This window comes from Megalops cyprinoides, chromosome 14 (assembly GCF_013368585.1).
Source record: "Megalops cyprinoides isolate fMegCyp1 chromosome 14, fMegCyp1.pri, whole genome shotgun sequence".
In the NCBI taxonomy this organism is placed as follows: Eukaryota; Metazoa; Chordata; class Actinopteri; order Elopiformes; family Megalopidae; genus Megalops; species Megalops cyprinoides.
In genome coordinates, this window is record NC_050596.1 from 15,279,508 (window position 1) to 15,351,596 (window position 72,089).

The 72,089-nt window shown below is 38.8% G+C and overlaps 1 protein-coding gene across 1 annotated transcript; it reads left to right on the top strand.

Moving 5' to 3' along the window:
- Positions 1 to 20,210: 20,210 nt before the first annotated feature.
- Positions 20,211 to 52,288, top strand: LOC118788987 (rho GTPase-activating protein 6-like). The gene is made up of 13 exons (XM_036545239.1): positions 20,211 to 20,518; positions 36,716 to 36,875; positions 39,151 to 39,222; positions 40,353 to 40,609; positions 41,278 to 41,473; positions 41,993 to 42,048; positions 42,949 to 43,099; positions 43,573 to 43,721; positions 44,881 to 45,060; positions 46,447 to 46,544; positions 47,083 to 47,345; positions 50,935 to 51,006; positions 51,603 to 52,288. Exons 1-13 carry the CDS (start codon positions 20,456 to 20,458, stop codon positions 52,205 to 52,207), a joined length of 2,322 nt encoding a protein of 773 aa, XP_036401132.1. The 5' UTR covers positions 20,211 to 20,455; the 3' UTR covers positions 52,208 to 52,288.
- Positions 52,289 to 72,089: the final 19,801 nt, after the last annotated feature.

Sequence of the window (72,089 nt, forward strand, 5' to 3'; positions counted from 1 at the left end):
TTGTTCAATCCAAATAAATCAACACAGGAGTACTTTCAGACTAATACAGACTACAGTAAACATCACAAAAATAGCTGTTTATGAACACAGAAGCAGAAAGATATGTGCCTCAAGGGTAATAGTGTCAAAATAGACAGCTGGTAAAATGGTAATCTGTTTTTTTTTTTCTAAATCATAGCTTTGCCACAGCTACTGACCAAGTAATATAATCTGAATCACACTAATCAACAAAAAGATGACACAATAGTTGCCAGTAGTGTTTAAAAATTCAACCTACTCAGAATCTGATATTTTGAAGGTTGAATTTATAAGTGAGGTCTTCTCTGACATTGACACCGCATTAAGTCTCTCTGTCCCATCAGAGATGTTCTGATAGGCATGGTCTTACACAATCAATATTAATGGCTTATAGTCAACTCTGGCTATTGAATAGAGAGGAGATGCTATCTCAGAAACGGATGTACAATTGGTAAATTACATTAGGCAGGAGTGAAGAGTATTTCCATGCATTTGACTTAATCATATTGTAGTTTCTGATGATTTGAGTTTCTGATGACATTGAGTTTTTGGCACACCTTAAATGCGTTAAAATGTACTTCATGGGAGCATTAAATTCAACAGGAATTAATGTCACAAGCACTCAATCTTTAGCACTCAATCTTTTTGACCAAAGATTTTTCCAGGGCTTAATAGCCATGTTCGCTGGAAGTGGGCTATGTGAAGGAAAAGGACCAAAGCAAAAAAATACAAAAGAGTGAAATAATAAACATCATAAAATAAATGACTACATCCTATTCTGTTTCCTGCTATGTAAAGCTACATATGATCACATTACACCAAGAAGGTAATACACTGCAATTACACAAGCCTTACATAAGTGCTCAGTTGTGTACTTATGTAAAGGTTCGGATAGAGTTCAGTCTGAGAGAAGGTTTTGGAGCTGTATTAAGGTTAGGGCTAAGAATCAGGGATTATGTATGAGATTTTGTTATAATACAAGACAGAACATTGTGTGGGTCAGGTCTGTGAGTGGTTAACTTCAATTCTTTAATTCTTAAACATTATTAACTTCCATAGTTAATGCAAAACAATGTTTGTATTCATGGATGTTACTTAGATGTTACACACAGTACTTCTAATTGAGGAGTAACTTGTAATCATGTATATTACTCACTTGATATGGCATTGATAACAACTGGTACACATTGTGCTAACATTTAGACTGGCCAGTTGATGTCAGGGGCCTATCCAGTAGGCCTGTCTCACTCCTCCTTAAGTTATTCCCATGAGCGAACACACCTCTCAGCTGTTTTAACGTTTAGTTGTTCATCCATCTCCAAAGACTGGAGTGCTTTTCTGTTCTCCACCACAGTTAGACATAGACAAATGACCGCAGAGGAAATGCATTTCCGCAAGGAACATGCGTCTCGGGAAAAGACAATTTATTAACCAAACTGATGTGAGATGGGAAAACACCGAGTTCGCAACTTCACAGCCAATATACTGTTAGTGAATTAAATGGACTGCAGCAAAGATGGAACAAGACAAGGATACTATTATACGGAACAAGAGAAGGGAAAGTTCTCCACCATGTGAAGGTCTCAAACACAGGTCATGATCTTCTACAAAACAACACCCTGAATCAGTGAGACAATCGTGTCATTCAAAGAAATATAAAAGGTTAAAAAAAAAACAGACATGACCCAACAGCAGGCTGACTGCAAGGATGCACTGACCTTCATGTGAAGCTACTGTGTAATGAGAGGTCCAGTAGTCAATGAATCGGTAGCAATTTGTCACATGAGAACAGATGACATACAGGTGAAGTGAAGAGAATAGTTGAAGTGCTTCAGCCACACTCCAGTGACAAACTGTTCCAGAAAGAGAGCATAAATGGGTTTGGAATGGAGCCTCTAGGACCATGGAAAATGAAAAAAAGGAAAGAAAGAAAGAAAAGCTGAAGCCATTCTCTGTATGTTGTATGGTGTTTGGTTTGAGCAGTCTCACTAAATCCTGGTCCTTCGGAGCATATTATTTATGCCCGTTTTCAATGAAAATCCTTTTAATTAATTAGGCTTCATTTAACTAGTAATTATAAACTGATCTGGACTTGATGTCTCAGAAATGATAAACAGCATGGGCCCTTTATGAAACTGATGTGTTTTAGGGGGTGTTTTTTGTAACGCAATGATAAACATGCAACAATAAACATACTGTATTTCTTACACAATGAATAATTAATTGTTATATTTCTTTTAATCCGTGCTTCTTACTGTTTTGCTTAATCATTTATGCAGCTTATTGTTTTTGGTAACAATTAATTGAACAATCAATGAGTCTTCACAAAGCATCATAATACTCTATACTGCATAAGTGGCAAGAATAACAAATAATAAAGAGTTGAAAAATACTTACCTGAATCTTAATTATTAGTACAAACTTTCTCCAACAATACTTAATGTTCAAACAGCTTTTAGCAGACAGCTTGCTACCAGTTGCAAAATCCCATTATTCAAATTAACAGCAGAATTATGTGGTAAACATCAGGAGAGTGAAATAGCAGGTTAGACCAAAATTCCAGACCTATGAGTTTGAATGTTAGATTGATCACTGATGCTGTCCCTTAGATCAGGGTTCTCACCTTGCATGGCTTTAATCAGGTAAATGATTTTAAAATGTTTATCCAGCCCAAGATCAAAATGCGATCTTGTGAACTCAGCTGAGAGGCCTAAAAAATTGCATTTTAATTTATATGCAGCCTAGAATCCTGAATACAAAGCTGAAACAGAAAGGAACTAAATGAGAAAAATAATGCCATAGTGACAAGGAGCCCTAGGCTACAAGCCACATTTGAAACACAGCAAAGTAATATCTTGAAATGTCCTCATAAAGAACAAGACAACAGCTGTTGTATTTGGTCTCAAATTCATCTACATACACACAGACATGCGTGTGTGGGCACATACATACATATGTGAAAAGCTTCATTCGGATTCATCTAAAAAGCACAGCATTTTGCCAAACTGAACAACAAAACCTCCACCATTCTGAAACCTCCACCAGCAATCCACCAATCATTTTACACAATAATTACTTACAAATGTCTGTGAGTCCACTGCACTACTACCCTTGATAGACTCGGCACTTTTGTCTACATTAATAAAATCTCTGAGACCAAAGATATAACAAATTCACTATTTTTAACGATTTAAAACATACTGTACTTCATCACATCCCTCTCTTTGATGTTAGCTCTTTTTTGACATAGTCACCATATAGTACTATTACTATTATTATGATTAACCACAACAGTACGATATTAAATTTAACATCAAAGCAAATTTCCGTGCAAAGGAAAAGACTGCAAAGTACAGTAAAATACAATAATGTTCCCTTCAAAACCTGAAACTGAAAGTTTGGGGCTTCATGATGTAAACTTTAAAAAAACAATGACAATCCTTCCCACAATGAAGGTATGTTTTTCATAGCGTCTCAGACTTTCTTAAGTCAGATTCAAGTAGAATTGTGAAATTGTTCATTTTGCACAATTTGAATAAATAATATAATCATGTGGTGTGTGTATGTGTGTGTGTGTGTGGGGGGGGGGGGGGGGGGGGGGGTGCATAATGTTTGGCTCGGAGGCTTTACAGTACTGTTATGTAGTAGTTACAATATGTTCAAGAACAGCGAGGAATCTGCCCCCTTTACTTCAAGCGCCTCTGGCTACACATTCACCTCCTTGGGCACAGAAAGGTGGTCTCCCTCATGGGTCTCTCCAGCAGCTTCATTGTGATAGTTCATTATCTAAAGAGAGAGAATTTCACTCTGAAGATTATGTTGAACCTGGCAGTTTCTGACATCTTGTCCCTCGTTGCACTCCCAGTGTGGATCTTAACTGAGCTCTGTAGGTGGAGACTCATCCCTGCAAGCTATAAGTTCACCTCTTACATGTCTGTTGCAGCACACAGTATATATCCCAGCTTGCTGAGGGTTGCTCTGATAAGTATATACAAGAAAACACATGTAACAGTAGCAAAAGGACAGCTGACTTGGACATGAGTCTCGAGGTGATGTCATCCTCACATTTCCTGCCCTCTTCATTAATATCCTGTGTGTCTCTGCCTCTTCCTCAGATCAGATTTTGGAAGTGTCCAGGATATTTCAATTTTCATCAACAGCTGTGTAAATCCCTTCTTCTATGCCCTTGTTAAAAATAATAATAATAATAATAATAATAATAAAATAAAAAACTGTTGTGTACATGATATGTTTATTTTTTTTTTTTTGCAAGAACATTTGCATTTTGTGATTTGAATGCATTTTGTGTGTGTGTGTGTGTGTGTGTGTGTGTGTGTTTATTAGCTGTCTGCCATCCTTTGGTAAAAATTTATGTCTTGATAAATAAAAATACTGTATCTCAGATTGTTGTATAATTATGGATCATTATGAGAATCATGGCTACATGGCTACCACCACAGGCATGGCCGCTATGACCAAAGCTAGACTACTTTTCATGTAGGTGTGGCATGACCAAACCATATTTATTTGGTCATGTAGCAACAACCCTTTTACATAACAGGTAATATCTGCAAAATCTACAAAAACTCTCAGATTACAAGCATGTAGCTAATAACATGACATGCATCAGTGTGTGAGCAACACAGTCTCTCTGTATATGCAGATTTGTGTGAGGTGGAGTAATCAAGATTCAAGAGGAGAGCAACATTTTAGCATTGAATATGATGTGACCCTTGTTGAACTTTGGCTTCTTCTCTTTGAGCTAACAATACTTGAAGCATAAAATAAAAATATTCAATCATCTCAAAGCTTGTATATTTTTTTTTCCTGAAGCTCAAATATCTTACTTACAACAGACTGCAAATGAAGGTCACAAGGGGACAATTGCCTATGGCATTAAGACCTGAGAATGCTGAATTTCTTACCTGTTAGCCTACATGAGTGTGAAAACACAACATAATCGTAAATGTATTACATAAGAGCTTTCCCTGTCAGAGACAATATTTGACTCTAACTAACTTCATAAATATGTACTTGTGTTTCTCAAATATTAACACCTAAAGCATTTTTGCAAGAGTGGAAAGCTAGTCAACGCAAAATGATTGTCAGAACTCCTTGCATGGTGCTATTTGGTTGTTCCAGCAATTGTGAATGCTCGTTTACTAGTGGAATTTACTTTGCCCTGTAAGCTGACATTAGATGTGTGTTATCATTTGCTGCACTTCACAGGATGGATATGATACCCCCCTTTTGGCTGGATAACATATGGCAGTGCATTTACACCAAAATGAAGTGTACCGCAGGTCAAATGATGCTGATGTCATTCCTGAAACAGTTTTTCAACATGGCAGCACAGTCAGATGTTGTTATGTTTGTAAACTACCTGGTCATCTAAAGATGTTTCTCTCCTGTAATTTTAGCAAGTTATTAATAACAATGAGCTATGGCTGTTTCTGTGGGCTTAACACAAGCATGTAAAAAAGATAAGAATAGTGGAATGATGTTTTTTTTTTTTCTTGCTGACACAATGACTGACAAAATAGCACATGCAGTTTATGAAAACAAAGCCAGGTGATATGGATACTTCATTTGTAAGAATCTGAATCAATTTTCTTATTGTATGACACAACCCAGTGATTGAAAGCGTGTTTCAGTAATGTTAAATGGATGTATTTTGTCTAATAGAGAAAGACAGCTCAGTGATAGAGAAAAGCCCCATCAGTGATGATGGACGACCAGGAGTCTGATGATCAGATGATTACGTTAGTCGAAGATAACACAGTGGTTTTCATCTGTCCAGCTGAATTGGCATCAGATCTCTAGTTAAGAAGTTCTGTGCATATCTTAAACACAAGCTATCATATCCAGATAGATGATTATTTCATGCAAAGAGTATACAAGCTGATGAGAGCAAATCAGTAAGAGATTTGTTTTGCCTTTGGATTGTGGTTTTAGATTCATTGTGCCATGGTAATTACCTGTACCATAGCAGTTTCAAAGCTGTCATTGCTGTCTGAATAACTGAGAGTTAAAATAACCATCTGAAATCAAAATGGCTGACTTAGCCAAATCTAATTTGTGGATATATACAACCTTTTAAACATTTGTACAAAAAGAAAGAGACATTTCATCTCAGGCTGGGTTCAAATCACATGGATTTAGACATTACATAAATACACCAACTGTTCAACTTCTCATGGCTTCATGCTATCTTATTCTCCCACCTACTTTGTAGGTTTTTTTTTTGATGGTTAGGAAGTCAGCATAGTATACCATGTTATTAAATCAGCGTTAGCATTTCCATGCTGTCTGATTTGCATTGGAACTGTGACTTTCTGTGTTGGATTGGGTTGGGTTACTAGGTTGTGATACTGCTTTCTGCCACATCACTTTAAGACTTTAATGATGCTACTACTTACACTACTTCTGTATTCATGCAACATATCTAGGGAGCAGTAAGGCTAGCTTTAACCCGATCCCAATAATTCACAAGCAGTCTGTTTACTGTTTCAAGATTCCCTCAGACCTGCTTCCTGGTAGAAATCAATACTGCTCTTTGTCACCAATCTTTACAGCAAAGAGTTGACCAAAAAAAACATCTAGCACTCCATAAGCAACTGCTGTCAGTACACACCATGTAGTTTTATGCTGGCTGTCTCTTTTGGCATGGATATTATGCAGCACAGAGCATCATTGTGCTGCAATCTGTGCTTGTCATTGTGATTCAATTTGAATAAAAGCAAATGACTAACGCAGAATAGTGAATTAACCACTGAATGTTAAATAGATTCAAAATGGATGTCGGTGTTTAATATGTCATAACATAACTTAAAGTGTTTTAAGTTAATTAATTTATATTTGGACCTCTGGTTACTACAATGTATATGAAAAGAAAGACACAAAAGAAAAAGACTGGTTCTTTAAAAAATGGAGGAGAAAATTGTGTGTGGATAAATTATTATTTTTCTTTCAATCTGCACATGGATTGATAGATGATTGAAATTTTGGATGAAAAAATCCAAATACTCAGCTGTTATTTTATGTAATTGTCCAAAAGCATGGAAATAATGGAATGGAAGCTTGGCATAAATGTTTGGAAGATGTGTATATGAATAATAAATGACTTGTTGAGACAGGGACCCTAGAGAGCATGCCCAGTGCAGACAGCTCGAGTAGCCACATGGTATCAATCACTCCCAGATGGTGTAGGGAGGTAGTGGGGAGCCAAGCAGCCCCACTTCTCTGAGATTTCCAAACAAACAGCTTTGTCTCACTTTCTCCTCATTTGCCAGAGGAGACAAAATTGTAAGATACAAGATCGACACTGCGTGACGGGAGTGTGTTCAATGGCTAAAACCCAGAGGGCAAGTGGATATTTTGTTTTAGCCACTCCAATGATGTGCGCAGTGGCTACAGTCTGAGGCTCGCTCCACCCTGACGTCTTTGGAGGTCCTTGATGAGGTATATGTATATATAACACAGTTCTCCAGGTCTGTACAAGCCTGTTTGTAACCAGGTCAGCACTAGGTTATGCGGGCAGACTTATTCAGTTGCTTCTATATCAGTGCAGCAAATAAATAAATAAATATAGAACACAAACCAGACTTAGCTAGTCCTGAACTAGCAAGCTTTGCCCCAGACGAAACGATGGAAGAGGATGTTGCCAGCCACACGGACATCATTATGAAGTCACTGCTCTCAAATGCATCACCCAATAGCCACGGGGCAGGACGGGCGATGGCACGTCATCGAACATGCGAGGTGATCAATTACATCAGAGCGCCACTCTCTCCAGCCATGCCTCCGTGGAGAGACCGTGGGTGATTCATGCTGTAGCCAGCTTTGGAGGCGGATTCGTAGGCAGGCTCTGGAAAGAAATCCTTTTAAAAAACACTCTGCCAAGAGCTTGTTGGACAGAACAAAAAAGACTGAAGTCTAAAATACACTAATTTGAGAATTATCTCTTCTTTTTTGTCTGTGGCCCTGCAAAAAACATGACTGTAGCACTCAGAACATGTGTGCCATTCCATGTGTACAATGTAGGAAGGTAACAGGCAAGTGACCTGACATGGCATGCTACAGGATTTATATACAAATGCTATATGCACATTATCTATCAATGTATGTTGGCTAAAGTACAAATTGATCATGCAAATGCAATTTTTTTTTTTTCAGAAACACGTGTATACAGACACCCACACTCATTTATTTAAAAAACACAGTACTAAGTGTAACATGTTGATTATATAATGAGTGAGATGGAAGAAAAAATGGAAACAAATGTGCCCACTTTCTCCCTTGTTGTACAGTCGAATAACCTGCCAAGAAGTAGCACACATCCAAAACCAGAGTATGTGGGATTTAAGTCACTTTCCCTCAATACACATATTTTTATCATGTATTTTAACATCCCTTACTTCAAAATCTCAACGCAAAGCAATGTATCCCAGCACTTGTATCTTGACCATTTTCACCTTGTGAGAAAATCATAAATCATCATGGCACCAGCATGACATCCGGCCCATGTATAACACTGATTTACCCACTGTGCCCTAACCTGTGCACCAACTATGTAATGTGCAATGCATGAAGTGTTGCTTGTGATTGGTTTTAATTGATGAAACAGTAATGCTTCTAATGGTGGTATTTTAAAATATGATAACTGATTAATTCACAATTGACTTAGTTGAATTAATTGCAACAATTTGTTGTGGAGAATAAAGCATGTCAGTTGGTTTGGAGAAAGGAGTTGTCAATCAATTAGTACTTTACCAGTCATAATGACAAAAGCAAACATCGTACTCCAAAGAGGCCAGAATGTTCTGTAGTATGTATTTCACATCACAATACTGCACACTCAAATCCAACTCATCAGCCAGCCATGGGGGATGGGTTTGTCTGAGAGCTCTTACAAATTGTGCTGTGCACAGAATTTGGTTTACATTGTTGCCTAGCAACACAGACAGGAGCCTGAAATGCAGCTCCTCCGCTCATGCTGTGCCAATACACAGCTCGAAACAGAGTCCAGGGACACACTTCGGGACTTGCTCTCTGATGTCACCTGGCAAAATGACAGAAAGACTCAGCATAAAAGTCACCTGAGTCACACAGGCCAGTCATCATGGGTGACGCTTGCCTTCTCTGTCCGAGGCATTGTGCAGACTTCAGCTGGCTGCGTCTGACTACAGGAGACTTTCCCCCGGGGGGGAGTGATCGGACAGGCATCTCCTGCAGGACACTCACTTGCCTTAAATAACCCAATTCGAAGTTGGAGGGAAAATCTCCAGTCTAATCAGAAATAATCCTGAATGTTCTTAGTATTTGCCGGTCGGCCAAATCCCCCAAATCTTGCCATCTCGTCTTAGTCTCCCAAGTTAATCTTACAGCAACAATTATCCTCATCACTGGAGAAATTATTATTAAACACAAGCTGAGGTGGGTCCCATTATGCTTCCATTATTGCCATCCAGACACATGAAGCCTCACTGGAGCACCATTAGGAAACAGGATAATGTCCAGAGGTAATGGGTTAACCTACGAATTGTTTTCTGTGGAAGTGATGGAGGGGTTCAGTAGGGCAGGGGGTACATATGCAAACACACAGACACAGACACACACACACACACACACACACACACACACAGCTATCAATTGGGATTAACCTCAGACATTCCTACACAACTCTGTATGCTCAATCCCAACAAGCATTCATCCACTCAGCATCATTAGAGTATCTGTTGGAAAACCAGCTGTGTAGTGTGCATATCAGCGCATATAAAGTCCTGGTTCAATGTTACATTGAACATTAGCCATCTTTGCCCAAGTTTCAAACAAAAAAAAAATCTGTAATTTGTCATTATCCAGTAAAAACTGTGTGAGCCAAACGTTTGAGTTAATTATCCTTAATGTAAGTCATTAATTAAAATTAACATGTTCAGTCACTTCCATATGTCTGCCTTAGGCTGTGTGTGCAAATCAAAATCTCTGACCAACTGGCAAACTCATTCAACCAATAAAAAGAGAGCTTAACAGTAACCATCATGTGTACTGTGGTGACATGAGGGCTTTCGATCCAAAGGCCATTTTGACTTGTGGAGTTTATACTGAGGGATTGCAGTATTGCCCATGAAAGCAAAAACACCATTTTAATTCTGAGGGTGGGAACTGAGGGAGCTCTATTCAAAAACAGAAGCTGAAGTTTGGTGACATTCAATACAGTATTGACTGAAGGATGAAAAGTGACACTTTTTTTGTGCAATACCAGAAGGCGAGGTTGGGCAAGACCCACCAAGACGTCTGTCGAACACATGAACGCGAAGTCCGCTGACACTCAAGCGAGAATCGAGCAAGGACTGAAGATGCCTTATTATGCATTCTGTGATGCTAGGAACATTGCAACATCTTGAAAGATACTGCAAAGAGGAGGGATTTAAAGCTCCTCTGTGCTTCAGCACATCCCCGTGTCTGGAGAGGGAACTACACTTTTTTGATTAGTGAGGAAAAAGAAATAAATCCCCTTGGCTGGGGCCAGCTGATCATTCAGCAGGATTTAAAGATTAGTTCTCAGAATGGTGCTTGCATAACCCACGCTGATCTTCCTCACTTCTAATGTGTATACAGAAAAAGAGATGGGGGTGGGGGTCAAAATGCATTTCCCTGACAGGAAAACAACACTGTATAAACAATACCTCAAACTACTATATGCCTTCTTCCTTTCCAAAGCAAGGAACAATCTTAGTTCCCTTTGTCAGTCCTTTTTTAAGATAAATTGGATAGACACACTGACTAATGGCAATTTAGCCCCTCCCTCTGGTGATCATATAAATCAGGAAGGCATCACTGGGCACTAGATATATCTAAAACAGAAAAAAAAAAACATTCACAGTCATTCAGTTCAGTTCTTTGCAAAATGCCCACTTTTCATAATATTTCATGCACTGCATATATGAAAAGTTCTGCTTCTTTTCTGTGCTGTTCAGGCCCTGAATTGGCTCCATGCTGACCACCACTCCATAGTCTACTCCGCCACAGTAAAATGTGTACATGAGAGTGATGCGCTGTTCATGCACCAATTCAACTTAAACATGCAACCTGCGAAGTTAGCTGATTTTACATAACATGTGTTTGCTGCTGTTTGGCATTGTAGCATTTGTTTTATGGAGAATCCTACAATGGTGTTCCTTCAACAGTGTTGAAAACAAATTACCAGACGTTCATTAGATCTGCATCATACAGTTGGAGATGTAGCAAGGCCAGATATTCTTTCCCTGTGTTTTTTGCTGATGACACAGAAGGGCATTTGCCTTAGTTGCTCCCTTCACATTTGCTTGAGTTCCTGCTTATTCCTCTATAATTATCCATGGTTGCTGTATCAGGGAATATCATAAATGACCTCAATGTACCCCTCCATCCCATAGGGATTACACATAATCTTGCACCACAAGGAAGCAACAGTCAAACATCACATTGTGACCTGAGATTTTATGACATTTTTTTTTTTCAAGAAACCTTGACGAAATGTACAAACAATCATTGGCCCTTTTAAAATGTACATTATTCCCAGGGAGCTTCTAGATTTGAATTTTGTACTCAGCTAGCAGTGTCTATTCATTGTTCCTTTGACATTGTATCAAATCAACCAGTACATTTCAATAAGAATGCTTACTGCTGTTTGTTCATTTGCTATTGTCGTACTGGTCACATTCTGTCAATGACAGGAAAAACAAGAAAAATGAAAGAAAGAAAAATGCAATTGATTGTGTGGCAGCATGGAGCAGTAGACCTACACATCTACAGTATATGTGAACATGCATCTAAGTAGCTTGCACTGTTTTGATGTACAATATTTATGAAATTATATTACTCCAGAAAAAATCTGATGTGTTTGGAGTAAGTAAAATAGAAAAATGTTGTGCTCCCTCCTGTAAAAGAAAAATTTAATTATTAAGAATATTTAATTTAGGAAATGAGTCCACTAACTGCTATCTTGAGATGTGACTTAGCACAGACACACATGTGGTTGTGCTACACTGGGAACCAATGTGCCATGATAAGTGCAGAACTGATACAGCATGGTGATCACACCGATCACAATGATAATCTTTTCACTGTTTCACCCAGTCAGAGGGTTACCATTTACGGATAGCACCATGTAGGAAGATTCACTTCATGTAGCTCAATAAGTCGTGCATTCTTTTACGCAATGTACAGATCACAGCATCTTCATTATGCCTCAGTCTTATGATTGAATAAAGTCACCCCAATCTCTCTGGCCAGGACTGGGTCTTCCTGTGGAAAGCTTGACTGATTTAATGCGGCAAGACTGTGGGACAGGGCTGGGTTGGAGAGGTAGGTTTTTCTTTTCCAATGCAGGGCCTAGATAGAGACTCTAATCTTAGGATGTCCTCATATGTACAGTATTTCAGTCTAAAACCTTTGTAAACTAAACCTTTTGTGATGCAGATCTGCAATATAATTTGTCAGATTTTGAAAAGGATGCTCTTAATAGCACCATACCCATCATCCTGCGGTTTACATCAGGGGAATCATGAGACAAATTTAAAACTCACATCTATTTCTTAGGTGTGAATTGGTAACAGTGCCATTGAGGTGTCAGTCTTGTTTCTCAATGTCTTAATCATCCACAATTGCATATTCAAGGAAAATATCTAAGATCGTTTGTACAAGCCCACAGTCTAGAGATAGTCATGACAGCATCCCTGAAGTTTGACAATGTTTTCCGTGTCATCTGAAACACTACACCACAGCCCAGCTGCCCATATTATGATGGCTACTGCTCTCCTAACACCTCTTTCAGGGTTCTGTCTGACTATTAGTGGTCAAATTCTGGCACCTAGTGGTCATTTCTGTGTATTTCAAATATTTATAAAATAGAGGCAGCTGGCTACAACCATAGGGTGCAATTGAATGAGATTATATCTTTAGGATCTGTGTGAATCTTTTTGTCTCCACAGTCACACAAAAGGCCTGTATACATTAAAACATGGAACAACACTGATAATGACACTTAAATATGAGATGGAAATATCCTAGTTAGCTCTCATAATACAACACATTAATTTGGATTTCCTAAGAAAAAGAATTTGCTTATTAAATTCACAAACATTTTATTATTAGTCCTGGCTAAGAAATGCTGAAATCTAATTAAACGAGTACTTTTCCTTTCCTAATAGCATGACATTTGTTCTACCATATATGCCTGTTGACATCATCTAACAGGTTAACTAACACAGAATCCAACAGCAGTCCCAGCCCTGAAGAAGTCTCAGCCTTCCCTCCTTTTTTTCACGTCTTCCCTTCATCTTCCTCACTTTTTCAACACTTCCCAGCCGTATTGCATTCCAATCAGATCATGCAACGTAAGTACTACTCTTTGCCAATATTTTATTAGCAAACTCAGTGTGTATGTTGTGTTCAAATAATATATTGTTTTCCATATGGGATAGAGGGCCCTTTCAAACATTTGTCAGTTACACTGTACCAAGATCACATCCTGGTATCAAGCGCAATCAAAAGCTGCAAGCCATCTGATGTTTGTGCCCCAGCTGACAGAGGAGTGACATGTGGCAGGATTGGTCTCATCATAGACAGTATGATCAGAATCAGACCGATTATGTGATTGAGAGGTTGAAAATGTCCACTTCAAATGTCAGCTTATGTGTGAATGAGATGAGTATTACAAGAGTGGAGAGACCAGGAGTCACATATGATGTCACAGCCCTTGATTCTGGAGCATATGGGCAATGTGAACTCCCTATACCACAGGCCTCAGAGGGAGGAGAGAAACTCTGGCTATTCTGCAATGAAATAATGACACTCCATGTTCGAGAAACTGTTTCAACTTGCTGTCAGTTTTTTTTTTTTTTTTTTTTTTAATTTTCCTGCTCTTCCTGTTCTTTCATGCTGTCTGTCCTTCAAATGACATAGTTGTTACTGGAGTTACTGTTAATCTGATTACTGTGAAGAAAAAAAAAACTGTCCTTTGTTACTAGGTTACTGCAGAAAACAATGTATTTTTTTCACTGGTGCCATTTTTAGGAATGAAGCCTTCATCTACACTCTACAGGAAGGAGAGAAAGGACTTGGTGTGAGCACACAGAGAGCTGATTGGCTGGGTTCCTGGAATCGAGGCCTAGGAAATTAATGGGCTGTTTCCTGTTTAACTTGACCGTGCACGTCACAGCACATTGGTACTTTAAACCAGCTCCGGTATCATGTCTCAGCCTTTGCCTCTCCATTTAACTGAAAGTATCCAGGGGCACCCTGGGAGAAAAAAAAAAAATAAAATCTGTTTGCTCCTCAGATCTTGTTTGCTCCTACTCAGGTCATGTTTCTGGCCAGAGTTCACTTTTTTAACCTGTCAAAGCAACTCACAGTAAATATCAATTAGCTACATCTGTCCCAAAAACATCCCCCAGAATTATCCCCTAGCCATCCATCTAGAACATTCTGTAGTAGTAAACTGGCTATTGTACTTGTTCTCAGATGTAAAAGTGCTATTGAGTAATTTCAGAGGAATAGTGGCTCAATACTTAAATATGGGGATACTCAGGTTCTCCCCAAAGGGAACATGACCAAAGTACTACAATCACAGAAGACAAACAATCAAGGTCCTCAGAGTGTTGTCCTGCTCTACCACGTATCCAAATAGTACATTTAACAGAATGAGTTACTGTATTTACTTTTTTTTTCCTGGAATTTTAATCGGGTCTATACCAGCTCTGCAACATGAAGCCTGTGGCTAACTTGAGGCTTATTAGCAAAGTCTTTATTTATAAAAAGGCCGTCTCACATGACAAATTTTTAACGAATCTCTACCCCTAACTTTGCACAGCAGCTTGGTTGGAGGGTTTTGTTTTCCTTGCCTTCCTGTGCAGACGCCCATGGATCTGTTTAGCTCACAAGCAGCTGGACTGAATTAGTCGGGTTGACCTGACTGTCTGACCTTTAGTCTAGTGCACTTTTCCCAGGGCATTCAACCTCAGGAACATTCTTAACACAAAGCGGTGGGGAGTACCATCTTATAAATTAACTGAGGAATGAATGCAAATTCTCAAATATCACCAACTCTGCAGATAGAGACCTCAGGTTGTGCTCGAACTGACCGCTATACGAATGTAGAGGATAAACTGCTGAAAGCTATACTGCAGCATTGAGATTTTATGATTCTATGGTAGATTATTGTACAAGCCTGAACAGCTTCTTTTGTAGAGTGGTATTTGGGTGTTTCCTAAATACTCCCATTTACATGTAAATAATGGATAATTAGATTAAAAAAAAAAAAAAAAAACTGGAAAGATGAAGGGTCAGAGGCCCAGAGTAACGTTGCAAACTGGCTGCTGTTCCCTGTCATGCCCCACCACTTTCACTCAGGTGAAGTTGCTAGCTACAGCCGTAGGAACTGTTCTGCATCATTATTACACATCTCCTAATGTCCATGTCTCTAAGGACATGAAGGATGAAATCCATATTTTGTTCACTCCAAAATTGTTGGAGTGAATTCTTTTGCCATTCACTTTCTTGTTGTTTCTCCTCTTCTCTTAGACATGTACAGTTCTAATACAAACCAAGAAAGGTGATTAAGCTGTATACATGTTCCAGTAGTCCTACATGTTCCAGCAGTGCTAATGCGAATAAGATCAGAGTGCTCCACATATATTACTGCAATTAGGTTTACTCAAAGTATTGTCTTAATCATTTTAAAATTGTATTTTCAACATACATACATGTTGCCATGGATATCTAGTACTTCTTCTTCTTGCTCCTCTCTTCTCACATTTAAGAGCTAGAAACAGCTGTTCCCTTGTGAATGTCTCAGAACTCTAAACAGTGCAAGTTGTACCATGTATCAAACTTGGTGTTGAATAAACACTGAAAGCCTTGCTTTGCCTGATTTGCACTGTTGGATAGGTTTGGACAACTTTCACTATTCTCTCAGTTAAAGTGATAACAACAAAACATAGATTTAACACTGTAACATTAAAATGTTCTTATTATATTAACTGTGAGAGGAGGTTAATATTATATTCTAATATGGCTTTGTGTATGCTGGATTATTCTGCAAAATGGCCGCAAGTGGAATGTTCATATTTCCAGTGCGTTGTACAATGAGCTTTGGAGAGAATCTTGTATGGATAGCAGAAGGATATATGAAATGTGTCTCGACAAACACAGTCTATATAATGCCCATCTGAAAGAAAGTGGTTGCCACTGAAGTACCATGATCATTTGATAGAAGTATTTGCAAGGAATGCAGACAATATGCTGAGAGATGTAGGGCAGTACTGGGTGGGGCCCTGGGCAGATCCTCAAGTGTTTTGCTGGAATGTCAGTTGCATTCTGAAGGGCTCTAGAACAGGCATGGGCAACTCCATCTCTCAGGGCAATAGGGCCTGCTGAATTCCAATGTACTTGGTGACTGGAATCACTTTTTAGACATGAAGCTCAGCCACCTGGTGTCCAAGGTGTAAATGTAAAAGAAACAAAGGTTGTGGTTTTCGTCTTTAAGGCCTGGGGTTTTCCATCTCCTTCCTAATGAGTGGAGATAAACCCCACTGGGGAAACATATGAGAGTCATGGACATATGTTTGGCTGTAAAACTGGACATTTACCAGTGTTTTCAAAGCACCTTTCATTTAAAACTTGAAAAGATACAAATTACAGAAAAATACTGTCCTCCTAGCAATAATCATAAATACATTTTTGTCATCCATGTTACCTCATCAGTATATATGTAAGTGGTGAACATACAGAAAACATTATAATCATTCATTCCTGTGGGATTTAAGAAGACCAACTCAATGTGCAAGCATGTGTGTGTTTAAGAAAGAGGGAGAGAGAGGCTTTTGGCTGTAAATGCTGTGTTTGTGTTGAAAATGGACCTCCTTGAGTTCAGCTGACCTTTAAAGCTGCTCGAGTAATGGCTGGCTTCTTGTCTGGAATGCATTACTTCCATTGCCATGTTTGACAAAAGCTGCAGGCTTGTGTATGCGAGAAAATAACTGATTTTAAGATGTGGGATTAATATAAACAATCCAATACATACAAATAGTTTGGGAGAAAGAGGGCTGCATTAAAAAAATAAGATGATAAGGAATGCAATTTATCCACTTAAGGATTGGAAAGAAGATAACTGCCCTGAAACTGATTACCAAATAGGTCCTCCTCTTGATACCGAGTAGATTGTATTCCAGGAGAACTCTCTCGCTGATGGGTACACTCACTGAGAGAGTCCTGGACTGCAGAGAAAATCAGAGTATGGGAAAGCAGAGGAATGTTCACAGAGACCATGTCTAGATTTAGTTTCTGAGCAGACCTAGCCAGGGTCCTAAATGGTAATTCCACCAATGCTGGGCAGACGTTCTTTTTCCAGCATTGGACCCATGCTGGAATTTTCTTTTTTTTTTTTTTGTCTCTCTGTCATGCACTGCACTCTCCCCACCCGCCAATACACACACATCCCCTGTGGGGATAGGACTCACCCAGGGACGGTCTGTTCTTTCCATCCCAAGCACTCGCAATACCGTCTGTATCTGAGAATGTTTTTTGGGGTCAAAGACTCTTGGTAGCTTCCATGTTAGAACAATTGAACAATATGGCCTTGTAGCACTGTACGTACGGCAGACCAGAAATTCATCTTCTCAACTTGTAGCGCGCTAGGAATTGAGCTTAAGGAACACATTTGATAATTATACACAGAGCTCATTGAAAGCGTCATCTTCTAACTTGTAAAAACTAAGTAATGGGAGCCAAACTGTGAGCCCAGGCTGATTTGATGGAAGTTTCTGCATTTTTCACCTTTTGAAAGCAGGGGAAAAAAAAGAGATGTTTTGTGTGCTGAAAAAGAGTCACTTGATAAACATGAGCTGGACTCAGCCGTTGGCTTTCTCCAGCAGAGCCACCTTTGGTTCTTCTGAAAAGGCCACTGTAAGCAGGTCAAAGCCTGAAGAACCTCCCGGGAATGAGCTCATCTGCAGTGGTATGAAAACACGCCACTATGCGACTGACATGCATGAGCACTCAGCAGGGAGTGGCCATACATTGTGTCAATCCAACAGCTCTGCCTGCTGGAAACGATTATCAGCTGGAACGGGCCAGTGCAAGAATTAGAAATAACTTGTTCTTCCCCAAACATCGGGGTTTTGTCTTACATCGCTGTTTGCCAACTCTGCATACCTTATTGTTTTTCATAGCTTCTTGTTGCATTGTTAGGCGGTTGCAGCTTCTGAATGTATTGCTCTAGCTGTACTGTACTTGTTAAATTGCTATCGATTTTGTACTGGGCTATTGATTCACCCTCTATATGGGCGTCTGTCCAATAAGTACATTCTGTAATTAAAAATTTAAACATATAACTGAGCCCATGGCTCTGGTACAGACATCCATGACTACATATTTTTACAAAAATATCGTTATTTAAAACAGTATTTTTATCATTGTGGATTTTAGTACAATAAATACAACACTCACTTATTGCACCCCTTCCAAAATATGTAAGTGTAACTATGTATTTGAGTCAACCTTCTCTCTCTGCCTGAAACACCATGAAAAGAACCTTTCCTCTTGAATTTCAGAAAGTGGATTTTTGTCTTGCTAAGAATACTTAAATTTAATGAGCTCTTGATTCAATTTTCCAGCCTTTTTCATGGAGCAGTGAAGAACGCTCTATGCAGCACAAACAAAATGTTCAGATTGAGCTAAAGAATGTGGTCCTATGGTGAAGAGCGCAATTGAGAAGCATGGTGCAAAAATAAAGTGTCACGTAGGAGGTGTGTTTCTTACTTGACTGCATATGCCAGTTTACCTCCTTTGAACTTTGCCTATCATGATGGCCACAGTGCTTGAAAATGTCATTGAAAATACAAAAATAATGTATGATTCCCCCCCCTTCCACTGTTTACTGCAGGGAAATCATTTATACTGTACATTATCATCTGCATTTTTCCCTTAACTTTGACCCCACCTTATTTCATCACTTAAAATGTATAAGCCCCTCAAATGTTTGAAGACTGAAAGAAGAAGTAGAAAAAAAGTTTTTAAAACAGTGCACAAAGCCAACCTTGAACTAATTCAGATGGCAAAATTTGTTTGGAACAAAATATAAAATAAATGATAAATAATAATAGAAAGAAATAAAATAAACAAATAAAATTAAATGCAACAGAAGTAAGGTAAATAATATGAAGACTGACCATACATTTTAGGATAGCAAATTAAGTCTCTGTGTACCCTAATCTTGTGTCTTGGTCTCTTTTGCTCTTTTGTTCCCTCTAAGGAAATATTCAGTACCTTCCTCCTCTTTGTAGAATGATAGGGTAATGAGGGCGGAGTGCTGGGATGTGGAAATTATAACCTTTACAGCTCAATTAAAATCAAATCAACTTAACATCCATCATTCTCTCCAACACAATGCGTTACTGTAAGTACGGCCAGAAATATTACTGTCATTACAATACGATTGTGATAGGAACATGGTTCTATGGGGATTGCACTCGTATTACATTGTTTTGAACTTTCAGAAACATTCTTATTAAGATACATGTATCACATTAATGAGTCATCCTCTGTTTACTGCAGTATCCCCTGGTAGCCTACTGTAAAAACTTCAGAGAAGATACTGTAAACTGCAACAGTGCAATTATTGTGGGTCAAAGGTAATGTGCCTTTTTAAAGCATCAAGGACACTTACTGCCAACCCCAGATGGGTTAAAACGTCATTAACTGATGTTTAAGCGTTAACTCGTTCGAAATTACACTAGAAAGAAAAAAAGATAGTCATACGTTTGAAACGTGAATTATTAAACGCCTCACATTTACAAACATATTTATCTACTAATACAATTAGAAGAGGTACTGCTCTATAACAGATTAGAATGTTGTACACAGAACTGCTATTGAACTGTTTGACGCCTTTACCAAAGTTGGACAGTTTAAGAGTTTGGTTATATTTTTGTTTTTTTCTACGACGGCTACTATAAGCCATGTACAGCATGGCAATTACTATAATAATGCATTTTCCGCTACTAATCTGTTTATCTTTCTCTCGGCGATAGCGGATCGAGAGCGCCCTTTGTGCTGCCCCGCCTTTGCACGTCTGCTAGTTTCCTCTGGTTCTGGGGAGAGCTGTGGATCTCCAGACAGCACCTCGCCCTCAGTAGCAGTCCCAACCGATCGATGCAAACTGTAACGCCAGACTGTGTAATGGTTTTGTTTATAATTTGTGACGAACAATGGGTGAGCCGCAGCGTTTCTTGCAGCATGAAGTGGATTTGTATTTGCATTTTCGGTAACTCCTTCTCATCGGATATGTGTGTTGATATTATTGCTAGCATTATGGATTAGTGTTTCTTTTTTTTCATTCCGATACATCTGCTGGAGTTTTATTTCCAACGTTTGTTTGATCCTGCCGGGCCGTTCTATGTGGATACTTACAAAAGTCATGGGGGACTCCGTATTCTTCGATAGGCAAATTTCTTACCTTGTAAGTACCTCTTAGTCCTTCTTTGTCAATGCCAAGCCATTTACTTCTCAGCTTCGTTTTCCTTCTGTGTTCTGAATATATCTAATTGTTTCTATAGTTGACAAGAAGTTTTTTTTTTTTTTTCCCTCTTTTTGAACAAAGAAAATGGGTATTGCTATTGATGATGGTGAGGAAGAAGCGGAAAAAAGTACTCGTGGAACTTAGTAAAATCAGTAGTCGGTGAAACTGTAGCCAAATGTATTTGTTAATATATGCTTACGATTAATACGACAGAAATAGGGAAGTGCAAGTGGTGGAACAACGTTGTGCTGTATTTTTGGCGTTACAGCTTGCACTGTTCTCTTACATAACTGTTAACTTAGTGCTTGATAATGGAAGATAAGGCAAACGTTTGCCAAAAAAAGTAGCAGATACGACGGAGTGGTACTTGGTGCACGTATTATAACGTGTAACGCAGGGTTGTGACTGCAACGTGACTAACACAAATCCGTTACCTGGCTGGCCACTGCAGCCAAGTATCTCTCTCTCAAATAGATGTTGCTATTACGGACAATTGTCCATGTGAGTACGAGTATTGAGTATATAGATGCCAAGGTTATCTACAACTATGAGTATGTAGATGCCAAGGTTATCTGCAGCAAGGGCTACAGAAAACTTTGCGTTAGCAATCAATAGCAATATGGCAAAACATTTTACTTTGTGAACCAGGTAGTGTGTGCATTGTTTGTGTGTGTGTGTTGTGTGCAGGTTGAATCCTGACCAGTTGTGTGGGGTATCATGTTCACTCCCATCTACATGGCTGTCCCCCTGCCATGTCCAGTTTGTGTCTAAACTTGTGTCTAACAGGGCTACACAAGCCTACCCCAAACAGCATTATTATCGAGGTCCACTGCATAAATTAACAAAGTATTCACAGCTCTCCATAAACCCAAATCTGGGGTGTACGAAAGAACAGGTGGCCTCACTTTGAAAGCCCCCTCCAAGTGTACATCCAATGACATCATGCTTCATGGAATGTGTCCATCTGGTGCCATGCCAAGGTACTCCTCCATCAATATTCTTGTGCTCCTGGGACAAGCATTCTATAACACAGTACGCAAGCACACATCTGGTCATACTGCAGAAAGATTTATTGGCATGCATACAGTTTTCATACATGTACACTGAAAAAGAGGGAGCCAGTCTTGGATTGTTGAGGCATGGTTAGCTTTTTTGGAACATACTGCTCGTTGAGGTCAGTGTTCGTGTTTTGTGATGAAGTGATGTGGGAGAAGCCTTGGCTGAGGCCATCATGGGGTGCTTGCTGTGAATTTTCTTTTCCTGTTGTTGTTGTGGTCCTTTTAAAAATCTACTCATTGCAAATAGAGTGGTGAGCTTCACACTTTCCTGGCAGGGCATTATACCAGTTCATAAGTGTATCCTATGGAAAGCAGCACAAGGGTTATTTGACTAATAAGGACTGTGGTTAGTAAGTGTATGCATACATCCAAACAGTTCTGGGTAGCCATGCATGCTTACCTGCTGAATGGAATAGGTCTATACCAAAGTGACTGTTTGTCAAGATACCAAGCACATAAACTGGTGTCTAAATGATGATGCAAGTTTTAACTTAAGTCACAGCTTTGGAATAAACACTTCATATAAGTGTGTGTCATTGTTGGTAATGGTACCAAAGCATGTGCTGAAGTGTGTTTCTGCTCTGTGACAGCTGTGAGGTGATGGAATTAGGCTGTTAACCATCAGATAATTAGGTATAATCTGTCAATATATGCATATTGTAGTTTAGTGTGCTTAAAACTTGGCAAGTATATTGGTTACATGACACAGATAGCAGTTAGTTATAACTCCAAGTCAAATTACCCATAAACTAATGACAAAAACCCATAAACACCCTCACATACGCCTGAGTTACAGTGCTTTTAGTCTAATCCATTAGAAAACTTGTTATAAATGGAGATTTATTTGTTGTTTAGAGGTGGCACAATATTAGTATTTCTTTCACAGTTACAGTATCTTCACCTAATTTAAAATATTTCTAAGGCATTCCTGACTTTGCAATATAAGCTATGATTGTGCACTTACAACATACACGCACACACACACACAAACACACACACACACACACACACACTCACTGACACACAAACACACACACACACACACGTATGTATATTGTGGGGGATCATAACAAATGCTGGTGCTTGAGTTCAGCTTCATGACGACCAATCTGTGTAACCTATGACAGCTCATTTTCAATAATATGAGTTTATGAGCTGTCTGCTTCTGAACTGGCCTTTAATGTAGCTTATTACATTCTTCTTTGAAGCTAATCGTATTCTTTTCTATTTTTGGAAATAAATAAAAAAAAAAAAACAGCATTTCCTTAGAAAAACACAGTTATATGGATAGAACATGTAAACTGAATATGAACAGACTGGGAGTGGTACAGAGCAACACTAAAACAAAGGAGATAAGGGATATTCTATATATGTACACATATATTCATACATGCAGATACATACAAATTATGCACACATACAAATACACAAATGCAAGTATTGACAAATGTCTTGTGTATACATTTAGTTAGTTATTAGTAACATTTCTTACATCTTCCAAGCTTATAGACTACAACAGAATTGTTTGAGACTTTCAATTTTTCTACAGTTTTTAGTAGACCTTTATGACATAATTGTGGACCACAGCTCTAATCATATTCCATAATGTCGGTAAGTACATTTTTTCATGTACCTTGTCACTTTTTTAAATGTGGCTGATAGAGGCATTTTTCTCATAAGTAGCTGCTCTTTGATTGCAGGTTTGCTTAAAATTGTAAAACACCGAGACATAAAGAATTTTGTTCGTGGCGATTCCATAATCGCGTCATCACTTACGAGCAGCTTTAAGCGATGAGTCTTAAGTACCACATGTACAAAAAAGAAAGAAAATCCACTTTTTTTAATGGTTGCAAAGCTTGGGATAAAGTGCCGGATTCATGTGATCTCATTCTGAATTCCAGCTAGTTAAGTACTTGTCTGTTGCGCTGAAGTGCAGGCAGAGGTTCCCTCAGGACAGCGAGTCAAGACTTCCTGGTCATTAGGATGCAGAGTATGCATTCATTTATGTTGTCAGACCTGTAGCAAAATTCTGGCAGTAATGACCTTCGCAGTGTACAGATACTGTCAATTCAGTACTTCCCAGAATTACCAGTCACTTAAGTAACGAGTTCTTACAGTTGCTATTTGTGCTCATATAGCTGTTAGAGGGGAGCAAAGGATTCAGTGTTTTCAGCTCTTGTTCTAACCTAAGCATGTTCATCAGAGCAAGTGTGTATGGCTCTGCTCCTTGTCCGGGCCAGGCAGCCATGTGACAGACAGAAGAAGCACTCTTCTCATCTCATCTGTCTTTTCTTCTAAGAGTAGACCACCCACATCTGCGTGACTGGCTTTCAGAGTACTGGTGTGTCAGTGTGGGTGTGTGGCAAGTTCTGGGAAAGCCCACTGACTGATTCAGCAGTTCATAAGAAGGTCATCAGCTGACTGGGAACTTGTATGCCAGTGGTGGCTCACCTTGCATATATGATGTATGTGTCCTGCTGTGTGGGCACACTAAGGCTTTGAAGTTACCCTAATCTCTGTCTCTGATGTCTCTGTTTCAGTTTTATCAGAGATTCATTGAGAATCCCTGCCATTGTTGAAGGCAGATACAGAGGCTTTAAATGTTTAAAAGTTCCTAAGCCTTCCGTTGTCTTACTAGTTTATGAAGGCCTTAGGTATGTGTATGGATGACTATATTTATTTCTTTCATTTTGTCTTTTTTTCTTTATTTCTTTCCCTCATTCTTTTTCACTGTTGGCAGTCTTTTCCATTATTTCTCATTAAAATGTAGTATCGCGTCAGTGATAACTTGGAAGTGAAATGCTGAGTTGTAGCATGTATTCAAGCCCTGAATCAGTAATGTCTTTTTTTGTGAAGGTATAAACTGCATTCCCCTTCAGTGAGACAGCTGAGTTTGTGTGTCTCCTTGCCACATTCTGTACAGCACATCAAGGAATACTGGTAGACTGACTATCTTGCCAGATGACACCACCTGGGGATGCATCTGCAGAATGTCACTTCAGCCTCTCATACTCCCTCAGATATGAGACACAGTTGCATGGAGGCCAGCCTGCTGTGTGAGGCCTGTGTCACAGAGGGATGAGATGTAACTGTAAAAGTGGAGTTCAAAAGGGAAGATTCAATCCAATTACATTATTTTACAAATGATGGCACAAAAGCTGGGCATTTATTTTAGTTGTGAAGATAAGACTTCATTGGGCAGACATCTGCTTACTGTGGATGAAATGAACAGATCCAACGTAGTCACTGGGGACCTTTTAACATGTAACACAAGAGAAGTGGATTTATTAATTTATTTTAATTATTGGGTTTATTTGTGTTACATATTGGCTAGGGGACTATAACTGTGAATACAAGGCTATAGATTCAGATCTCAGATGGGCCACTGCCTTTGTATTTTGGTACAAGGATGGATGCAAAATATGTGAACTATACTGTCAGCCATCCCAGAAAGGGAATCTACTAAGCTAGTACATCCATAATGCATTTCTCTCTTAGAAATTAAAACGTACGGTGTCATAATAACTGCTGATATCAACAGTCACTTCACTTCCCATACACTTTCTTACAGTAGGTGATTGGAACCAGCTTACTGTACACTGTAGTGCTCTGTAAATAATTTGTGGCGCTTGTCTTGCTTTGCTATTGGCAGAATTAGAATTGTGTGAAAAATAACAGGCTGTCAACACCCCTTAGATGCCTGACCCCCAAATGTATGTGCAATCTGTAATATATTGAGTAATATTTTCATAACATATAGACTCTCAGCCACACAGATGGCAGACCAGGGCCCTCAATCCTATATTTTAGATTTACTGTTACTACAGATGGATGCATTTTTAAGGAAATTAACACAGAGTTCTATAAGAGTTAGTCTCTTTAGGCTTACCTAAGGACTCTTGATATTTCAAAAGGAAAAAAAAAGAAAAACAAAGTGTTCCTCTCTTCCCCATTTGTTTGAGAAAGTTTTCTTTGTAAAGTCTGAAATTGGCCATTTTCGGTACGACAGGAAGAGCATCGTTTGATTTGGAGGCACTCTGTCTGCAGAGACAAAAAAAAAAAAAAAAGGGCTGTAACGACTCGACACTTCATTTTTACTTTTGCCAAGTTCAATACAAGTTAAAAGCCTGGATTGTGTTTAGTGACAGAGTGCAGATAATTCAAGTGATGGCCAGCGCTTCCTCTGCCTGACCTCTCTGGTGAGTCAGCTGGCTGTAGAGAAGAGTGATGTCCGGAGCGTTTGAAAGGATGGCTGAAGGAACCCAACCAAACCCTAAGTGATAAACATAGATGTGTTTATTTGTCTCAATGCTCATTTAACAGTGGAGTACGTACTTATTGGAGTATACCAAAGCCTCAAAAGCGTTTGCTGTCATGTCACGTTTGTCCTGTTTTATATCAGTATGACGTAGTTACACTGTAGCTGATTCATGTGAAAATGTATGTTGGCAAGGATTACAGTAGGCCTCATGGTTGGCTTCAAGATGAATGCAAGCAAATACAGGGTATTGATGTTTTACTGGTATGTAGCTAGTGTGTAGGGCTGTCCCGAATACCATTTTTTGGGCTCTGGAGCTTCGGTAGTAATCAACAGCAAATATTCAAAGCTTTGGCCATGGGGGGAGTTGCTGGGCATGACTTGGAAAGACTCAGCCAGACATTTCTCCGTTCTTGGCTGAGAAGGACGGCATAGCACTGCATGGCATAGCACTGCAACACGTGTTGTTTAATTAAAGGCATTCATTTTTTAGGATTCTGTTATTGTACAGTATTGCTATTTGTTGACAAAAAACATTTTACAAAAGGTTTGGTGTGTTTTACGCATGTTTGTAATCCCAAGGGGTTTGGTTGAACGAGGTCCTATCTATGCACTTTTTGTGACATAATAAGAGCTTGTGACAAATTTTCTTATCATGGATAAATTATAGACCTACATAAATGCTCATAATAATAGGCTCCGAATCCTGACAAAATGCTGTGAAACAGAAGCGCAGAAACAGCATACTAGCTCCAGAAAATTTAAGATTTGAGATTTATATTTATAAGATTTATATTTATTTATTATTTCTTTATTGTCATTTCTCAGTACTCGCAAACACTGAAACGAAATTTGTCCTCTGCATTTAACCCATCCTATACACTCATCGACATCACTGCTTACGGAGCCACGGTATTTAAAAATGGTCTCATGCTCCACTGGAAGCAGAGAGAAGCATGGCATCGCTGTCGCTAGCATCCTCCTAGGGTGACAAACGTAGCTAGGGGTCAGTCGAAACCATTTCATCCATATATTTATAGTACATTCTTACTTTTACCAACAGTGCCAGCATTTAAGCTCCATGTTCGAGCTAAGTGTGCCAAATGTGTTTTATCCTGTTAAGAAATAGCAAGATGAAGTGCCCAAACAAAACATACAGAAGAAAATGGCGAGCTAGGGCCCTAGGGAGGGTCACTTTTGCAGTTATATGTATACTCTCCATCTGTTTATCCCAAATGAGTTTTCACTCAGTTGGTTTGTTAAGGTGCAGTGTAGGATGGAAAAAAGTACAGCAGCACAACAAAATGCTGCCCTCTGGTGCCAATGGCATATTTTTACCTAAAACACTCAAACCAGGTACAGAACACCACCAAATTCTTGCTCATTTAGAGTACCCCACAAAGTTGTACAGATCCACAGCTTGCACTCATGTACACTTTACTTCATGTTCATTGTGAAGTAGCTGTTCACATATACCTCATTCATTCCATCCTTATTCCATATATGCGTCCTGCGCTACTGTTCTCGTTTGTTGTATTACTACTGTTGTTGGGTATTTGTTGTTGTCACTTTGATGTTGCACAAAAGCACTATGAGAGACACTGGAACCAGAGCCAAATTCTTTCCATGTGTAAAAGCATACTTGGCCCATAAAATCTGATTCTGAATCCCCACAAAGTTTGTCCGCAATCAGTTCTGCATAATCATTGCTTCGTATGCTGGTACAAGTAATGGCTGGCAGAGTTCAATCGCTGGCTTACCACAAGAACTCCTTACTTCTCAAAAGAGGTGGTAAACTTTTCTATCTTTGGTAATCTAATTTGTATGTAAGTGATATGGAATGGATCCATTACAATATTTATATATTACATTAATTATAATAACCTGTGGTACTGTAGTGAATGTTGTCACAGCTGGAATTCAACCTAACTAGAAAAATCATGCTTCGGAAAGTGAAATAACTCCTGTCTGTCTGTCTGTACTGTGTCTAAGCCTGTGCGTAATGTCTATATTATGTATATAAATAGCTGTAGGTGTGTACGTGCTATCCACAAAAAATAAAAGAATGTGTATGAGCAAAAATGCTAAAACAAATCAAATTTAAATTCAGCGCAGTAAAACCTGTCAAGTCCCATCTCACAACACATTCGCAGATCTGAACAGGCCAAGATTAGGTCAAATGAAGAGAAAAGGAATGGGATGAGCGCAGTTAATTAGCCCCTGCAGCTGTTAGGAAGTCAATAAATAGTTATCTAACCAGTATCTGCCAGCGCCGCCGAAGCTGAGCACTATAAAGAGCGTCATTATTAATGCCCGTTGCCTGCAGCGGGGTTGATCATGGGCTTTTTGGGCTTTCTCATGGGAGTCACACTGAAATGTTTCTGTGATAATGCTGTTTGCTTAACAGGCAGTTCGGACACACACACAGATTTCGTCCCGGGGACAGGGTCAAACTGTATGTGCTTTTTTCTTAGGACTTTGCTGTAGACCGCTTTATGGAATCAGCAAATCACAGCATTGCATCCATAGTGGCTCCAAAAACACTTACAGCAAAATCTATATGTGACTGCAGTAATTAATTTAGGACATGCCTTTACCACAACCCAGGAGGTATCTGGGATGACGTTGGGCGTTTCCAGCCCTGACAGTTTACGACTAAATAGATTCACAGAACACATATAGTGCTTATGCTGGGTATATGTGGCATAATCCTTTGGTTAGGATGCACCTATATTATCCTATGCAGTTGTCTTATTTTCTTATGTTTCTTTTTTGGAATATGTTTGTGAAGAAGTCGGCTGAATTACTTCCTTATAAAAAGGCTCCTTTAGTAAACACTGGAATGGATATGTCAAAAAATGCATAATTTATTATAAACAAATAGGGCAGGACAAAACAGGCAAAAGCTATGAAACTTTTAGAACAAGGACTACAAAATAAATAAACCAAGGGGTAACACACATAATACTGCCTAGGTATGTCCCAGCCTTTTTCCCTCCTCTTCACAACCCATCTCTCATTTGTATTACCTGGTGGGCATAACCAATCAATTAAGCATTTAAACAATTATCCAATGCCTGTACAGCATTCTCATGAATAGAAACCGCTGTAAGTGAACCTGATGACATAAAACACCCTTAGTTATTTCAAGGTCTGTAATCCTTCCAAAGTCTGGAAACCCAGGGCTCTTAATACACACAAATACACATTCATATACAACATGGGAAGGAAAATATGTGTTCATACTTGTGAAGATTCCTCTATCTTCAGAGTCTTGCAGTGTAAAACAAAAACAAAACTGAAGAATTGACTCTACACAGCTGAATATAATGTCTTTCAACTCAGTTATACCATAGAGAACACTTTACATAATTTATGATGTTTCTGACAAAAAAGTAATGTACAACACAAATGATCCTATTCAAAAAAGCCCTGTAGCAGAAAGTTTTCTAGCAAGATTTATATTGTTGTGGAAGATTAATCCAGTAGAAATGGCTTTAAGGCAACATCATCTGTAAGATGTTTTGTTTTCAATATTTTTTATACATTTTTTTTCCTACAAGATCTCTTTTTTATACTTGTTTAAATATTACAGAGGATTGTAAAAGGCAGATTGGAAAAACACTTAAAGCTGCACCTACTCATGAATGTACCATAAACACAAAGGGCAAGATCAAACTGTAGATCTAACTAATGCCTTAGACACCGTGAGAGTGAAATACTAGTGACCTGTCAACTGGATTGATACGATTTCATCTGTGTCATGTTGAGTCAGAATGAATGAGTATGCAGCTAATGATTGTGTGTGTGTGTGTGTCTGTGTGTGTCTGTGTGTGTCTGTGTGGTTAGAGTTAGCAGTGGGAGGATGTTTACTGTTGATAACAGATGATTGCATCATGATTGCATCATAGCAGCACAACATGAGTTTGTGACTTTTAAAGTTTGTTGCTGTTACAGAATGCAGTGAGACTACTCCTCCGTTTTAGGCGAAGGATGGCTGCTGACCCTAGACTCCAGTCTAACACTGAGAAAATATCTCTGTCTAATGGGCTCACTCCTGAAGAATGCCATGATCCGTTTAAACTGGGAGGAAATCTCACATGGCACGCACAAATACACATATTTTCAGTTTCTGTATTTCTAATGGGTAGAATACAGCTATGGGTATTACGCAGCTACATTAAAATCTACTTGAATGCAATTCCAGTTCATTTCATTTCCAGTTGTCTAAAGACAGAATTAAGAGTATTTTGGGACAGCATTACATAGTTATTCCCGTGGTATGTGTAGTAAATGGATTTTAAAGATTCTGTGGGAAATAAATGCCCAGAAGGGTAGTTACAGGATTGCTGACTGAAGGCCATACTAGAGCCTTTGGGAAAAACTAGTCTAGGTTTATTTGCCAGTTGCCAAGTAACCTGATGTAATCAACCATGTAAAAAAAAGACGAGGGCTGGTATTTTGGAAGAGATTTAATATATATTCTGCTTATCGTTGGGCATATCAACACTGAGAGCACAAAGATATCTTACAGAAATGTGCTCAGAGAAGGACATAAAGGCACCTCATACAGAAGAGAAACTGAGAGGGAGACAGCACAGATATAGTATTGTACATAGAGTGCACATCCCGATCTGTTCTACATTAACTAATTGGCTATAATTAGCAATTTCAGATAATAAATTATTCTGAAACCAGAGACACCTTTCAAATGCTAATGCTCTTCAGATATGAGAAATTTGCAATTGTTCCATGCAAGGAGTTTAGTGTAGTACACATTAAAAGCAACCAATGGCAGATTGTTTTGAGGAGAAAGTGAAATCTGATGAAAGACTGTGCATGTGTATTGTTGGAATTTATACCACTACTGGGTGCCTAGAGGAAGAAAAACAAAAATGTCAGCTGAAGAAGAGGTTCTCCACCAGAACATCTAGAACAGAGTGGATGCCATACAGTTATACCCTGAAGATAAATAACTCTACTTGAGTTACAATCAAAACGATGGCTGGCAGTGAGATACAGCTTCTGCCAGCTTCTTTGGGTTTGGAATGTGTTCAAAACTCTTGGCATTACATAGGACTTGGCATTTTATTCCTGCAGTGCTTGGAGCATCAACATAAATGAAACATTATTTTTAAAGCAGAATAAATGTTTCTGCATATGCTTCAGCTTAATAAAGACATATATTGACAGATCATTGATATTGACCATGATGCCCACAATGAAAAGTGTATTTGTCAAGTTAGTTGGACATCTCGCTGACACATTCTGCCTTTGTATTTAAGGAGCTTATGTTAACCAAGGTGATTGTTTTTGGTACAGTACTTTTTTTCTTTGCATGTGTAATAACACTTTTCATACATTAATTAACAGGTATATACTGTACCTTGCCTGAGTATTAGTTTCTACAGCTCCAGAAAGCACACGGCAGTGTGTATGTGGATTATTGATTAACAGTTAAAGAGATCTCTCTCATTCTTGACCTACAAAATCTTTGCTGAGTTGAGCAGCGATTGCACAGGGAGAGTTTGTGTGGGCTGGCTAGCAAAATGTATAGAATTACTTATCACTCACCTACAGTATACATTTCATAGGACAGGGCAATGTATGTAATGGATGTAACTGACGTATTGTGCTCTAGAGCAAGGCTGCCAGTTAGGCAGTTTCCAGTTCATAAGCTTGTATGTAGTATCAGTATTGACTGGATTAAGACTGTAGTTCACTGTCAGTAAATTTATGGGAGTAGCTCAGTCAGTTATCTCATTCACATTTTGGAAAAATACATTTGTCTGATCTCTTCAAAGATATACTGATGGATATGAGTCCTTTCATAAAATAAATAAGTTGATCAAGCAATTGTTTAAATTTTACTATATATATGCACACCAAATAGCAAACATTTGTACACTACTACTGCATTGTGATAATATAGTAAGGTTAATGATAAATATGATCTCTGTTCTCAGTCACCTCACACCCAAGCAGGGGAGTATGAAATTCACAGCACGTTCATGATGGGTTCCAGAGGTGGTTGTCATGGCAGCCAGCACACTGTAACAACGTGTCTGTTTTATGTAATCTTCTCTGGTACTAATGTGATGATTGCAAGAGAGAGGATTTTGCAATAGTGGTCTTCTGAAATACTCATGCTATTTATTAAAATGTCTGAAGCCCAGAAAAGCAGTTACTTGTTCTCCTTTGCACATTTTATTTTTACTGTTTTATTTCTTGACCAATAAAACTGTAAAATAGTCTTGATCAGATACAATAATAAACAACAATAATAGTAACCCTCATCAGCTATGAGTTTTAAATGGACATGCAATGCTTCTTTTACTCAAATAATCTAAATCTATGAGAATAAAAATTTTAGTAAATTGTAAATCTCAAATTAAAACATCTATTATTTATTGAGTGTGGCCAGCCTCATAAATTATAAAAAAATATATTTAAAAATTAATAAAAATAAACAGGTTAGAATATAACACAAAAATGAATGTAAGTAAATATGTATATATACACAAAATTGTATGTATACATCTCCATCTTTGTCTCAGTAATACAAATATACTCTCTTGTATGTATATATACATATACATACATATACAGGTAGAGATATACATATGTGAATGCATGTATGTCTGTCTGTGTGTGTGTGCATGTTAAATGTTTAGACAGAAATTATAAACCAGAAATGTCAAAATGGACAATGAAGCAGCCCTGGGCACACAGAATTGTGAAATAAAGTCACATTTGGCCAGTTTTGTAGTCATTTAATTTGACCGATCTGAGAAAAGGAAATATTTTCAAAACATGAGTTTAAGACTTGAAAGAAGATTACAAGTGTAAGTCCTGAATTATATATATGTATATCTACCTGATTTAACATGTGGCTTATTATAGCAACAGCACCCTGTTGTTGCTTAGGAACCTTACTGCACCCCCCCCCCATATAGCTAGGACATACATTATTAATTCTAATTTTGAATCATAATTGTAATGTAATTGGACAAAAAGCTCCATGCCCCCTCCGTTTTTATGGTAATTACGTTTTAGTTAGTGTTGAGAAACAGAGAGCAAACCAGTACATGTAAATAGAGCTTGCTGTAGCCCATCAGGGGCGCTTTTTGTTGTTGTTCTGTGAAGAGGGAAGAGGGAGATTGTCCAAGTGAATCCATCACCATGACAGCTGGGAAAACCTCAGCAAACACAATACACATTTCAATAACTCACAAGGCTGTCGGTTTGTAATTAATGATGATACACACACGCGCACACACACAGACACGGACACACATCATTTTGCATGTCAGTTCCAGCAGATAACACAATATCATGTTGGACTATAAGAAGAATCATAATATTGGTTTTATCCTGACTGAAACTGGGACAGGGATATAGCACTGCATGGTAAGTGTCTCAATCGTGTATTTTGGCTGTCTGCTTTCACTTGATCAGAATCTGATTGTGATAATGATTGCAATATTTATCTATTTGCATAGTTAGTTTGGGGCAAAAAAGAAAACCATCTTAAGCTGCTAGAGTATTTATGTTTGCAAGCAAGCTAGATGAATATTTCACTTTCTTATTTACATTTAACTGAAGTGTGCCTTTCAGTGAAAATAATAAATTATAGTGATATCAGTACCAAATATAGTCATTCATGCAGTTCTGGGTAAAATGATACAATGATCAATCCTTGATCCGTGTGTCTTTAGGATGGTAATGCAACTGTATGTTCCTTCAGAGAGTGTTATTGTTTTCTCCATCCATTCATAAATTGCACTTATTAGGAAAGGATTACTTTTCAAGCCATCACAAGAATAAGACCTCAGGAGCTTTTTACCAAATATTTCTGTTCTTGTTTCTGTTAAACATTTTTCCAATGAGAAGACTTCAGTATACTAATCTATCTAGCATTCCATGTAGTTTTTAACACTGGGCCATTCAGTTCTCATCACTTTCTTTTTTGTTTTTCTTAACATCACTGTACTTTGGTGTAGGGCTAGAGGTACCAGGCTCTGTGAAGCACAAGACCGAGGAACAGAATATAGGAGTCAGTGTGTGGGATTCCTTAGATGGATCTTGGAACACGGACGGTTTTGGCAAGTGCGTGCACTGTGGGAGTTTTCTGCTTCCCAGCTGTTCCACCCAGAGTGTTTGGACGGGGGGATCGACAACAGCTTTTATTGATGGGCTGCACAGGTCATGTGTTGTGACTTTATTAGGAAACCAGGGAGGTGACAGAATCAAAACACATGTACAATAAAGGTATTTGAGGGGGGGAAAAAAACTACCTCATGAAAGAGGTTGACTGATGGGGTCTTTTTTGCTGTACTGCCAGAGTTTCTCATTGTGAGATGAAACTGGTCTTTTTGCAATAATTGCACTTTTTGCAATTATTCTTATTATTATTCTCTATTCTTATTCTCAACTTTATTGTATTTTATTTATTTTCCATGGGCTGAGTCTGCATGTGGGAGGTATGAGTCCCTGGCTGGACTGTCAGCTCTTTTAGCTGTCTAAATCAGTGTTAATTTCGTTGACGAAAACTGTGACGAAAAATGTTTGTCAACGAACCTTTTTCCATGACAAAAACGTGACGATAACAAAATAAAAATGCACCTTTGGAAATAAAAACTGTGACGAAATATAGTACAATTGTCGTCGACGAATAATAACGAAACGATAATGTCAGACAGATGAATGGACAAGCAATTTAGCTACCATTTTTTTAAAATCAAAATACGTGCAGGCACTCACTTTACAAAATATGCATTACCATGTACTGCATGCTTATGATTGGTTGATATACAGGTCTAGGTTGTGCTGCCCCACCAATGGAACACTCAGAAGAATAAAACAGCCAATTTAGCTAGTGTAAATTGTAAATTCATAACCATTATTATAACCCTTGATTGTTTTCATGTACCATGTAAATATTATGCTAGTTAGGTTTTATTACTGTGTCCGCTTCCACCCACGTTAATCCTAGTGTGAATGTGGTAACCATAAATGAGAAACATCGCTCTGATAATATCCTGCCTGAGTTTTGCTCGACTCAGTTCTGGGTTGAGATCACTGCTAATGCTATGTTCCAGATGCACAGTGACAATGCCCATATCATTAATTCTCGTGTCCCTTATTTGTCCAGCACTATAGTATGTCCTTGATGGTCATTTGCACTACTATTCCAAACATGTAAGTGACTTAATTATGCTATATATGCACTGACTGTTTCTTACATTGTGGGTAGGTTATATGCCCTGAGTATACTGTACTTCATTGTAGTTGTTTTTTTATTTTGTCATGTGCACTGCAGTGATAAACAACCGAGTGCAAAAGAATATTTTTAAATGAATGTCTGATTTATTTGACAAACAATCAAAGAATAAGTCATATTCCTTCCACAGTGTAAAAGACACATATTACATCTTTATAGAGCATACAGTGCATGACACAACCTTTCTGGATGTTACTGTATTATTAAATGCATCAAGTTTAGGCTACAGCTAGGAGTCCCTGGCCCTGAGAAGAAAACCTAAAGAATGTATCTGGCTTAAGGACATCTGTGTGCTTGATGAAAGGTCACTGTAATGATTTAATAAAAAAATGCAAATTAACGTTGTGACAAAAATGAATTTGCCTAAAATTAGACTAAATCTTCTATAGTTTTTGTCAACTAAAACTAGACTAAAACTAATAATAATTTAAAAGACTAAAATGTGACAAAACTAATATGCATTTTAGTCAAAAGACTAAGACGTGGACTAAATCAAAATCAGCTGCCAAAATTAACACTGGTATAAATCAGAGTAGCTGGCAAATCTCTCTGTTTTGCAGAGATTCCCTACGGGAGAACTGTAGACTAAAGGAATAAAAAGGAAAATTCACTTTCTCTTTCTTGATAGTCAAAAGATCCTGTTGACTTCAACCACATCACAACTCACTATTGAAATAGCACAACAATGGCTGTACTAGCTCTGAAGCAATGTTTCCGTTCTTTATGCATGTGGAAGATGTTGTTTAAGCTCCTCCCTGTCTACCAAGTGCACTCTTGCTCTCTGAGCAGGAAACACCACACCCCAAAATAACAAACTAGCTCTGTGACCAATGTGTTCTGATCAGAAAACATGACTAAAGAAAAAAGTTAACTGAATATATATTACAGTTGTTTAATTAAACAGTGACTTGCACAGATTACAGTTTTGACATATTAAGTAAGTACCTTGCCCAAGAATACAACAACAGTGCACCGCTGGGGATGGACACCTTTTCTCGTTTCAAAAGAAATCACTGACTGCTAATGGCAACTTTGGTAGGTTGCTTGTGGGACATTAGAAAGGTTTAATCAAGAAAGCCTGCAAACGAACACCTTCTTTTCCACATGCACTCCTTATCAGAGATATTTACTGTTGCATTCATCCAAGATAGTTGGACTATGGACATCTTAGTTTTTCAATTTTGTGATACCCTTTTTCATTACACTGGAATAAAGAAATGCAATATACACTTACTGATCGGTGCTACGCAGATAGCTTTCCTAGCTAAATAGCCAGCACATTGCAGTTCTCCACACTGAAGTACTGTGAAGCAGATACTGTAACAGGGTGCATTCATGCAGGGTGCAAACATGGATGGCTGGCTGAAACATTGACTGTCCATGTTGTTTTGCCCTTATGCCTTTCACTCATGAGAAGCAGGTCATCAGGTTTAAGCCCCAACACATTTTTTCCAACATGGTGCTGAGGTCCTGTGGGTATAAGTGGGTGGCCGTGGTGTGGAATCCCAGTGATGTGCCTGTGTTTCTGTTGCATATAGGGTGACTTCACCTGGAACAGCATGTCTGGACGAAGCGTGCAGCTAAAGCCAGTGCCCATCCAGAGCCTGTCAGAGCTGGAGCGGGTGCGGCTGCAGGAAGTGGCCTTTTATCGCCTGCACCAGGACTACGACCTGGGCTGCCAGATCACTATCCCCAAAGGTACTGTGCACATAGGCCTGCAGTAAAACAGTCAGTTAACCATCCAAGCAGCTGATCATCCCTTCTCTTTGCAGTACACATATTTTCATTGGGACTTAAAGCTGTGCAACACTTCCCCATCTGAAGATTATCTACCATGCCAACTTTGCTCTCTCTCTCTCTCTCTCTCTCTCTCTTTTTATTGTCTTTATATTTTTAATTTGTTGTGCATCTTGGGTTGAGTGCATTCTGATTTCAGTCAGTCTTGTCTCAGTCTCATACGTAGTAAATAGCAGCTGGTGGGGATGTGGATGTTGGAGGACTGCCGTGGGAGTGGGTGGGTCGCTGAGTTCATGCGCTGGAGAGAGAGCTTCGGCAGGACTCTTGCGGATATTGTTTCATTCCTGCTGGTGAGAGCACTGATGCAACAGCGGTATGAGGGGGAGAGGCGCCCAGCACTGATCCCAGTCCTGGAATCTTTTTTTTTTCTTCTTCACTGACATTTTAACCTAGGTCAGTTCATTCCTGAGAGCCATCAGTATGCTACACGCTGTACTTTTTTCATTGACACTCGAGCTGATGTTGACGTGCACCACTGCGTGTTTTGTTTCTGAATTCACCCTTCAGTGGGTTTAAGGATATTGGCAGGGGATAGGAAAATCTAAGCATTGATTTGAAAAAAAAAAGACAAAAGACATTACAACCATAGCTAGGATCTACTGTACACTAGGGGTATGCTGTCCTCTCCATAGTCAATTTGGGTAGGTGTGTCATCAAGGTTGGGTATAGTCATAGTCAGATTGAAAAACTGGACATGTATGGATATACATTAATTTCTAGCTGTAATTGTCAAGGAGTTTTTCTTTCTTGTCATGTCATGTCACTTGCTCATGAATATACTGTAAATCGATCTATTATGTGATGGCTTGCCTAGCCGTAAATTGTTGATAAGAGAACATTCACCTGACTTTGTTTCAGGTAGACTGTCAAGTTGAGACGCCATCTTATAGGATAGATACATTTGCTAGCTAGCTAGATAGCTAGATTGCCCACTGCTGCTACTGGCTTGGTTAAGTGGACAATGCCACTATTCAACATGTAAGCCATCAACACAAAGCAACCAACATGGTACTCTTCTTCTGATGAAATAGAATCATTTTTTTTTATTTAATTTTTTTATTATTATTTTTATTTTACTAGATTTTTATTCCATTTTCAGAATTCATTTCGGCTCAGTTTTTGCACTGTGAAAGGCCATGATTTGGAATCCTACAGAATTTATGATCTATAAGTGCAGGATTACCTTTGGTAGAGAGCTTTTGACACCTCATGATACAGCATCTGTTTCATGTCGTCTGTTCTCTCATGCTGAGGCTCCATGGATCACATTCCTTTGTGCATTCCTGGTTTTGTAGAAAAGACCAGAGCATATTGATGACATTTATTTCAATATGGTCCACTCCAGATTGTTTAGGCTGGCTGTGCATTAGGGTATCAAACAATGCTTAGTTGTCTAAGAGCCTTGTGCAAATTCCTACCCAGTGGAGTAGCTTCCTTATCAAGGCCAATCAGCACCACAGGATACATGCTGAGTGTTGATGTAAAGAAACCACATTTCCTATGAGTAAAGCCAGTGTTCATACATTTTTCAGCTAAGATGCTAATTGTACTTGTTGACTGGTGGACTGAAGTCAATGGTTGGCTGTATTGTATTGACTGTATTTTTCTAATTTTTAATTCTCTACATCTCAGTTTGTGTTTCTCTATGTCATAGAAATATTTCGTGCACTAAAAAACTGATTTCATTAGCTGATTAGGTTGCATTTGGAGTGCCAAGTGTAGAACTGAGTGGAACCAAAAAATATTCTTTCTTTGTAATTTGAGTAATTGGAATTGAGAAGTCAGGATATTTCATGGAGTATCTTATAAGGCATCTAAAAAGAATTGAGATCATTTTAATTTGGATAGTACTCCTCTATGAATTGATTCCAGAATGATTTGCAGGTGTAGTTGATCTCCACAGTCGCACTTTACTTGTGTCACTTGTTGCAACCAGTACATCTCTTTTGAAATTTTGAATGAGATCTTTTAGGATTTGTACATATGTAGATACATGTCATTTTTCATTATGAACATGATCTGTAAGAATTAAATAAATGTAGACATATTCATGAGTATGAGTTTTTTTTTTATTAATTATGTATCTGCCTGCAGTATATTCATTAGTGTTTACACTACGATATGTCGTGTACATACAGTGCAACACACATGAGTCTCTGCTTTTCTGTCTTTCCAGATGGACAGAATCTCAAGAAATCCCTGAGGAGGAAGTTGGACTCATTAGCTAAAGAAAAGAGCAAAGACAAAGGTACTACAGCAGAGAAAAGATTTATCATAATGTTGTCATACAGTTTTCTGTGTGTAGTATTATGCAGGGATAGGTGCATGTTGTGAATAGAATTGTAAGTTTACGGTACCAAAGGGGGATATTTGAAATGGACAGCAAATTCACCCAGACATTTCCCATTTTATGGGCTGAAATAACTCAATATGGCCTGCTTTGTCCTGGAAACAAATTGAAGGGTCACAAGTTGAATTGTCTAATTGTAGAAATACAAAATCATGGCAAGGTGAAGATTTGTAATGCTTGGATCTATCATGAACGCTCAGTCTCTGACTTGTTTGAATGAATCAAAAACATTGCACTCCACAAAAAATACCAATTTGTTGTAATCACAGATGAAGCCTCATTCTCCTGTCACAAGTAATAGAGGGATACACTAAAGCAGCCCCCTGCCTACGAACCCAGCCTGTCATTTTTTTTTAATTATTCTTTGCTAAACACATCCAAACTTGACTGAATGGACATACAAATGAGTAGTGACCAGCCACTGATAATAGCTACTGTTTCTTTAGAGCCAGTGAAAGTAGACATGGCTTTTACAGGTTGCGGGACAAAGGGTCTGGGGCATTGCAGCCGAGGCTTTTTTCTCCCACAGCTGGACTCTGTTTTCTCACATGTCGGCTGGCCGGGCTGTTGACAGAAGAAAATGGAGTCTTTGATCCGTTTCACTGAAGCTATGTACTGCGCAGTAGACCAGGCATTCTGAACCCCATTTCAGACATAACAATGGACAAAAATATATACTGTAGCATAAATCTTCTGAAAGGACCCTTGGTATGTGAGTTTCAGTTTCCTACATGGGATATATAAAAAAGAAAGGCAAAATATGGAAAAGGGCAACATATTAGCACATACAGTTAGATTCTTCAGGCTCTACTTTGTTATGCTTGGACCTGTCATGGTGCCCATTTATTTAAATAGTTTAAATGCATAAAGAAATAAGAGTAATGCTACGATTGCTGGGCTCACAGGGATTCTAGTGAAGAGATTTTGTACATTACATTACATTCATTTAGCAGACGCTTTTATCCAGAGCGACTTCCAGCAGAATAAATTGTGGTCACCTTTTCTGCTTCTCTCCCTCTGCCCCATAGAATTTGTGCCCCAGGCCTTTGGGTTGCCCCTGTCCCAGGTGATTACCAACGACCGCACACACAAGCAGCGACAGGAACCGCAGAGGGGAGAGCACAGGGACCCCAGCGACCTGGTGTCCTCCATCCTGCAGTTTGCCATCAAGAGGCCCAGCAAGGAACTCTCCAGCAGTAACTCGTCTCTCAGCTCCACCCCGGAGACACCCAATGAGAACACCTCACCCAACACTCCTGAGATGGCCCCCCGGGCACGGAGACGGGTAAGAGATCACCAATACTTTGAAATTCCTCCTAACTTTCATCATGTTGTATAATAATCTCTGTCACAGTTGTTTGATGTAAACAGAAAGCCACAAATTCTTTCATTAAGGCCTTGGCATTTCTTCGTAATTAAAAGATATGGTGAATTTCTTTAAGGATATCATGTAACTTTCAGAAAATGCTTCTGATTTTAGCTGATTTGTAAAACATGTGAAGTAGACACCAGTAGAAGCTTAAGGATCTAGGGCAACCAATACAAGAATTGTAATGACTATGGTGTGTGTTGATTATTTTGTAATCATAGACACCATGGGTTTCAAAGTTGATTCTTGTGTGGGCCAGATGTCACTGAAGCAGAGACTAGTAATTCATTAAGAATTATGGGCTGTGTATTTTTATATGGTGTATCAGTACTATTCAGAGCACACAAAGGTAGATTGCTCCTACTGGGGCTATACAGGTGTCTATCTCAGTTGTGTCTAAAACCCTTTCCTGCCAAACATTCACATTAGAAAGAACCCTAGGTAGGTCTGCCTGCACCATATGCTACAGGAGCGCAAAAAGCCTTACTTCACACAGAGATAGTGCAGAAGATTCCATCTTTAGGATCAACATCAGGCAGAGGGGAGGTGACATAATGCTCATAGTGTTCCTTTGTGGTCTGCAGGGCGCGATGTCCGTGGATTCCATCACTGACCTGGACGACAACCAATCTCGCCTCCTGGAAGCTCTTCAACTGTCACTGCCAGCGGAAAGGCCCAGCAAGAAGGAGAAGCGCCAGGACAAAAAGCTGAGCCTCAACCCCATCTACAGACAGGTGCCCCGACTCGTGGACAGCTGCTGCCAGCACCTGGAGAAACATGGTACTGACAGCAGAGAAGTGTAACTCTTTGACTCCTCCATCAATGAAATGTGTTCTCCTGTCATAGTTAACCACACAGTATAGATGGGCTGATAAACACACCGGACAACATTCTATGACAACAGTCTCTTACCCACTAGAATGCACATGTTATATGAGAGTGCCTTGCATCTGTAACCACTCAAACATCAACAATCTATTGTAGACTGGGTATAAGGTATTTATTTGATATTTGTATGTTTAAAGTTCAGTGAAACCAGAATACATATTGCTTTAGAGCTTAAAGCTTTAGCCCAGTACAGTAGTCATGGAATATATTTAAATCTAAATGTAGTTTTTTGTAGTTATGCATTTACATTTATTCATTTAGTCGTTTATGCATAATTTAGCTGTTGCAGTCATGGAAGCAAGACACATTGGGCAAATAAAATATCATGATTCATCCTGCATTCTACAATGACGTGTATTAACATGGGAGATGAAAGGCTGAGTCAGTACCTTCTTCCTCTCTTTTATATAGGCATGCAGACTGTTGGGATTTTTCGCGTAGGGAGTTCCAAGAAAAGGGTGAGGCAGGTAAGAGTCTGTTAAACTGAAGAGATTCAAGATGGTGGTCATTGATGGCCATTGATCATTTTGCTATGGCTGACTAAATATTCCATACCCCTGCTGGCAAGTGCTGTGAAAGCACTTTAAAGACAATTTGCTTTGATGCAGCCAATTAAATCAGTCATCGCTCAGATGAGTATGCTCCCCTGAAACACAATGCCAGCATTAATTAAGTGTTATTCGTTTAATAATGAGCTCTCAGGCAACATTGCATCTCAGAGTGGCTCTCTTTGTAACTATGGGCAAGGTACTCTAAAAAAATGGAAAAAAGTGCTCATTAATTAAGTTCCATAATTTTCTTATCTAATGAAAGACACTGAGCTTTTTTTCCCATCCTACCCACTGTATCTCAGTCATTTTGATAACTCTCAAATGCTGCGTGTATCTTTGTGCTCTTCAAAGTGAGCATTTTGTTAAAGAAAGAGTACACTTATTGAAGAGAGAGGGAAAAAATATAGACATGTGTCACAATTCATTATATGTATATCAAACAATTTGTACATCAAATTGGGACCAATATATTCTACCAGGGGACATACATACCTAACCCAATGCTCATAGTGAGTTCACTCGAAGTTTGAAAGAAGAGCCCTCTGAAGTTAGCAGATTCATTGTTGGTGATAGGTTTGGTATTACTGTACCTTGTGTGAATTCTTTTTATTTTGTTATCTTCAGGAAAATTAACAAAGGCAAAGTGAGTCATGCTGGAGTCAGAAGATGTAATTGTGGCCAAACGTTAACTTGATACTTTTTTATTTTGATCTCTTAAAACACAACAATTGAAACTCTGTAAGAGGTAGCCACAGTGTTGTCTGTTTCATGTAAAAAGTGCAAGGCATTATGGGATCCGGTTTTCTGGTCTCATAGCTGCGGGAGGAGTTTGACCGTGGCATGGATGTCCTGCTGGATGAGGAGCACAGTGTCCATGATGTGGCGGCCTTGCTGAAGGAGTTCCTGAGAGATATGCCTGACCCCCTATTGACCAAAGAGCTGTATACAGCCTTCATCAACACTATGTGTGAGCAGAGGCCTTTAACTACTGAACACCATACAACTAAGAGGTCCATAAATAGACACCCCAACCCCACACAAACAAAAGTTTTGGACATAAGAACTGGCTACATCCAAGAAGCAGAAATGATTTTGACTAAAACTTTGATTCCATCCTTACACAACACAGACAAGACTACTGTGAACTAAACCATTGACAGGTTTTCTATTATAGCACTAGTCCACTAATAGTACCATTTGTAGTCTGAGGATGCGTGATGTGTTTTCACCAGTTGAATCACAGGCTTTAATATGAGGCAGCCCAGACTCTAATACCCCATACAGTCTGTCTATTTGGTGAATTTGATTTGAGCTGGTACTAGTCTGAGTCACTAATTCAGGTCCTGGGTAGTTTTCCATGATCCATTTTGTTTAGCATGTTTTTTTTTTTTCTGTGGTAAAGGGTTATTAACAGTAATTGTATCCTGTTTTCCTTTGAAGTGTTAGACCGGGAGGAGCAGCAAAGTGCCTTGCAGCTCTTGATCTACCTGCTACCTCCCTGCAACAGCGATACCCTCCACCGCCTCTTGGAGTTCCTGTCCAGGGTGGCCGCCCATGCCAGCGATGGACAGGACAAAGATGGGCAGGAGGTGAAGAGCAGGGCCTTGTCTTTTGCTATGTTGTGGAATTGTGCTGTTTTCTTTATGTCACAACCCTTACCAAGCCCATTTTCATTCAGATTTTTAATATTCAGTAGTGCTTGCAATTTCCTCAGCTTTGTGATGCATATCTTGGCAAAAAAGCATGCAAAAGTCATAATTATGGGTTAGAAAATCAGATAATCAGTCCATCTGTAAATTATTCAGAAGTCCCAAATACATCAACCTCCAGCAGCTGATTGCAAATCAAAGATAACACAATTTACACTTAATTTATGCTTCAGACATTGAAATAAGGGTGGTTCTTGGTGGGACCAATGATGCCTTATCTTATTCCCCTCCTACTACAAAATCCAACATGTTCCATAAAGCTCACAGCCAGTGTTGCCTTACAGCCATCAGTCGCATGACTTCACATAAGTCACCCAGCTTCCTCTCTAATGCAAACTCAGACGATGAGTGGGTGAATACAGCCGAGTTAACATGCACAGGGGCTGCTGGATCACAGTGTTGATGCCACCATATCATTCACTCTGTGATCTACCCCACTGTGAACACCATGTCAGCTCTCAGGCTTACTTTATTAATTTCAAGGCTGGTAAAAAAACATTTTCATCATGGGGGACACAGCTATACAGGATGGGTGAATGAGTGAAATCATTCTGTTCTGTTTACATTTGTGTAATGACGCTGAACTGGTAGGAGTGATTGTTTGCATTAAAAGCACAATTTATATCATTCACACCCATCACTTATCAGAATGCAATGGCACAGTGAGTATTCCGTCTGTTCCTGCTTCAATGTGATGTGAGCAGATTCTTACAGAAAAGAAAAAATGTTAATATTGAAATGTGCAGATAGTACTACATTCTTCATACTTCATTGTTTGGAATTGAGGTTTGTAATTGAGATTTTTTGATTAAAGTGGAAGCTCTACAACATAGGAGATATCATTGTTTTTGTCCTTCTAGGTAACTTGACCTTTATTAAACCTTTAATGTCTAAAGATGTCATGGTATTTTACTCCATGGTGCGGGGCTAGTTTGGGTGTTGCGGCATTGATTGCAGCTTTAGAGCAGTATTCCAAATCTCTGTATCCCCATTGAGGGCTGATCCACTGTGGCTAATGCATGCTCACTGTCATGCTTAGATCACTGGGAATAAGATGACATCACTGAACATAGCCACCATCTTTGGACCGAACCTCCTGCACAAGCAGAAGAGCTCCGATAAGGAGTTCTCGGTGCAGAGCTCAGCACGAGCGGAGGAGAGCGCGGCCGTCATCGCCGTGGTGCAAAGGATGATCTCCACCTACGAAGCCCTCTTCACGGTGGGTGATCAGTAGCATGCGGCCTCACCACAAGGGGAAGCAGCACATCTCCTAAAACCTGTGTCATGTTAATGTTATTATGTTATTATGAAGGGTAGCTGAAATGCTTATCCAGAACCAGGGCTTTACAGTTTACATTTTCCAAAAATTGGTTTTGAAACCTTGGCAGAGGAATTGTGTAGTAAATCTTTACTGAAGGGTGCACTTGCAGCCCCTGGAAAAGCAAAAAAAAAACGTTATCTGTTACTGTAAATTGTCCTATTATTTTGAGTCATTTTAGGTATATTGTTCATTATGTCTGCAATATTTGCATATTACACATTTTGCATTTTTGAGGATGTCTGTGGCCCTTTGCCCTGACAGAGATTAAGACGTGTAGAAGAAAAACTGATACATTGACAAATTGACACAAGTGGTTTTTACGTTACTTGGAAACCACTTTACTGAGGCAAACCAGACCAGCTGACTCCTGTTTCCTCTTGACCTCCTGCTGTGGTCTGTCAAATCATGTTTTTGTTTTATGCTAACAAAGAAGCGCTGCTTATCTGTCAGTGTAACAGCTAAATTTACATGACAGGATCTTTACATTGCTACCAGCTTGCTATGTCAGTTGACTGTCAGCCTGTTAGCTAGTTCTGTTGTTCATGTAAGAAGGACCACAAGTTAAGGAGGAGCTTCCACGCTGTAAACTGGATATTTGTAATGTGAGACCTTTGGTTTTACAGTAGAATCATATGGTATGTTACTTTTTTATTGTTCTGCAGTGAAACTGCACTCTCTTCATATTGTGTGTAAACCAAACTTCCTTCTACCTGTGAAGGAATTAGGAAGGCAATGGCTGGTACATGTTCTCTGTAAGGTGGGGGTGTAGAACTCGCAAATGTAATTCTTTATAATCTTTAATAAACCACACCAGACATCAGACAAAATGTCAAATAAAACACGGGAGCATGTAAAGTACCACCGTATTTCTCGTATTCAATTTTTTTAATGCCATTATGAAACAGAACTGCAAACTGTGAATGATAAAGAGTCTCCAAGCTTACAAGACAGTCTCTTACAGAATGTAAACATTACTGCAATTTACTGAGTCATTTACACCAAACCAACAGAAGAAAATGCCAAGCTACAATCAGACCTGAAAAAAGGTTATTTTAACACATATCACAAAAAACCTGTAATCTAACTCAACTTCATTTTTTAATCAAGCTGGTTTATTTTCATGGGTGCAGTTTGGTGGACAGTTATTTGCGTGTGAATAAAAAGGAACGTCTATATGTGGCGCTGTGTTTGAGTTAATAGTCTGGTTCTCTGAGGGGCACTTAGTGTTATAAAGGGGAGTCTCTATATGTGGGTCTGTGTTTGAGGTGTGTGTGGCCTATGCAGGTACTTCCTGAGCTGCAGAACGAGGTGCTGATGAGTCTCCTGGAGACGGATCCAGATGTGGTGGACTACCTGCTTAGGAGGAAGGCCTCACAGTGGTCGTGAGTGTGGTTCTGCTCAGCCTACCTGCAGTGCACTCGGTGCTTTCCTTCAAGCGCAGATTAAAGCAACTGCTCTTTCTTTCATTCTCACACAAAATATTTCCTCAAGTTTACTGACAACTCAGTGTGGTTTTGAAACACTAACTGAATTTTATAGTGTAATTTAAGGACATTGTGTGTAAATTGGATGGAAGCCTGAGAAACTCCTCAGTCACAGACACAGTCTTCTCAGGAGAAACACTCAGTGTCAAATGATCACAGTGAATCATGAGTATTTTGGAACCACTAGATTGCCCCCTGGTGGTATTACAGACATTTAAGCTGCCTGAGGTGCTGATTCATAATTACTGGAATAATGTGTTTTCTATTAATTTCACAGACTATTAAATACTGTGAACTGTGAATGGAATGTATCTGCTAGTGCTGGGAATACAGAAGCTAGTCTGCTTAGAGCTGGTTTGTTGCAGTAGGGAGGAATAACTCCAGAAACTCAAATGTGAACATTCAAACTTGTCTCTCTGTCTGGTTCCCTCCCCAGTAGCCCCGATCTGCTCAGTTCAGACGCTCCTTTCTCCCTAAGCCAGAGGAGGTGCTCTAGCGACTCAAATAAGGCTTCCAGTGGCGAGGTCTCTCCATATGACAACAACTCTCCAGTGCTGTCAGACCATTTGCCTCCCCAGCACCAGGGTGACAGCAGTCCGGGGACGGACAGGCTGTTTCACACCCCAGAGCATTACACGTTGCCAGGACACATGGGGAGCAGGGCCAAGGAGCCATGCTCTGCACCATGGAGTGTCAAGGGTGAGCTCCACTGCCTGCTTCTCCCTGCCACAGAGCAGGGCTGCTAATACAGTCACAGCACATCTCATTTTATCATTGTTTCCAAAAACAGCCATGTACAACCATGTTTTTGGCAGCCATAAGAATTACCACCAGCGCAAGTTAATAACATTTGATGACGAGTTTAATGTATTGAGATCAGCACCTGTGTGTTCAGAAACTGAACATTCAAAATGCTTTAATATTCCTAACAAATTTACCGACTTGGATGGTCAGTTGCTGAACACATCTTGCTTTGACACATATCGTCATTTGTTTAGCACTCCTTCATAAGTAGCTATTTTATGACTGCATGTATTTTGTCATGCCTTTGTCCTTTCTACAACCTTTCCTGGATCACCAGTTACCCATTGGCTCCCCCAAAGTGAAACAGCTACAGTCCTACAACACACTTCCATGCAAGCCAGCAGCTATTTTTACTTTAAGTCCCCAGTGCACCACAGTGAAGTGGATGCCAACTGGAGGTTAGGCGCTGCTTCACTCCAGTTATTAATGCATTTAGACGAGGTTGAGTTTTAGTTGGATGGTCAGTTGCATTGATGTTGTTGCATAAAGATTCATGATAAAAGTATTTACAATTGTATTAGGAATTACTATCAACAATCTTCCAATTCATGCTAAATCCCCCCCAAATGCAAAGTTTATATCACAAATAATTCACCTTTTCTTCAATAAGGTATTTATTATTTCAGAAATCTGCAGAAAGACAGTTACTTTTCCTTAATGCAAAATAGGCGTTAGTTTTGTAGCTAACTATGACTCTAACTATGACAACTATACTGTCACATTACCCTTCAAGACTCAACTCCAAGACTGCTGATGGAAACATAGTGATGCAGTCAGTAGTACAATTGGATCATAGGAAAGCTAGAAATGATAGCAACTGCATATTGCTAACTAATGAGAGCTTGTATAGGCTGATACTACCTGATGTGTCCTGCCAAGCTTCAAAATAAAAAGTAAACATTAGCTGAGGTTTGACCTAATTCCAAGTATGTGTACATTTGTGACTGCTTAGAGTTGAGTGGATACGCAGGCAAATTTCATTGTTTGTTTAGATGATATCCATGGAGTCTTACTTTGCAATACCACCCCATTGGCTTTGGTTGGCTGGTCATAGTGTTTGCACAGTTAAGGATGGTGTGATTCATTAAATTATTTATTTTAAAACTATATCCCCAGAGGCTCAGAAGTAGCTCAGTCTTTTGGATAAGGTGCTCACCTTAAAAACATGCTGAGCTTTATGGCTCAGGTTTGATCTCATCTGTGCCATGAAGCCAACAAAAACTAGGAGCCCACATGCGGAACAAATTGGCTTTTTTATATTGGAAATAGCGATGGTTATGTTGGCAGGGATTGCTTGTCTCACAGCTTGTCTCTTATGCACCTTGTGACTGGTAGTAATAAGTAGTAATTAGCAGTAATAAGTGTTTAGCTTATGTGGTGCACTGGGCACGTGATTGTATCAGAGGATTGCATTCACTTCACCCCAGCAGTCTTAAATCACTCCAGTGGTTGGTGAAGTGGGATGAGCTTAATATATCTAGTTGGTGATTTCACATGGAGTTCTGCATGAAGGAGAAAAAAAAGCTTAAAAATCTACACACCAGGTCAAAAACTATAGTTAGCGACTCCGAAGAGGGCAATATGTTGGTGATATTAAAAGAGTCCATTTAATATTGATTGGCAGTTGGTTTTGAAAAAAAAAAAACCATTTAGAGGATTAAGTGAGGGGATGTTAAGCAGGGCATTTTGCCTGCAATCTCAATTCTGAGTCATATTCATAAAAAATGTTTTTGCATTTTTGCATATTCAAAAGGCTTAAAATCAAACTAATGGCAACTCATGTTTTCAGCAATAATTAACTTGCAATTCTGATGTAATACCATATATTTTCATCCCTGAAATTTCAGTATTGTGGTAGAAAAAGAGAAAATTGCTAAACCTGGACGAGACCCCAGCCCCCTTTTTACTGTTCTTCCATCCCAGTTCACAAAGCATGATATGGGTTTGCTGTGTGCTGGGGAACAGCTCATTCCTTTGAGCTTTTTGGTTTGTTTTCCTCTGTCAAAGCAAAATATTGTATGGTCTCTTGATAGCATTTTGAATTTAAAAATAAATCTTGAAAAATAAAGCATTTGTGTGCCAGCCCATAAATAGATCCAGACTGCTTTATTTTTAAAATAGATATTGAAAAATCTCAGGAGGTTATAATAGGTTAAAAGGTGCTTATAAACTACAGTATTAAATTATACTGGATGAAGTTCATTAACCACTTGTTAACCATTCATTTTTGTTCTTCAGGTTTTTTTATTGTTGTGTGTGATAGCACAGTGACTGCACTAGCTCATATTTAAGAACACCCTGGTGTACTCAGGGCTTTTTGTTAGCACTACCTCTACATACAGTATCGTTCGGCCAGTTTTCACTTGGATCCCTATGATGATAATGTGACCAAAAGAAAAGCCTAGTGGAAATAGATGGGTTTGGTGTGACATTGCGAAGTGAGGAATCAGGATATTTTCCTTTGGCATGTGCCTCACATAAATAAACATTCAGCAAAGAAATGTCTTTACATGTTATGGCTGTTTGTCTTCACAAAATGTGGGGGGGGGGGGGTTAGAGTACTGAGGAATCATGTATTGGCTGCTATTTTTATATAGTTCCAAAGCTATATTTCAATTAAAGCCAGGTCCTCAATCATGTAAAAATGCATAATTAGCTAGATCTGTAAAATTATGTAAAGGAGCAGTAGCATAATCACATTTTCTCCTGCTATTTCCATGTTCCCATAGTTTTCAATCTAGATCCAACAAGGACAATAGGCGACATTTGGCAAGAGACACAATTGGCAAGGTTGTGTTTGTCATCATGTGTTAACAGTTGGTCTGTAAGACCGGAGTTAGGAGTAGTACACCTCTGACCCTACTGGAATACATCCAAATTCAGGTGCACCTGTGGAAATTTCATGAAAACACAAATAGCTATTTAGAATAGCTCTGGGCAGATACCGCCCTGTTCAGGTACACTTGAATGTGGCCAGTGAATAAAGTGCGTAAGTCTCTTGCAGTACCCATAGGGATCCTCCTTAAATTCTTGTTACATTCTCCTTAAAACATGAAGTGATAATCTATTCTGGCAGGAAGCTGGGAGCACTTTGTACCGTAGCCCAAAAGCAGCTGCACTGAAACTCCTGTGGGGGATAGAATCTGTTCTGGCCAATTTGGGATGTGGTTTCAAAGTTTAGTTCCTGTTTTATTCAAGGAAAGTAAATAACATTTTCTTGCTAACAAGTTGTGGAAGTCTTCCAAAATCCACTCATTTCCTTCCAAATTTTCTTGGATCATTATCTTTCTTCACTTGTTTATCAGCTACTTACATAGCATTTTGTGATTATCATGTACACATGAGTGTATATAAGTTAATCATCACATCATATAATTCTGAACGTGTGGTTTGTGTATGAGTATGTTGGCCTTTTTATTCTCGGAAAGGCTGTTGTGAATAATTGATTTTGATCTACATGTTCTGTTACCATTCAACATCACAGATGAACACACAAATATCTGGGGGGCCAGGCATGCAACCTTGAGGTCAGGACAGAAGGATAAACCAGACAAAGGTATGTATATTTATGTGCAAATTCCCTTAAGAAATTACCTTCATTGTCTGTAAAATGCAGCATTAAATTAATATTTGTGATGTTATTATCTATTACCTAATGTATAAGATATAGTTATGGGTATAAGAAATAAAAAAAATTCAGCTTAAATATAAATCAAATTTATCATGAATTGATCTGTGCTCTAGACCAGTGTTTCTCAACCCTCTCCTGGAGGACCCCCTGCCCTGGATGTTTTAGATTTCTCCCTGCTCCAACACAGCTGATTCAAATGATCAACTCGTTATGAACTCCTGAAGCTGCTTAATAACAAAATGATCATTTGAATCAGCTGTGTTGGAGCAGGGAGAGATCTAAAACATGCAGGGCAGGGGGTCCTCCAGGAGAGGTTGAGAAATACTGCTCTAGACTATTGCATAATGTCATTGCTGATGAAGATTTTTCATCAGGCAACTCACTCTCTGAATAACTCAGCTGTAGAAAAGTAGTGAGCACTCTTATTATTTGACTTCCCATGAAAGAGGAAATATATATTTATAGGCAGTAAAATCTCCTCTGGCAGGTTTGAAATGTAACAAGCTGCTCTGCCTCCCTAGGCTCTCGAAGGTGTGTTTCCAAGTGCATTTCCTGGAACCCGTCAGAGGTGCCTTGTGGCCATCCAGGCAACAGGAAGACACCTGTGCAATGGACACAGACTTCTTCAGGTGTGGCAGAGTGCAGGCCACACTCCCTGGACACTTGTGCAACCAGCATTCTCCAGGGAGGGGGAGGGAGCAAACAGCTACAGCTTAGCCCAGATACACTGTCCTTCCCGCCAGAGGGCCTATCAAAGACAATGAGCTCTAAGGAACTCCCAAGGAGTGGTGGCTTCCTCATCAATCTGCCCCATGTAACTGACCCGACCTCTAAGATTGATAGCGCACCTCTTTCTCCATGCCATAGTAGCTCCAGAAGGACTCTGACCACCAACCTTCCAACGGCCACACACCAGGCTGTGTCCCCCGCCCCACAGACTCAGCAGTCCTCCTTGAGGAACGGGAGCCCAGGCCCTATGAATGAGTCTCTCCAGACCGCTGCCAGCTCCACAGGGAGTAAGGGCCTGGCAAACCCTGAGTGGCAGGACTGGCAGAGGGAGAGGTGGCAAATCTGGCAGCTCTTATCTTTAGACAACACAGACACACTCCCAGAAACACTGGTGTGAAACGAATCCACGCCAATCACAGCGCTCCTTCAATGCCACCCGCCACCCGCTACCCACCCCAGGCAGTGGTGTGGGCCAGTTTTCTCCCTACAACTTTGCAAATGCAAACCTTTTCATTTCTTTTTTGCTGATTTCAATTTTTGTACCGTTTTCAGGGTTTTTTCATAATTGTTTTACAGTGTTTGACCTCAGAAATGTCATGTTGTGATCGATTCAGTGGTCATTTTGACATACCTCACAAGCAACTGAAAATTTGCAGGAAAGTGCAGCGTAGGTTGTAACAACATTTAACCACACATGAAGAAGGAAATTTACTGCTATGTGCAGTAAGTACACTGTAGTAAGATCAATGCTATATAGTTGCCTGCAGATACACAGCATAGCATAACTAGTGTAATTTCATCGACACATGGGGTTGGTGTAATGTTGTCATACGTTTTGATGATGAGTAGAGATTGAGTTGAAGTTGGGTCAGGGTAAAAGTAACAGTTATCACATAATCAAACAACAAACTGCAAATTGTTATTATGGACTTACATTGTCCTTGATAGTTCCAGAATTGTTATTGTAGAATATAAGATGCAAATTGCCTGGGTTATGTAAATATTACAAAGAGTTTGTATATATTTAATCAGTTCTAATGTCCCATAAGTCACACCTTCCTTCAAGCCTTTAGTGACTAACATCTGGTATAGAGTGCCAAAATATACTTAATTACATGGTTTACATACATTTTCATAGTGTAATTAAAATGGAATTAACATGTCAATCAAAGTAAGATATGCCTTCACAGTTACCAAGTGCCAATATTTCACAGTTTGTTACCAAATTTCCAAGTGCTGTCTGTATATAGGTTGATACTGACATACATAAAGTATATTTTATTGGAGTGTAGGAATAAAAACTGAGCTAAATGCCAAATTATTCTTGTTTATTTAGTGTTTGAGAACCAAAATACTTTTACTGCTGGTAAACTTTTTTTGTTTTTTCATTTCCTTTTCCTCTTTGGTTCCTTGTTTTATTTGTATAGACAAGCTGTTGCTATTTTAAACTACATGATTACAGAAAAACAGACTGAATCTGAATCAAAGGTCAATATCATTTGCTGTCTATTTCAGTGGGCGCTGGGTTCTGTTTGAATACATGGCTAATATGTTGTTTGTGCTTCTAAAAGAAATGTCAAGTCGGAAGGTATACATTATTTGGAATGCATACGTCTGCAGGAAAAAGGAAATGAAAGTTTGAAGAATTACACTCAGTGATCTTGACTGATGCTGAAAAACATGATTGATCAATACATAGACAAGAAGCAGAAGTGATCTTCTTGGATAAAAGCATGCACCCTGCTGGTTTTTTATGTCTTCAGAAAATATTGAAAGCTCATTTGGGAAAGCTGTTTTTTCTTCTTGGGTTTTCAACTTTCTTTTGTGTTTCCAGTACATAAAGAATGTAACATTGAATCATAATATATTTTTTGTGTCATTCCCAGATTTGCTTGAAAATAATGACATACATATTGTATCTGTTCTGTCAAAATGTTCATTTTCATTTTTTAAAGAAGCAATTTTTTGCTACGTTTGACATCTATCAACAGTAGTGAAAACCCAGCATATGTCATTTCTGGATTTGACATGAAACAGAAAAGTGCTTGAGTCTATAGTTGTGCAACATTTCCATGGATGACTATTGGCTCAAGAGCATGAATCCACCATCATCCCAGTTGCAATGTATCTGTGTCCAGTGAAGGGGCACAGTTGAAGTCAGTACCAAACCAGAGAAATGGCCTTTTCTTACTCTGCCCCTTGTATGTTATAGCTGTGGTAAAGTGCAAAAGAAGTATTGTCTTACACAGTATAAACTGATACCACTTTTAGATAATCTTTTTGTGCTTCTTGATTAGAGGAATATTTTAGGTCATCGTAACTTTTTTTTTTTCAATGTGCGTTTGTATGTTCTACATTCTACAGTTAACAGACACGTGCCTTTGGGATATGTGCTGTCTGAAATATGTCATGTTGGTATACATCTGACATTAAAACAGTTGTTATATTTTTGTTGTTGTTGTTGTTGTTGTTGTTGTTGTTGTTGCTATTGTTCTAATTCTAATTCTAGTTCTAACCCAACTGTTCCCCAAAACCCAGCCATGGGAAATAAAAATGATTGACTTTCAAACCCATTAAACCCATGTTAGCAATCTCAATAAAATTCTAAATAGCCTCATAACCAGTTGCTAATTACGCAGTCACGACTTCTGAAACAACAGATTTACAGGCTAATTAGAAACAAGGTCAAAATATCCGCTGGACCAGCCAAGGGCTATTTAAACAAAGGGTTGTGATGAGAACCTTGACATGTGATGGACGAAATGCTATAGTTGGTTGAATTCTGTGTGGTCTCCATCCATAGGTCCATTAGCCAGGAAGGGGCCAGGCCTGTGAGAACAATAGTGAGCTGAAATAACTAGTTAATTACTATAATAAAGTCATCTTCTGAGTAAATGAATATTAAATTAATAGTTATACAGTAAAGTTTGCTCAATTCACACGCTGTAGACTATAGACAACCTATTAAAGCAAGCTTGTAAAAACTGAAACTATCTGGCATATTTCTGTCTCCCTCCCTAAAAAATGATATCAACTTGCCCTTGATCATTATTTGTATATACAACTAACCCTGATGTCTTTGAACTGTGCATTTTCAAAGTTCCCCTAAAAGGAAGTTGATAACAATTGAATCAGTTTGTGCTCTAATGAATTGAAAAAGGAAGTTGCTGTTTTTAGCAGTTCCTTGGCCTTTTTAAAGGCTTCATTCTGGAGCCTTTCATGGCTGCAGATCAGTTTGGTCTGCCCTGGCTCCAGGAAGATCACTGGACCCTCTCAGACTTAGACAGTACTTCTCTTTGATGCTTGGGTTGACATCCTCATAGAGAGACGTTATTTACACATTGCTCAAACATTATCTATGACGCAATAGGTGTGCACAATGACAGGGGCCAGACTGTGCAAAGTATTTCTGCATTATATAATTAGTCAATATTAATTTAAAATAGAAAAACTAAAACACCTTGGTTGCATACGTTTACACATTCTTTATAATGTGAGTTGTAATTGTACTGAGGTCTAACCATTCACCATCTAAATTATGCCCAAAGCTAATTGACATCACCTGTGACCAAATGAAGTGATTCTGATTAGTTAAGGATAAAATGAGCTGCTCCTGTAGGTTTTCTCAGCAGGTGTCCTTGTTTCTTAGTGCATGCCAGTGTAAGGAAACAACTACAGGTAAGAAGGAGCTACCAAAACATCTCTAGGATTGAATTGTTGAAAGGTACAGATCAGAACAGAGTTATAAAAAATGTCAAATGTCAATCATCATAGTCATAATCAGGCAAAATCAAAATATGAGGAGGAATTTCACATGTCAGCATAACAATGACCCAAAGCACACAGCCTAATCCATGGTGAATTGTTAAAAAGGCAGATGTCCTGGAATGTCCCAGTAAGAGCCACGACCTGAAGAAAGCTGTTTGTAAGCTGACCTCTCACAATGTAAGGGAACTTAAAGGATAAGGATAAGGATGTTTTATTGTCATTCCAGGACATGTTGTACATGACAGGGAACGAAATGAGGTACTCAGGTCCCAGTTCGGAATATTTACATTTACATTTACATTTAGGTCATTTGGCAGATGCTTTTTTCCAAAGCGACTTACAAGTGAGGAACAGCAAGCTACAGTAGTGTAGGAGACCTTGGAGTAAGCTTTAAGTGCGACCTTAACAACTAAACTCAGCTGAATAAGTCAAGAAAAGTAGTAATAGTATAGTAATAGTAAAGTAGGAATAGTAATAATATGGTAATAATAAAACCAGGAAAAGCAATAAAAAAGAGGAAGCACACAATAACACACCATTAAATTAGATTAAAAGGGTAAATAAATATACAAATATGAGTACAAGTGAGCAGAGCAGTAGTCATAGCAGCAGAATTGTTCAATGAGAGCAGCAATGCTTTAACTGCTTTAACTCTACTGCAAAGAAAAATGGGAGAAAATGGCAAATCTAGATGTGAAAAGATAGTAGAGATTTATTCAAACAGACTCACTGCAGTTATCAAAGGAAAATGTGCTTCCACCAAGTATTAATTTAAGGGTGTGCAGTCTTATGCAACCACAGCATTCAAAGTTTTTCGTTTTTAGTATTTTTTTCTGAAAATCTGAGGCGTGATTTTCACTTAGATATTTTTGTTTACAATGTGTAAACACAGCTAAAAAGTCTGTCTTCCCTTGTCTGAATTTCTGCCTTTAAGACACCAAAACAAGAAATTTTGAAAGGGTGTGTAGACTAGATCCTCTGTACATCTAATCTCTACCACAGATACCTCACAGTCTGCAACAGAGCGCTGACCTAACTTAGATAAAATGCACTAACCACCCACACTTCATTCTCCTGTGTCTGACCATAGCCATACTGGAACATCTGGTTTCCTTGTGTAATAATGCAGCATTGGTTTGTACTGTACTTTTATACTAGAAGGGTGTTTTCACAGCAGAGTAATCCAGAAAACCTTTGCAGGTCTTATGACTCACTGCCAGTGTGGTGGGCTTTGAGGTTTTACTTCAACGGATCAGTAGCACACAGTGTGTTTATGGGCACTCTAGTCAGGCCGGAGAGATGGACAGAGAAAAAAAGGTGGCCTCTTTCCGTTGTGACATTGTAACTGCTATCTAGCATTTACTTTCAGACATTTACTTCTTCAGATTACATTTACTACTTGTGATTACAGGACATACACTATATGGACAAAAGTATTTGGCCACACGTGTTTTTCAGGGTTTGGGCTAGGCCCCTTATCTCCAGTGAAGGGCAATCTTAATGCTTCAGCATGCCAAGACATTTTGGACAATGCTATGCTTCCAACTTTGTTGCAACAGTTTGGGGAAGGCCCTTTTCTATTCCAACATGACTGTGCCCCAGTGCACAAAGCAAGGACTATAAAGACATGATTTGATGAGCTCAGTGTGGAAGAACTTGACTGGCCTGCACAGAGCCCTGACCTCAACCCCATCGAGTACCTTTGGGATGAACTGGAACGGAGATTGCGAGCCATGCTCTACAGAATGAATGGGCACAAATTCCCACAAAAACACTCCAAAATCTTGTGGAAAGCCTTCCAAGAAGAGTGGAAGCTGTTATAGCTGCAAAGGGAGGACTAACTCCATATTAAAGTATATGTATTTGAATACAATGTCATTACAGTCCCCGTTGGTGTAATGGTCAGGCGTCCGAATACTTTTGTCCATGTAGTGTATGTATATAACATCATGAGCCTACCGCAATTGTTATTTTGCAGAATTGCCACTAGAGGGAAGCATAGCTGAAGGAAGTCTGAAAAAGTCTTCTCATTCAAGAGCTCTGAAAAAGTAATGATCAAAGCTGTCAACTTTTCCCCCATTCAGCATAATCCCATCGGTTTTTATCACTGCTTTCAAAACATTTAGCCGAGCCTGATACTTTTATCATTGCTATCTCAAAGTTTCATTCTTTTGATTTAAATTTTACCGATTTGGCATCCGAAATTTCAGAAGCAGCCTGTGATCATAATCTTCTCTATGTCTGCAGTCATTTGAAAATGTCTTCCTGTGCCTGTGTTCTGACTGATCTTTGGATTTGCTCTCCATTACAGCACTGATAGCAAAGTTTTGGTTTATCCTGGTTTAGCTGTCTCAAGTTTAAACATCTTTTTCATCATAAAAGCAAAGTATAAGAGTTCTGAAGAGACAGAGTGATCAGCAGAAACCTCAGATAGCAGGCAATTAAGCCCTATAATTAGTATCCTATTTCATATGTTCAGTATCAGCAGTGACTTGTACTGTAGCATTGTGTCCACATAGCAAGAACATTACAGACAAAATACTTTCCAGCATTCTGTAATTGATTGCACTACTGATTTTCTAGATTCGCATGAAGCAACTGATGCAGTTATTGAGAAGGAGTAATGGCTGGCCCTGGGATCAAGCTTGTGAATGTGTGGTAAGCCATTGAAAAGCTCTGGGTTTCTGCTGTCTGTAGAGGTCCTTCAGTGGGTGAATGAGTTCCATCTTCATGATGACAGATGGCAAACAAGCATTTACTGAGTTCCTACAATATAATTTCTAAAAAAGATTCCATAGTACAAATGGTAAAAGTAACCAAACAAGGGATCAGGTATGTATTAAGATGGTGGAATAAAAAAATACTAATAAATAATAAAAATAAAACAGGACAAACTGGTTTCAGTTTTTTCACGTTAAATTCACCCTGTGCTATCCTACAGCAAGCTACAGAAATGCACAAATTATGTGCACATTCTAAAGCTGACACAATTTTGACATTTTGACAAACCTTTCCCTCTGCATCAGATTGCAGATTGCTGGTTGCTGTGTGCAAATTCTGGCCCAGATTCAATACATCTATGGAGTGCTGGGTCAATACTCAGTTTGACAACATTTTCCTTCATTTTAGCTACTATACTACCAGACTTGTGATGTAGTGAAAGCATAAAATGATAAAATGCATTGCGGGTAGAGTGAGTAGAGGCCTCTGTTCTGTGTATGCAGAACATGCTAATTTTATAACTCTCAATGTCACTTGCCAGATGGGCACTACACAGAAAGCTGCCCCTAACATGTAAACTAGAAAGACATTTCAAATGAGTTTTCATTTAAGCATTTCATCATTTGCAGCTGAACTGAACATTGCATTGAACCAAACTGCTGACAGTAAAATGAAAATATTATGTTGAAATATAATGTGGTTGACAGCATTTTAAAGATGAGCAGACTCTTATCTCCCCAGCTCACGTATTGGGCCTGCTTCCTGTCCTTGGGCAATAAAATTCACTATTGTTTGGGAAGCTGCTATGTGTCCCTGCACTGCATGAACTGTGGACAGAAACATCTAATCACCTCAAAAAGAAAAAATATCAATACTGGGTGCTGTGTTATCGATAACCTATAATATTTTCATTTGTGGTGAGAAACAATGTATAACATAAACATAAAATGTCTGGGATATCTGAACCTTTTACATGTAATATTTTATAACAGATCTGGCACAAATACCACTGATGATTTCCCCAAAATGGAACTCATATGTGGTTGGGTCTATTGTTCCCCAAGCTACGTATGAATCACATACAACAGAAACAAACTTTCTTAAACAGCTGTACTGTCTTTCTACCATGAGCTCATCTGAATAGCGTCTGTGGGTAGAAAGAGCACTGCAGTAATTTAGGTCAGAGAGAAGGGCATAGCAATGTTTTTCTGCCCTTTTGTACAACAAACCCGAGCTTTTCTTTTGGTCTGCATGTTATAAATATATGTTTATTCCCCTCAGGCAGTTCATATATATATAACGGGGACATGACTGTTCTTCGTGTTGTGTCTAGCCATCCACAACAATGCACTATGGATTTATAAAATAGCCTATATCTAAAATCATGTTTGACTGTGATTCTAAGCATTAGGCTGATTTCATCATGCTCTGCATCATGCTAAGGCATAATAAGGAAAAGCAAGCAGAGAGTGCAGTTGTCAATGACTGTCAATAGATGAGAGGAATGGGCAGCATAATGCTATCTGGCTAAAGATGCAGGCTTGGTATTACTGATGGGAAAAATGCTCATGGCATCCTGCTGAGGTAAACATTCATTCAGATAGAGGGAACATTTGGGAAAAAAAAAAAAAAAAAAACCTTTCTGGAGGAACACAAGCTCATTGGGTTGTGAGACTGAACTTCTCCAGAAGATCCTTGACATCTGTGATCCAGATGAGTCTTCTAATAATTTGCAGCAATGTGTCTTTACTAACATGTCCACAAGCTGCAGCAACCTCAGATGGCTTTTACCAATAAAACCTGTGGGGAAAGCATGGAATTTTTTCATATGAAGTAATAGGATCGATATAAATCATTATTCAGCTGTATTGTGGGCCATAAGGGATAATGCACCTAACCATAGTCTAGTATAAAAAAAAATCCAACATAGACATCCATTTGCCAGATGTTTATAATAGCATAAATGTTTATTGATGAGAGCATGGAAGATGTTGCTGGCATATTTGACATGTTTGACAATATACATTGATTTTTTTTTTTTTTTTTTGTTGTTCATGCTTGCATGCATGCATGCATATTTGCCAAAATAGCAGTTACTTGGACTATAAGGCAAGACAATTCAGTAGATCTTATCCTACCATATAACATTCAGTTTGTGTCAAAGTATGTTGAAATGAAAGGAGTTATAATTATATGAAAGTTCTATTTAAATAATAAGCAGTTCTTTTAAGAACTTCATGTTATGTTTCAAAGCATTCCACATGAAAAAGTCTGCACCAACCCCACAAGCATGAATTTCCTTTTAATTTTACTTTTTTTCTGAGAAAAGATGAAACATCAGTTCCCTCAGGAATTAAGTTGCATGACTTGCAACAAGATCTAAATCACTGAGTTAAATGACTTACGTTACAACATGGGAATGAATTCAGGACAGAGAAACAAGTACAGGCAAGCTATTTTGGAATATTATGAAATGTGACAACTTCATAGTTCATAACACCTTGCACTACTCCCAGACTAGATAAGCATGAAGAAAGCAACTCAGAATTAATCAGTGGTTATTGATACAGTCAAATATTGTATGTGATGTCAGATACAGTGGTACATAGACATTAATAATTAGTATGCTGCTTGTCAGGTGATGCAAAATATTATAAGGTCCCAGTGAAATATATGGTTTGTATCAACAAGCAATAATGAGCAGAATGCTGAGTAATTTTTGAAAGTATACTCATTACTGACAAAGCCGAAAGGGATTTTTTTAAAATTCAATATAATTACATAGTCACATAATAAAAAACAATGATTGAGGTATCTCTCTCCTGTTCATTCAACCTACATGTGGGCTAGTTCCTGTCATGTTGTTTAGTAAAACTATACTTTTTTTATTAATTGGAATAATACATTAATGGAGAATGTTGAGTCACATGGCATAATTCTGCCATGTTATGTAACCTGGCAGGAGAAACTGGGAAATGGGAATGCTTCAGCTGGAAAAATAATGCTTAATTTCAATATAAAAATTGTTGTCAGGCTTTGGCTAATGGTTTGAGAGTAATTGTGGGGGTTTAGTCATTATTCATTAATCAGTCATTAATGGCACTATTAGGTCTGGTCTTGTTTATGTATGTATTCATTTCTTCACCAAATCATTACCAGCTCTTGTGTTGTGACGGAACACTGCATGGTTCAGCTGAATAGAGAGACATTAAACATAACGTCAAGAGGATGTCGGCATTCCATTAGCGCTACTTAGCATTACTAGATAAATTAGCGTGTGACAGGACTTTCCCTGCTCACACCTTTTGGCATGACAGATTCTGACAATACTGAGTGGTGAATCTCATGTAATGACATCATTCTGTAAAATCATACAGGTCATGTGACTAACATTGCATGGGAGCCCTACACTAACCCTCTTATAGTAATGGAGTAACTCTACAAAAAGACAAAAGACTACAGACTAAATCTCAGTTTTGAACTGAACCATGTCACATAAAAGTCCACAGCTCAAAAAAAAAAAAAAAAGACGATTCTTTAGTGCAAACGTAATGCTGCCTGCTAGCCCTTCCTCAGCCCTACACTGCTTGCTGCACACAGAAACATCTGGAATGCTAGTCAGCTGCTTACAATATGCATGTGTGGGCAGGGGAGAATGAAACCATGATAAAGTGGAGGATTTATTTGTGAGGTCGATTAACTATTTCAACATGGAATCTCTTATCTTAATCTTAATCATGATGCTTAACGTATTCACATTTTTCACAGTGTTGTACTAGTACAGTGGTGCACTGTATCGATGTGAATATCAGCATGTCTAGAAAGTCACAGTTGAGCAGGCAGTTAGCTGTTCTGACAGTTGGTTGCTCCTCCACCCCACCCATTGGCAATGACCCATTAGCATTCATGAAACCACTACTTCATCACAAATTCAATGCCTAATCAAAATTTTGAAATATAGCCTCAGTAAACCACAGGTTATACTCATCCCCCCCTTTTAGCAAAAATGATACGTTCCCAAGTCAACATAGTGGAGGTCCAGCATTCCTCTGTACTTCCTGTGCTGTCCTGAGCTCCAATGGAAACACCTGGCAGAGTGTCAGTTTAAGTGAGGCTGGTGTGTGTGCGCTGTACTTTCCCTAAAGTGACATCAGGCTGGACCTCTCCCACCAACAGCATGGAATTCATCATGGTGGGTGTCTGACAGACATGTTATGCTTAAGCAACACTGACAGCACTTCTTTATTTATTGGCTTTAGGAGGGGTGAACATTTACACATGAAACAATGGGGAAGTGGATGAGAAGACAGCTGTTGAGTGCTACTTATGCCTAATATGTAACATGGCATGTGATGACATTTTGTTTTTTATTGCTTGTTTGCATTTGCATTTTCTTCTTGAACATTAGTGCAGTTTCATATTTGACCTCTTTGATCCACTCTGTCTGTGAATAGTACATTGTCTAATCATGCCTGACTCTCCTGTAAAGCTTTGTAATTCACACTGCCCTGTCTAGTGGTTTCAGGTCAATGATGACACTCAAGTGCAAGCTATAGATAAAAGTCCTTCTCAGTATCTCCCATAAGCCCACTTGTGTCATGAGAGGAACCAATCATTGTTTTGTAAAATCTCTTTGAAGCTTTGTTTTTCCATTTCATCTCCTGTACTACTGGTATTTATGAAAACAAGAGGGTTGAGGGGAGCGCCACAGTGCACACACCCACATGGAAGTCATCTGAGACTGCCGTCCACTGTTTCTTAGATGCTGGATCCAAGCTCTCAAAACACATTTTAGACCTTTTTCAAATCCTTTGTGCTTTAATATTAAGTGTTCTTGCTTCTGTTTGGTTATATACATTGTTGCTTTCTTTTTGTAGATTGATATAATGTAAGTCTATGCATTTATGTAAATACGTGTTATGTGGGTTACTTTCTGTAATGTATATAGTGACTATTTTGGTGTATAATCCGAGTAAAATTATGTTTTTTAATGGATTTTTAATTTTACTCAGCATATTATAGAAACAGGTAATGCAGCACAGCCATATCAGTTAAGCTCAGAACCTAATTTCATATAGCATGTATTGTATTAGCCTGACATACAGCACTTAATGAGCACTCTACATACATGCACACACACGTGCACACACGTACAGACACGTGCACACGCGCACACACACACACACACACACACACACACACACACACACACACACACACACACACACACACACACACACATACAGACACACAAACATTCTAATCTTGTCATCTCTTTATTTTCTGGTCAACTCTGTGAATACAACCATCACTCATCTGAGCAGTTCTCATGTTAGCAGTTCTAACACATATGAAACCCATTAAGCAAAGTGACTCATAATTCATGGAGTTTGTTCCGAGGATGAGGCAATGCTATATCCCAGGGATTTCTCATCTAACCACAGATTTGTTTTGAGCATATTTTATGGGTGGGTGCTATAGCATCAAGCTGTCACCAAATATGCAAATGATTGCAGTGCCAACTGGCTGGGATGACAGTGCTAGGCGGTGGTTGAACTTCAGGACTGGACACAAGGGTCCATATTCAATCACAATGCACTCTTTCCTTAACAATGAGTAGCACATTTAAGCACCTCCTCAATTTTTATCATTTTGTCAATGCTGAACTTCTGGTGTTTCATAGGCATTGCCAAAAAGTTACATCAGTCAAATGAAGGACAGAGTACTCTGCAGTTCACCTGAATTTTACTCAAGGTCTCAGGTCTGTTTGGGCACTGCTGTCATACCCCTGGTCACAGTACTTAACCTCAATTACTTTTCTAAGTATTCATCTACAAATGGACAATACGTCAAACGCTGGGCAAATATGCTGGCATGGTAAGATGCCACAGTGAGTGAAAAGACGTGATGAATTAGTAAATATGGCTGAAGCACAGGTCAAGCGTACCTGACCTCAGAGGAGGGAGATGAGAGGAGAGTGTAAAGTGAGAGGGGATTCAGATGCCGCTGTTTCAGGATGAGAGAACTTCGCCACAAACACGATCCCCATGTGCTGACTGCGGTTTGTTGAGCTGCTGAAACTCCATGTTCCACCGGGAGGAAACACCCCGCTGTTAGCTGACACATCACATCTGTAACAGATGACTTCCTCTAGGAGCATCCTTCTCTTTCAAAAGTAAGCATGATTGAGAAGCTTTTCAACTACTTCTCTGAAAGTTTGAGGGTTACCACATTGTGACACAGTAAACTTAGTTTGTAATTATTTAAATAAGGGAAGATTACAGGACAATGTAAACATAGTGGAAAAGACTACAAACATAGCGGAGAAGAAAAAAATAAGTTCATTCTGAGAAAGAGAGAGAGAATTTCTATTTCTATTGTGAGCTGGCTACAAAAAATGTTATATGTGGTTGCACAAGTATATAAATCTCTTCAAAAGCACGCTGTCTAGTATTGTTCTTTCCCCCTGTAAATGTAAATATAAATGTAAATGAAGTCTGTCTGCATTAGCTTTACCATGACAGTTATAAACTAAGTGCAAGATCAAGATTTTTGATCAAAGATAAGCAAACCCCAGACCTCTGTGTTGCACTTGTTGCATGGTATATATAGTTCACCTGAATGATGGATTACGTCTGTAAGACTACATTGATACACTGCATATACTGATTTTGTACAATTAAACCATGATATCCATTAAGCATATCAATAGGTATTCCTCCTTGTATCAAATATACCTTTCTCTAAAGGTGTGCTGACAGTAATTTTCCAAATGGTGCAGAAATATTTGACTGTACCAGCTTACTTTCACCCCCAAACAGATCCCTTTTGTCCTTTTAGAAATAACTTTATGTAGGAAAAAAAAAAAAAACATCTCTCTGTACATTAATGTTTCAGCATTTCTTTTTCCTTGTGTGCCTCAGAGACTATATTCCATACAAAACACTCCATGTCCAGACCAGAATAGAGATTCTTTATGAATTAGTTATAATCATCAAAGGACTGCAAAGGTTTTTATATTTGTGGATTGCAGTGGGATTCACAAATTGTTTTTTCCCATTCCTTAGGCTTTACTCATGCCCCCCCATTGCAGTTCTCTGACTGAAATATTCAGAATGCTCCCTGACACGGACTTTGCAATAAAACATCACAGTCTGTACTAGCATACAATATCCACTTGTATGCTATTTCAAGTAAAGTTTAAAAGAAGGTATACCCTAACATCCTTAATTTATATTTGCTACTTACAACTGTAACATTTTGTTTCCACTATTTTCAGTTTTTGCTAGCTGTGTCATTGGTCATCAGCTCAGTAGTTAACCTATTTAGCTGGCTACATCACAATATACCTTCCTAGCTAGCTGATCTGTTTTTGCACACGTTTCAACTGACTGACATTAAAAATTGTATGTTCTGTGAGAGTGACTTGGTGTTTTTTGTTTACTGAGAGCTTCTTGTGTAGAATATAGCAATTTATTATATACAATATTATCCTATTATTGTATTCTGCATCTGCCTTTGGCCTTGAATCTGTCACACACTATTATTGCCTGCCCCTTTCTTCTGATAATACTTTATGTGGGACACCAAAGAGGGTATTATTTCAGTGTCTGGATTACTCTTTGTCACTGAAATAGAAGAAAAAATGCAGTTTCTGCCATCATAGCCTTAACTAAGAGGCTGGTATCCACGTACAGAGATCTATACTTAAGATATGTTTTGGGTTCCTGCATGTAAGAAAATTTTTGTAACCAGTAGCATTGGTGCATGTTGAAAATGAAGACATATAGATGGTAAAAAACCTGGCTTGATGAGATGGATGTCACTTCTGTCAGTGAATAATACAAAATATAACTAGCACATGTTTGTCAAAATATGTGCTGATTCAGGTATTTAATTCATGTGGCACTAATAACAAAAGAAGGGTTTGTTGACTTTATAGTTTTGTGTGTTGCTTTACACACCTTTTAAACACACAGGCATACATGATGGAACATGCTTTTTAATCAGAATGCTCTTCACAGTGTAGAACCCACAGACAGTGAATCATTGCTAAGCCAAGAAAAGTGTTCCCTCAAGATATGTTCTTATGATGACATTCCCTCATGTCATGGCCTCATTTCCATGGCAACTACAGCACATTATAGTCTTTACTGAAAGCTTTGACATTTATTTATACTTTGAACGAATGACCATTTGAGGCCTTCAATAACTCAATGACTCATTGCCAAAATGAAGAGAATGTCAGGAGGTCAGTGTGATTTCAGAAGTGTATTTTATCTGGTCATATCTAAATGCTCAAATGAAGGTCAGTTCTTACCATGGAAGGGTTTTGCCACTTCTTTATTCTAAATATTGTGTAACTAACAGAGCTTGCAAGACATGCATTCACTCAGAAGAAAAACATCCAGTCCAAATTTTTTCTTTTTTTTTTTTCAAATCATGCCTCACCCTGTACAAATATGTCCACCGCAGCTGATGGGTGCCAAGTCATTATACAAGTCTGAGCCGCTGTGCTGAGACAACGCAGAGTTCAACTTTGACCTGTACTCAGGGGACTCTGTGGGATAAACAACAGTCATCGTGAGGGATTGTGGAAAACATAATACTGTGTAGCTGAGTCTGCCACAGTGTTTTAGTGGATATGTTCTCTCACTTTTACAAGAGTACAGCTGTTGTGTCCTTCAGCAATGGCAGTCAGCATCAATAACACTAGCGGTTCACTGGAGCCACCTGCCTGAAAAAAAAAAAAATGCAAACCAGTTCCCCAGAATGGACTCGTTCTATCGTATTCTGCTGATTTTTCATTCAGCCTATAAAACATACATCAGTCAAGATGCCAAGAAGGGAAAATCTGCCTATGAATTGCAAGATTCAATCAAGAACACTCAACATTAGCTTAAAAGAAAATTCATTGCAGCTCTTCTTTCATAGCTATTGAGGAAACAAGAGAATGCAAAATAATCTATAGAGCAGTAAAAGTTTTGATATTAGTGAGTTATCATTATTTATCAGGGCAGGCAATAAATAAATGCAATAGCTTAATCCAAAAATTGAGAAAGATTGTATAAATAACAAAAAGCACTTGACATTATGTTTGTAAACTGCATATACATAAAGTGTACATGCATAAAAATTAATGCAAACTGCAGAATTTTTAGAGTTATCGACCTGTCACCTCAGTGTGGTGGGTACCGGCCTCCTTTTTACATACTGTTATACATTTTGTTGCATATACTATAGTACATTATCTTTAGGGAATGGGGAGTCAGGAGTGAAATCACTGGAACATGAACTCAACCTATATGAATCATAGCACTTTTTGTTCTGTTTAACTGGAACGGATAAACACATACCATCCTCCAGACAGTATTTCTGAAGTGGAAACTGAATTAAGGTGATTGTGTTTTGACAGGCCTCGGCACTGTTCCCTTAGAGGGGGGAACGCCTTTTCTCAGGAATCAACCAGCAGGGAGCCCAGTGGCGGGGCTTGTCGATCGCTGAGCTGTTCCTTTGTAATGCACTTAAGAGTTTTGTAGAGCAGATGTTTGGGTTCCCCGGAGTCTTGCTCTGCTTCAGTAAATTCCACAGTCAGAGTGCAGGCTTGCAGAAAGGTATCCAACCCAGAGCATAGCAAAGGAGCATGCAAGCTGGTCGGGAGGATGGCTGTATTTACATGAGGCATTGATTGATATGAATAACTTAACTTGTCAAGACAAGAACATCACATTGCATGTATTAATTTTGGTTGTCAGAGAATGTATGCATACACAAGTACCACTTTAAAATCTTATGAAAATTACATTGCATTTAATTACATTACGAGCATTTAGCAGATGCTCTTATCCACAGCGACTTCCAGCACAATAGAACATAAGTGTATCCATTCAATATTTAATAAAATGTAAAATAACATATTAATATTGCATTTCATAATACAATGAATAAACAGTTTCTAATTTGTTTTCAATAAATAAAATGACAATATTCTTATTGTAACATATTAGAGTAACATCAGTAAATAATCACAGCTGTAGCCATTCAGGAGAGCCTACTACAGTCTTGTTTAGACCCTGGAGCAAAGTGGTTGTGAACTTAATTATGAGATGGTCATCGCCATTTTAAAAACACTGAGGACATCTCAAATTCATAAGAATATCTCATGAAATCTAGGCACTGTAGCTGAGATTGTCTGTTACTCAGGATCAAGCAAACTTATGTTAGAGCTGGAAGTAATTAAAATGCTCTCCTTGTGGAGCATAGAAAGCAGCAGGGTCTCATCATACCTCGATTAAAGGAGGTGACATTTCTCAGGCGTACTGGAAGGCCAGTGGGCTATGGTAACAGGCTGTGGTGGAGCTAAACAAAACAAATGATGTCATTGACTCATATGAACATGTATCAAAGAGGCCTTCACAAAGGCAGAGCTCTATAGCCCAGTCTTGAGTTTGAACCTGCACTATGTTATTAGCCATTAAGGAAAAAGAGTCCACAAGGGCAGGACATAGTCAGGTCCACTCCTCTGGTTTAGGGTGGATTACAGTGTGTGAACCTGGGTCGCCTCGTCACACTGCACATGAGCTGCTCGAATGCCAGTGAGAGCTGTGCCCATCCTCCCTTCGGCTCTCGGCAGACCTTCCAGTGGTGAAAAAATTAGCCATTAGCTGCACGCGAGTGTATCTGGTAACATTCATCATGCTTCACCACTCCAACACCAGTATAGAGGATGTTACTGTGAGATGAATTCAATGAGTACAAATGGTGATTCCATTGTATCCAGTATGAATAGACGACCACAATGTTTACCTGCATTGTAGAGAAGATGCCAGGTGTAGTCAGCTTCACATGACTGAGCTGACTGTGGAGAAAGCTCATTGTTCTGGATGATGACAGCATATGGGAGTCACATTTGCCTATTGCACACTGTATTTTTTTTCCTGGCTTTCAACAGTCAGTTCAGTTTGTCGTAGTCCACCTTTTTCTCAAAAACCAGCCCTTTGTCATGTGATTTGTTTTAAGAACTCTCCAGATGTTGCTAAAGCAGTTCAGGTGCACAGAGCAAGCAAATCTTGAACTTGATCCTTGTCCTTGTCCTAGTTAAAACCTTTAGTAAAAGATAGATAAAATGTCCATGTGCATTTTTTTTTTTTTTCGAAAAGCATTTGTTTTATATTCTTCACCTCACACTGTATTGAAAAGGCAGGCTTGTTCCAAGTGCAGAGACTGAGTTCTGTGGTCCACGGATTTAGCCCAGCTGTGTCTTCTGCTGAAAATGGCTAGCAGCCCACACGCATGGCTTCATTCCACTGAGGCAGGAGTGGGTTTGACAAGGACCTTTATTGTATCACTCTCCCAGTACCCTGAGACTCATTCAGGCACCTATGACATGTTCAATTGATAGAAAGGAGATGAGCCCATCCTCTGAACAGTGTCTGCTTCCTAGTGCACTGTGGGTCTTGTAGTGTGAAATATTCAAGTTTGTGTCTGTGTGTACGGATTAGTAAATTGAGAGTACAAATATTAAACCTTGAGTATGGACTTATAAAATGATGGTAAGAATTAATAAACTGTGGGTACTGTCTAAAAAAACCTGAGGGTACAAATTTCTAAAGGGGTGTGTGTGTGTGTGTGTGTGTGTGTGTGTGTGTGTGTGCGTGTGTGTGTGTGTGATGAAGACTTATTTTGGTATAATTGGCATTAATTTTATATATTATATTCAATCAAATATGATATGCTTAAACTAGTGCTGTGTACCATAGATATAGGTACTATGTATGGGACACCATATTAGGCCTATGAAGCTTTCTAGGTAAGCTTTTCTTCTCACACAATACCCATTCTGCTTCCTCCTTTCCTATGCTTGCAGATTTAAATGACAGATGTAACCTTAACAAGCCATCAGCTCCCAGTGTTACTCCGAAGAGTCATTCAAAAATTGACAACTCAACTTACATTGGTGGTAATGGTGATAACAGTATTCCAAAAACGGAATCGATTCCAAAGGAAACTGGAACGTGAAATTCAGTTAACTACATAATTTAAATGTAATAAAAGTAAATGTATGTAGAAAGCTAACAATAACTACAGAGTTTTTATTCAAAATTGGTCCATTATTAGATGTTAGAGCAGCAATTTAAAGGACAACTTCTAAAATTGGTTGTTAGGCACAAATACTCATATACAGTACTTTAGCAAAAGCTGATTAAATGCTTGCCTTCAGTGCTTTCTTTCTAATGATTCGTCATATCATTTCATTACTGGAGTGGTAGTATGTAGCACTTGTAAACACAATGCACACTTACATGGTACACCTGTAATTCCATTAAAGAGATATTATTTTCTGCTAAAGGGGTGTCACCATTTAACATCAGGGCCCTTATTGCCCTGGGTACAAACTGTATGTCCTCTACAACAACACTGGGATTGCATATAATACATGATTGTTTAATTCTCCTGCTTCAGCAGGAGTTACGTAACAGATTATGGAAATGCTTATCATTGTCATTTACATTCATTCAGTCCTTCCTTTTCAAACAGGATCTGCAATCATTTGCAAGGACGGGAGCAGCTGCTTGCTCTGCTGTAAACACATTTGAATATCAGACCGCATCACTCATTTCATTGAATTTCAGTAAACCTCAGCTGCAAAAAAAAAAAAAAAAAACTGCTTTTGAAATTATTTTCTCCGGGAATGTGTGTTTAAAATGTTGATATGGCTCTGAGCATGTGCAAAAATTACAGTTAACATCTGCAAAACGAGGTCGACATATGGGAAATATATCTGAAGCCTGAAAAAGAGAAAAAAAAAAACACGCAGAAGGCTCATAATAGATTTTTTGCCTTTTTTTCCCAAAGTAAAACCCTTGGCTTATAGCCACATAAATCCCTAGACAAAGACAGTAGCTTATCAATGCACAGAACCAAAATGTTTCCTCAAGAAAGAAGCTTAATATTTGTCAGGTTATAATGAAATCAAGAATAGTATTTTTAGAATTGTTCAATAGCATTTCTGCCCCTTTAGGCTTAATTCCACCTCAAAACACATTGGGCTGGCAGTTTTATGTTGAAGTAAGATCATCACCTGGGAGAAGACCATGTTGTTCTGATGTGAATAGCGATGGAAGCCATGTTTACAAACACATGAATCCAATGTGTTCTGTAACATCTTTGCAGTGCTTCAATGCTCCCTTTCTGTATTCTCTATTTCTCCTATTCTGTTTTCAACACATTGTTTTGATATGGGTGATACTATGCATTGCATTTGTTGTCAGGTCAATCACTAAAGCTGGAGTTAGTAATAAGATACTTCCCTTACCTCTTTTTGTGGACATTATTTTATTTTGTTTTACTTTACATGGCCAGCAAAGTATGAAGACTGAGGTACTACAATTCAAAATCTGGCCAGTCAACCAGCTACACGCATCTCAAAACAACATCAGGTCTTCAGTCATGAGATTCTAGATAGAAGATAAGACCTTAAAACAACAGCCGGATAAGTACCTTTCATAAGTAATATCATAAGTAATTCCATACCACTCCTTCACCCCCAGCACTGCTGTCTCTTTGTTGAACTGCCTACCTATCTCCTTAAACAAATGAAAACTGTTAGCATTTTAGAGCATTTTGGGGGTAAACATGCATAAAGCTCTTTTTGGTCAGAAAATATCCTCTGTACATAACTCTTCCTACAGGTTTTCAGCTACACTTATGAAATTTAGCCAATACCATCAGCCAGTACGAGATGATGTTGTCATAATGGGTCCACTACAGTGGCTATGGATCAGACTGTT

Excerpts from the sequence above, each read along its gene's own strand:
- LOC118788987 (XM_036545239.1), top strand. The coding sequence starts at position 20,456 with ATGTGGATACTTACAAAAGTCATGGGGGACTCCGTATTCTTCGATAGG. Across the intron at positions 36,876-39,150 it reads CCAGATCACTATCCCCAAAG|ATGGACAGAATCTCAAGAAA; the intron begins GTACTGTGCACA and ends CTGTCTTTCCAG. Across the intron at positions 45,061-46,446 it reads CCTACGAAGCCCTCTTCACG|GTACTTCCTGAGCTGCAGAA; the intron begins GTGGGTGATCAG and ends TGGCCTATGCAG.